Genomic DNA, 71,064 nt, shown 5'->3' on the forward strand with positions numbered 1-71,064 from the left:
ATTGCAAAGGATGGAATTGGGATGGAGTGCTCAGAGGACAGAGAGGAGCAGAGACAGTCTGCCGCTTGCTACACTGGGCCCTTGGAGCACAGACAGCATGCGATTTTCCAGACCTTGTATTGAATTTGAAGCAATGACTTACCATGCTTTTCCTCCTTTAACTTTTATGGTCCATGTGAGTATACAGAATTCCAAGGAAAGCATCTATCAGCTGGGCTTTCCCTTGTATTTTCCGCCTCCCTGTGTAACTACTTATCTCTCCGTAAATGTACACCATGTGTATTATACTGTATAGAGTGTCCTAACCCCACAGCTACCAGGACTCTGATGCGTCCTCCTTGTGCCCATCCCTTCCCAACATCCCTTGTTTTAATTTTTCCTCTATTTAAGATGTTTTGCATTTTTTTACCAGCTATTTGAAATAGAAAATCTAAATACAGTTTTGTTTCTCTATTCAATCCTGCTAATGCGTTAATATATACTGCACAAGATGTATTGAATGGGACCTTCCCAAGGACTAAGGCTGAAGTGGAAGATCAGAGCAGAGTTTGCACTTGAAACCCAGTACTGCCCACCCTGCCTCTGCTGTGAATGCCACAAGGAAGTGTGCGCTTGATACTAATACTATTTTTATGTTTTCTTATGGAATGAGTATGAAATTGAGGTCAAAGTCACAAAATAATGAAGCATGTTTCAAACCTAAAAATGTTAAACTTACTCATTTTATTTTAGTTTTCAAGAATCACAAATAGGACTATCTGCCATCAGAGGGTTCATGGAAAACGTGAGTGACACTGTGTTATTATTTGTGTAGTATATCACATGCTATGCATCATGCAAATATTCCCCTCGGGGATGACACATTTTTTTCCTTACACTATTTGCATTGGTGGCTCCAACCAGAGACAAGCTGAATAGGGTGGGTGCCCTTCCGTGTAAGTTGGTCTTCTATTCTTTGCACTCATAATCTTGAAACAAATTCTGTCTGTTCATGCCTTTTCACATGCCTCTGACAGTTATCATACTGGAAATTTCCTTTTTTAGGTCAGATGTGCACATTTACCAGGTCCTTGAGTATTTAGAACACTGGTTAAAAAATTCTTTGTGGTCAAATGCCCAAGAAGACACCAGGAGGAGGCAATAGGAGACCTAACTTGACCAACAGACAACAAGGAAGCCAAGCCAGTCTTGTCCTATCTCCGCTTTCTGCTTATGGGAATCTACTTGTCCTGGCACAGATTCAAAAGTACCCCTCCTGGAGGCCTTGCATGCTCTGCCCATTCGGATTAATTCTTCGTCAGGTAAACCTCAGAGTTTACCTACAACTATAAATCTACTTTCACAACCTCTCTTAACACAGTTAGTCTTGTATTTGAATTGCATGTGTTCTAACTTGCTTCAGTCGTATCCAACTCTTTGCGACTCCGTGCACTGTAGCCCACCAGGCTCCTCTGTCCACGTGATTTTCTAGGCAAGGATACTGGAGTGTGTTGACATGCCCTTCTCCAGGGGATCATTCCAACCCTGGGATCAAACCCATGTCTCTTAGATCTCCTGCACTGGCATGCAGGTACTTTACCACTAGAGCCACTTGTACATGTAAGACCTAGATGAGGTTATAAAACCTTGGAGGGCAGAGATGACTTAGTTTTGTATTCCCCTCTCCTGTCCATTGCAGTGCCTGGCCCATCATAGATGCTATGTTACACAATGCACACATGAATGAATGCTGGATGGATGAACAAATGAATGAACAAAACTCTGATTAGCCAAACAGTATCATCCTAGGTTGAGGAAAGTCAGTCAGAGGTCTTAGCAGATGCAGAGTCTAGAAGGTCTCAGGAAAATACATTACCCCAAGAGTGTTGGAGGCTATAAATGGACTCCAGATGATGGCATGTTCAGATTAGCAGGGAAGAAAGATGGTTGTAGCATCAGTATGTAGAATGTTTACAATAGGGAGACCCTGAAAGCTGGGCAGCCAGCAAAGCTGGTTACAGAATCCCAGGCATGAAGTATTAGCATGGTAATCCATAAAATCAGGTTAAAGGAAACTTCTGTGTTTTCCTTATACTACTCACATCTGTGCATTCAGTGCATAGAGAATGTGTTAAAAAGCAGATACATCACTTTGCTGACAAAGGTCCACTTAGTCATAACTATGGTTTTTCCAGTAGTCATGGACGAATGTGAGAGTTGGACCATAAAGAAGGCTGAGTGCCGAAGAACTGATGCTTTCCAACTGTGGTGTTAGAGAAGAATCTTGAGAGTCCCCTTGGACTGCAAGGAGATCGAAGCAGTCAATCCTAAAGGGAATCAACCCTGAATATTCATTAGAAGGACTGATGCTGAAGTCAAATTCCATTACTTTGGCCATCTGATGTGAAGAGCGAACTCATTAGAAAAGACCTAGATGCATGAAGGTAAAAGGAGATGCAGGTGGCAGAGGATAAGATGGTTAGAAACATCACTGAGTCAAAGGTCATGAGTTTGAGCAAACTCTGGGAGATGGTGAAGGACAGGGAATCCTGACGTGCTGCAGGCCATGGGGTTACAAAGAGTTGGACACAACTTAGCGACTGAACAGTAACAACATTCTGTGCAGAGTTTCCAGGCTCATTAAATGAGATGATGTTTATAAAGCTGTTTGCAAACTTCAAAGCACTACACCCAGAGCACTGCCTTTCTGTAGGTGTGAAAGAGAAGGGACAGATGAGATGAGACCTTGGAGAAAGTAGAGCCTAGACCAGAATGGCAGAAGGAGTTGGAAAGTGAATAGGGTGTCAGAGATCATGCCTGACCAGAAAACAGATACCTTTGACAACACGTTTCTTCCCATTAGTGAATGTGAAGCATTGTAGGCCTGATCTAAGCCAAGCACAGAGTAAACCATGAGAAAATCTGTCTGAGTGCATTCTGGCAACATTGTATGAGTTCAAATTTGCATTTGAAGATCTGGATGAGAATATAGAGATTTGGGGCTAGAGAACACTCAGAGCAGGAAGGCCTCCTAAGTCCTAAACATAAAGGAGGTCTTCTGAAGAAAATGACAGCAAGGGACCAGGCTGTTGTTTTCATGTATATACCTGGAATATACAGAGGAGAAATTGGATTCATTCTAAACAGAGATAAACCTGAAGATACAAACTACACAGTAAAATTTCTTCTAAACATAATAAATACTTTTCTATTCATTTTAATCCATGTTGAAATTAAACAGTCTGTGTATGTTTGTGTGTGTGTGTGTGTGTGTGTGTGTGTGTGTGTGTGAGAAAGAGAGTGAGTTGCTCTGTCATGTCTGACTCTTTGTGACCTCATGGACTGCAGCCCACCAGGCTCCTTTGTCCATGGGGATTCTCCAGCAAGAATATTGGAGTGGAGTGTCATTTCCTTCTCTAGTATTCTTACCCTTGCAAAATGAGGGGACTTCATGGAATTTCTTCTTATCAGGTACATGGTTGGATTCAGTGACCTGGAACATTTCATCTGACTCAAACGCTGGTTTTTTTCACCAGCCCTAGTGAATACTTAGGTTGTTATGGAGAAGCAGTTATCAAAGTGTTGCCTGGGGACCTCTGGGAATCCTCAAGACCCTTGCAGGGCTTTAATAAGATGAAAACTATTCTCTTAATCCTGCCAAAATGCTGTCTTTTTTGTTGTCATTTTCTCAAGATGATACACTGGTGTTTTACAGAGGCTATATCAACATGACACTGCAGCAAAGAGAAGGTAGGAAGACAGAGGAGATTGAGATTCCAGCAACTTCTACTAAGCCAAACATCAAGGAAACTAACAAAAAGATAGCAAGCCCATTCTTTTCACTAAACTTTGTTTTGTTTCAGAAAACCATTATTTTTCATAAAACATATTTCTAATAACATGTAATCAGTTTCTTAAATGAACTAATAAATATATATATTTTTAAACTTTGCTTTTTTCAAAGGCATGACCCACGGGGAAAGAAAAGCTCTTCAAGACCCTCAATAATTTAAAGGTGTAAAGGGGTCCCAAGACCAAAAGATGGTCAGAAAAATATTTAGTCTCTGATTATAAGAAAAGAAGGAGGGACTTCACTGGTGGTACAGTGGATAGGACTCCGAGTTCCCAGCAAAGTGGGCACAGATTCCATCCCTACTCAAGGAACCAAGATCTCAGAAGTCATGCAGCACAGCTGGAAAAAAAGAAAAATGAAATAAGAGAAAAAAGAAGGAAGAAGAAAGAAAGGAAAAAAGAAAGAAAGTAAGGAGATGTGAAGAGGGTAAAGAAAGCGTTCTTCCCACTTCCCAGCTAGCTTTGCTGAGTTAACACCACTTTCAGACTGACACAGAACTAGGGTTTTCCACAAAGGTGGCCACTAGAGGTATCTGGGTGGTGGAACAGAGGACCCATGCTTTGGAATCAGATGGTCCTGTTTTAACCCAGATTTTTTTCACCTTCTAGAGGCCTTAAATTACTTGGCCTCTCTGAGCCTCCATGCTATGTCCTATGTATTACTAAGACAACCAGGTTGTTCAGAAGATTAAACAAGATCTTTGTGTAGAATCTAACCCAGTGAGATACCTCTTAAATTACAGTTCTCCATGTGGCTGTTGATCAGTCCCAGGTGAGGCCCAGGGAAGCCTCATGATCTGGTGAAGAAATGCTGGCCTTCACGTGATTTTCACCTACTCTCCCCACATAATCCCCTCTCTAGACAAATTCCAAATCTTTAGACAGGCTATTCCTGAAGCACCTACTTTACCACCAACCAATGAAACATAACTTCCTCATCCTCTCTACTCTGAATACATCTGTGGGGGAGGAGAACAAACTGAACGTGGAATCAAAAATCTAAGCTATGTCCCATATGTGTTGATTTATTAGCTCTGTGACCTTCAACAAGCACTTCGCCTCTTTCAGGCTGTTACCTCATCCATAAAACAGGGAATAATAAAACCTTGTCTGTGGGGTGGCTGTGAAGGCTAAAATAAATAATGTCTATGAAAACACTGAGCATACAGTAATATATATATATATATATATATAATTAATAAATCTCATGTTTAAAACTGATTTAACTTAAAAAATTCCATAATGACTACTTAATCAAAATATCTCCAAGCAACTCCCTGAAGTCCTAACCAGGAAACCATGCTTTCACTGCCAAGTTCCCAGGTTTGATCCCTGGTCAGGGAATAAAGTCTTAAAACTTAGACTGGATGAAACTGGAGCCTATTATACAGAGTGAAGTAAGCCAGAAAGAAAAACACTAATACAGTATACTAATGCATATATATGGCATATAGACAGATGCAAATGATAACCCTGTATAGGAGACAGCAAAAGAGACACAGATGTATAGAACAGTCTTTGGGACTCTGTGGGAGAGGGTGAGGGTGGGATGATTTGGGAGAATGGCATTGAAACATGTATATTATCATATGTGAAATGAATCATCAGTTCAGGGTCGATGCATGTTACAGGATGCTCGGGGCTGGTATGCGGGGATGACCCAGAGGGAGGATAAGGGAGGAGGGAGGTGGGAGGTGAGTTCAGGAAGGGGAACTCATGTACACCCGGGGCGGATTCATGTCAATGTATGGCAAAACCAACTAATATAATATTGTAAAATAATTAGCCACCAATAAAAAAAAATGTTAAAACCAAAAAAACCACAAAAAACTTAGACTGACAGTGAGTCATGCAGTCAGAAAAAGAAGAAGAAAAAAATTATCTCCACACATACGAAAAATATCTATTTCTACTTCATTGACTATGCCAAAGCCTTTGACTGTGTGGCTCACAATAAACTGTGGAAAATTCTGAAAGAGATGGAAATACCAGACCACCTGACCTGCCTCTTGAGAAACCTGTATGCAGGTCAGGAAGCAACAGTTAGAACTGGACATGGAACAACAGACTGGTTCCAAATAGGAAAAGGAGTATGTCAAGGCTGTATATTGTCATCCTGCTTATTTAACTTGTATGCGGAGTGCATCATGAGAAACGCTGAGCTGGAAGAAGCACAAGTTGTAATCAAGATTGCTGGGAGAAATATCAATAACCTCAGATATGCAGCTGACATCACCCTTATGGCAGAGAGTGGAGAAGAAGTAAAGAGCCTCTTGATGAAAGTGAAAGAGGAGAGTGAAAAACTTGGCTTAAAGCTCAGCACTCAGAAAACTTAAGATCATGGCATCTGGTCCCATCACTTCATGGCAAATATATGGGGAAACAGTGGAAGCAGTGGCTGACTTTATTTTTCTGGGCTCCAAAATCACTGTAGATGGTGATTGCAGCAATTAAATTAAAAGACACATACTCCTAGGAAGGAAAGTTATGACCAACCTAGACAGCATATTAAAAAGCAGAGACATTACTTTGCCAACCAAGGTCCATCTAGTCAAGGTTATGGTTTTTCCAGTGGTCAGGTATGGATGTGAGACTTGGACTATAAAGAAAGCTGAGTGCTTAAGAATTGATGCTTTTGAACTGTGGTGTTGGAGAAGACTCTTGAGAGTCCCTTGGACTGCAAGGAGATCCAACCAGTCCATCCTAAAGGAGATCAGTCCGGGGTGTTCATTGGAAGGACTGATGTTGAAGCTGAAATTCCAATACTTTGGACACCTGATGAGAAGTGCTGACTCATTTGAAAAGATCCTGATGCTGGAAAAGATTGGAGTCAGTAGGAGAAGGTGACAACAGAGGATGAGATGGTTGGATGGCTTCACTGACTCAGTGGAAATGGGTTTGGGTGAACTCCAGGAGTTGGTGATGGACAGGGAGTCCTGGCATGCTGTGGTTCATGGGGTCGCAAAGATTTGGACACGACTGAGTGACTGAACTGAACTGAACACACATGCAAGTGTGTGCAGGATTCGAGAGTAACATGAAATTTGCACACATTTTTACAAGCCCACAAACTTTGTGAATGTCTTCTGGGCAATCCCCCCAATTAGTTTTTCTAAAGTCTGAAGTCAAGTCCTAATAAAGAGAAAATACTTTGACACATCAATCTTTATTTCTAAATACATTGACTTAAAAGTGGTAGTAATGTTGATAAGAGCAGCAATGAAGAACTTTCTTAGAAAATTAAAATGTAACACTCATCTGGTTTTCTCCCTTTTACCTGGTCACTTAGGAGGGAAAAAAAAAAGCTTGAGGAGGAGACACTTGCAGGGGTAAGAATTTATAAGCAGAGCTGCTAATGAAATCTTTTATCTGCAGGTGCTCTTTTGTCGTCTTCCCGTCCTATTCCTCCACCATCTCTTCGAGCTGCTCGTATATTTTGGAAATTAATCCTTTGTCAGTTGTTTCACTTGCTATTATTTTTCTCCCATGCTGATGGTTGTCTTTTTACCTTGTTTATAATTTCTTTTGCTGTGCAATAGGTTTTACATTTAATTAGGTCCTGCTTGTTTATCTTTCTGTTTATTTCTCTAGGAGGTGGATCAAACAGGATCTTGCTTTATGTCATTGAGTGTTCTGCCCGTGTTTTCCTCTAAGAATTTTATAGTTTTTGGTCTTACATTTAGGTCTTTATTCCATTTTGAGTTTATCTTTGTGTATGGTGTTAGGAAGTGTTCTAATTCCCATTCTTTTACATGTAGCTGTCCAGTTTTCCCAGTACAATTTATTGAAGAGGCTGTCTTTTCCCCTTTATATATTATTGCCTCCTTTGTCAAACATAAGGTACCCATAGTGCATGGGTTCATTTCTGGGCTTTCTGTCTTGTTCCATTGGGCTATATTTCTGTTTTGTGCCAGTATCATACTGTCTTGATGATTGTAGCTTTGTATTATAACCTGAAGTCAGGAAGGTTGATTCCTCAAGCTCCATTCCTCTTTCTCAAGATTGCTTTGGCTATTCGTGGTCTTTCGTGTTTTTATGTGAATTGTGAAATTTTTTTGTTTTAGTTCAGTGAAAAATGCCATTGGTAATTTGATAAGGGTTGCTCTAAATCTGTAGATTACATTTGGTAGTAGAGTCCTTTTCACAATATTGATTCTTCCTACCCAGGGACATGGACTATCTCTCCATCTGTTTATGTCATCTTTGATTTCTTTCACTAGTGTCTTATTATAATTTTCTGCATACAATTCTTTTGTCTCCTTAAGTAAGTTTATTCCTCTATATTAATTCTTTTTGTTGCAGTAATGAATGGGATTGGTTCCTTAATTGCTCTTTCTGATTTTTCATTGTTAATATATAGAAATGCAAGTGATTTCTGTGTATTGATTTTGTATCCTGCAACTTTGCTAAATTCACTGATTAGCTCTACTAATTTTCTGATACTATCTTCAGGGTTTTCTATGTACAGTGTCACATCATTTTCAAACAGTGAGAGCTTTACTTCTTCTTTTCCAATCTCAGTTCAGTTCAGTTCAGTCATTCAGTCATGTCTGACTCTTTGAGATCCCATGGACTGCAGTACGCCAGGCCTCCCTGTCCATCATCAACACCTGGAGTTTACTCAAAGTCATCTCCATTGAGTCTGGGTTGCCATCCAACCATCTCATCTTCTGTCATCCCCTTCTCCTCCTGCCTTCAATCTTTCCTAGTATCAGGGTTTTTTCAAATGATTCAGTTCTTCGCTTCAGTGGCCAAAGTATTAGAGTTTCAGTTTCAACAACAGTCCTTCCAATGAATATTCAGGGCTGATTTTCTTTGGGAAGGACTGGTTTGATTTCCTTACAGCTCAAGGGACTCTCAGATTTAACCAACACCACAGATCAAAAGCATCAGTTCTTTGGTGCTCAGCTTTCTTTGTAACCCAACTTTGACATCTATACATGACTACTGGAAAAAAAATAGCCTTGACTAGATGGACATTTGTTGGCAAAGTATTGTCTCTGCTTTTTAATATGCTGTCTAAGTTGGTCATATCTTTCCTTCCAAGGAGTAAGCATGTTTTAATTTCATGGCTACAGTCACAATCTACAGTGATTTTGGAGCCCACAGAAATAAAGCCTGCCACTGTTTCCACTGTTTCCCCATCTATTTGACATGAAGTGATGGGACCGGGTGCCATGATCTTTCTTTCTGAATATTGAGTTTTAAGCCAACTTTTTCACTCTCCTCTTCCACCTTCATCAAGAGGTTCTTTAGTTCTTCTTCACTTTCTGCAAAGAGGCTGGTGTCACCTGCACAAGTGAGGTTATTGATATTTCTCCTGGCAATCTTGATTTCAGGTTGTACTTCATCCAGCCCAGCATTTCTCATGATAAACTCTGCATATAATTTAAATAATCAGGGTGACAAAATACAGCATTGACATACTCCTTTCCCTCTTTGGAACCAGGTTGTTGTTCCATGAGCAGTTCCCACTGTTGCTTCCTGACCTACATATAGATTTTTCAAGAGTCAAGTCAGGTGGTCTGGGATTCCCCATCTCTTTAACAAATTTCCACAGTTTTGGTTATCCAACAGTCAAAGGCTTAGATATAGTCAGTAAAACAGATATAGATTTTTTTTTCTGGAACTCCCTTGCTTTTTTGATGATCCAGCAGATATTGGCAATTTGATTTCTGGTTCCTCTGTCTTTCCTAAATCCAGTTTGCACATCTGAAATTTTGTGGTTCACGTATTGTTGAAGCCTGGCTTGGAGAATTTTGAGTATTACTTTACTAGCGTGTGAGATAAGTGCAATTGTGTAGTAATTTAAGCATTCTTTGGCATTGCCTTTCTTAGGGATTGGAATGAATACTGATGTTTTGCAGTCCCATAGCCACTGTTGAGTTTTCCAAATTTTCTGGCATATTGAGTGCAGCACGTTCACAGCATCATCTTTTAGGATTTGAAATAACTCAACTGGAATTCCATCACCTCCACTCGCTTTGTTTGTACTGATGCTTCCTAAGGCCTAGTTGATGTCACATTCCAGGATGCCTGTTTCTAGGTGAGTGATCACACCATCGTGATTATCTGGGTCGTGAAGATCTTTTTTGTACAGTTCTTCTTTTTATTCTTGCCACCTCTTAATATCTTCTGCTTCTGTTAGGTCCAAAACATTTCTGTCCTTTATTGAACCATTCTTTGCATGAAATGCTCCCTTGGTATCACTAATTTTCTTGAAGTGGTCTCTAGTATTTCCCATTCTATTGTTTTCCTCTATTTATTTGCACTGATCACTGAGGAAGGCTTTCTTTGCTGTCCTTCCTAGTCTTTGAAACTCTGCATTCAAATGGGTGTCTTTACATTTCTCTTCTGCTTTTTCCATCTCTTTTTTTCACAACGATCTGTAAAGCCTCCTCAGAGAGCCCTTTTGCTTTTTTGCATTTACTTTTCTTGGGGATGTTCTTGATCATTGTCTCCTGTACAGCATCATGAACCTCCATCTATAGTTCATCAGGCACTGTGTCTATCATATCTAATCCCTTGAATCTATTACTCACTTCCACTGTATAATCGTAAGGGATTTGATTTAGGTCATACCTGAATGGTCTAAAGGTTTTCCCTACTTTCTTCAATTTAAATCTGATTTTGGCAATAAATACTTCATGATCTGAACCACAGTCAGCTTCCTGTCTTGTTTTTGCTGACTGTATAGAGCTTCTCCATCTCTGGCTGCAAAACATATAATCAATCTGATTTCGGTGTCGACCATCTGGTGATGTCCATTTGTAGAGTCTTCTCTTGTGTTGTTGGAAGAGGGTGTTTGCTATGCCCAGTGCGTTCTCTTGGCAAAATTCTATTAGCTTTTGTCCTTCATTCAGTACTTCAAGGCCAATTTGCCTGTTACCCAGTGTCAGACTTTATTTTTGGGGTCTCCAAAATCACTGTAGATGCTGACTGCAGCCATGAAATTAAAAGACGCTTACTCCTTGGAAGGAAAGTTATGACCAACCTTGATAGCATATTAAAAAGCAGAGACATTACTTTGCCAACAAAGGTCCATCTAGTCAAGGCTATGGTTTTCCCTGTGGTCATGTATGGATGTGAGAGTTGGACTGTGAAAAAAACTGATGGCCGAAGAATTGATGCTTTTGAACTGTGGTGTTGGAGAAGACTCTTGAGAGTCCCTTGGACTGCAAGGAGATCCAACCAGTCCATTCTAAAGGAGATCAATCCTGGGTGTTCATTGAAAGGAGTGATGCTAAAGCTGAAACTGCAATACTTTGGCCACCTCATGCGACGAGTTGACTGACTGGAAAAGACTCTGATGCTGGGAAAGGTTGGGGGCAGGAGGAGAAGGGGACGACAGAGAATGAGATGGCTGGATGGCATCACCGACTCTATGAAGGTGAGTTTGAGTGAACTCCGGGAGTTGGTGATGGACAGGGAGGGCTGGTGTGCTGTGATTCATGGGGTCGCAGAGAGTCAGACACGACTGAGCAACTGAACTGAACTGAACAGGTATTTCTTGAGTGCATACTTTTGCATTCCAGTCACCTATAATAAAAAGGACATCATTTTTGTGTGTTAGTTCTAGAAGGTCTTGTAGGTTTTCATAGCCCCTTTCAACTTCAGCTTCTTCAGCCTTGCTGATAGGGACGTAGACTTGGATTACCATGATATTGAATGCTTTGTCTTGGAAATGAACAGAGATCATTCTGTCGCTTTTGAGATTGCATCCAAATACTGCATTTTGGACTCTTTTGTTGACTACGATTTCTGCTCTAATTCTTCCAAGGGATTCTTGGTCATCTGAGTTAAATTTACCCATTCCAGTCCATTTTAGTTCACTGATTCCTAAAATGTCAATGTTCACACACACCTTTACTATTTCCTTTTTACCAGTCAATGAGTAGAAGGTAAATAAGTTGGCAGGGATGCATGGACTGAGATGCCCATGGCCCTTTCAACCTGTTGTTCAGGACTTCAGCTGCGAGCTGAAGATCACATGGCAATGAAAGTGATTAAACACTATGGTGGGAGACCCCTGGCTCACATATATCCTTTAAGCCAGCGATACTTATTAGGATGTATGTGCTAATAGCAAAAGAGTCACAAAAGTTGGAACACAGAAATAGTTTCTGGGAGAAAACCTTTCCTCTTGGGGCAAAGACAAGTAGTCCTGTCAGCAAACCAGCTGCAGAGGTTACATGCATGGTCAGGTGAGGCCTGGCTAATGCATTTATACACAGCCTTGTCCCAGGGCTCCTTATTCCAGAATTGTGGGCCTGGCTGTAAACAGTTTCAGGGGGTTAAGGAAGCCTAGTAGGTTGAACGTTACTCAGTGTGGAATGTCCTTAGCATTGTTCTGAGTAGTCACTGAGAGGACCTCGACCTCTGACGTGCTCAAAACCAGCCTGAGAGTAATGAGAAAGGGCTTAGGGTCAGCGGGCTTAGCAGAAGCTTTACTGAACACCAAGGGCAGTTTGCATTGTTCCTCAGAAATCTGTTTCTCTCATAGTAGCTTGGACTCCTCTACAGAAGCAACTCCCCCAACTGCAGTCCTATGGGCCATGAAAACGTCACAGCAGGCATTAGACCAGTCCCATAAGGAAACTTGTGGCTCAGGCACAAGACAACTTATTAAAACCACTCCACCTTGATGCAAACACACCTACCCATCACAGAGATGTGATGCAAGAGTGCAGGCTAAGCAAGGACACGGAAGGAGGAGAGGAGGGAGAAGTTGAGTTACATGGAGAAAGTAACATAGAAATTTACAAGATCATATGTAAAACAGATAGCCAATGGGACTTTGCTGTATGACTCAGGGAATGCAAACAGGGGCTCTGAGACAGACTGAAGGGTGGGATGAGGAGGGAGATAGGAGGGAGTTCGGGAGGGAGGGGACATTGGTGTACCTATGGCTGATTTTTGTTGATGTATGACAGAAAACCCCAAAATTCTGTAAAGCAATTATCCGTCAATTTAAAAAGTTTTCAAAAAAGCCAATAACTACTGAAAAGAATGGGCTTTGGTGTTTATAGAAGAAAAAAAAAATGCAGCATAGTCGATTTGATGCAAAGGCATTTCCACAAGGCAGGACTTTAGAACACCTGTTCCTCCAAGGACAGGCTCTAGAATTCACCAGTCGATGAACCACTTAACACCTTACCACAGAAATAATTTGATGCAGTGTTGTTGTTTAGTCAATAGTCATGTCTGACTCTTTCACTACTTCATGGACTGTAGCCCACCAGGCTGCTCTATCCATGGAATTCTCCAGGCAAGAATACTGGAGTGGGTTGCTATTTACTTTTTCAGGGGATCTTCCCAACCTAGGGACTGAACCGAGTCTCCTGCATTGTCCGTCAGATTCTTTACCGTTGAGCCACCAGGAAAGCTCCAATGCAGTATATCATCTTGTTAAATTAGAAACCACAGTAGCATCTTTAAATATGGACATTTCACATGCACACACAGGAAGCAGGTGGCCCTAGTTTTGGTTTCCCCAGAATCACACCCTAAAATAAGAATTCTAGAGCGAGTAGTTTCCTTGGGAGATGTACTTTACAGGGGCAGGATGGAAAGCTTCCATAGAGATAGGAAAGGAACCAAGAAAAGGTGCATTTCAGGAAAGATTAAGGGAGCTTCATCCTGCTGGAGAACTCTGCAAGCCTATATAGGGTTATCTAAGTTATCATGTTTGAGGATGATGGAGCTGGGGTATTTATACTCCAGTTCTTGTGGGTCATAAAGTATCAATTCCCTGACATTTTCAGTTTGCCCTCAGCACTTATAAAGTAGTTTTCAGGCACAAGGAAAAATCCTCCAAGCCACTGATGAGATGCTGGCAGTTTAATGTCTGGCTGGTACGTGCCGTAGTCATGAGGCAGAGGGGACATGGGAAGGATCTGCCACACAGGTCTTCCTCAGAAAATCCCCCAAATATTAAGCCAAGAGACAGAGATTTTAGGCAAATATGTTGTTTCCCCCAGAGTATATTTTTCTCTCCTTTCCTTCAAGCAGATTGCAATTTTCTGGAGTTCCAACACTAGGAAAAGGCAAAGGTACAAAAGAAGAAATGGGCATTAGCTTGCTAAGGCTGCCAGAACAAAGTGTCACAGACTTGGTAGCATGCACAACAGAAATTCATTTTCTTTTGTTAAAAAATAATTTTTTAAATTTATTTTGGCTGAACTGGGTCTTTGTTGCTGCACAGATTTTTCTCTAGTTGTGGCGAGCGGCAGTTACTCTCTCGTTGTGGTGCACAAGGTTCTCGTTGTGGTGGCTTCTCTTGCTGCAGAGCATGGGTTCTAGTGTACACAGCCTACAATAGTTTTGGCTCCCGAGTTCTAGAGCACAGGCTCAACAGCTGTGGTGCATGGGGTAGTTGCTTCGAGGCATGTGGGATCTTCTCAGATAAGGGATTGAATCTGTGTCTTCTGCATTAGCAGGCAGGTTCTGTACTACTGCTGCTGTTGCTGCTGCTAAGTCACTTCAGTCGTGTCCGACTCTGTGTGACTCCATAGACAGCAGCCCACCAGGCTCCCCTATCCCTGGGATTCTCCAGGCAAGAACACTGGAGTGTGTTGCCATTTCCTTCTCCAATGCATCAAAGTGAAAGTGAAGTCACTCTGCTATGTCCAACTCTTAGAAATCCCATGGACTGCAGCCTTCCAGGCTCCTCAGTCCATGGGATTTTCCAGGCAAGATTACTGGAGTGGGGTGCCATTGCCTTCTCCGTCTGTACTACTGAGCTACCATGAAAGCCCCAGAAATTCATTTTCTGACAGTTCTGAAGGCTGTAAGTCCAAGATTAAGGTGTTATCAGGTCAGGTTTCTCCTAAAGCCTCTCTTGATCTCCATCCTGAAACTTCAGATGGCACCTTCCCTGTGAATGCCCAACCCTGTGTCCCTTTATGTCTCCAACTTTCCTCTTCTTATAAGAACCACAGTCAGAATGAATTAGGGTCCATTCACATGACCTCATTCAATGTTAATTACCTTTTTAAAGTCCCTATTTTCAAACAGAAGCACATTTTGAAGTGCTGGGGTTAATGCCTCAACATGTGAAGTTGGAGGCAGGGTACAAAATTCAGCCTATGACAGAGAGTAATGAGCATATTCCTCACTTAGATTTGTAAAATTTCTGTTAAGAAGGAAAGCAGTATTTTTACCAGGCTCAAGCAAACAATTACAGTCAAAAAATGAATAGGTGGAAGTTTAACCACTGTCTCAATTTGGAAGAGACCTTTCATGAGTTCCTTGGGATCTCAGTTCAGGATGTGAGGATGACCTGCAATAAGATCAGCCTTGCCTTTCAGTAAATCTTAGCTCTGTTGTATTAAATCCTGAAATGCAGAAATGGTAAGGACCTAACTGAAGCAGAAGAGATTAAGAAGAGGTGGTGAGAATATACAGAAGACATATACAAAAAAGGCCTTAATGACCCAGATAATCACAATGGTGTGATCAGTCACCTAGAGCCAGACATAGTGGAATTCGAAGTCAAGTGGGCCTTAGAAAGCATCACTACAAACAAAGCTAGTGGAGGTGATGGAATTCCAGCTGATTTATTTCAATCTTAAAAGATGATGCTGTGAAAGTGCTGCAAAGCCAGCAATTTGGAAAACTCAGCAGTGGCTACAGGACTGGAAAAGGTCAGTTTTCATTTCAATCCCAATGAAGTGCAATGCCAAAGAGTGTTCAAACTGCAGAATAATTGTGCTCATTTCATGTGCTAGCAAGGTAATGCTCGAAATGTTCAAAATCCTTCAAGCCAGGCTTCAACAGTATGTAAACCGAGAATTTCTAGATATACAAGCTGGATTCAGAAAAGGCAGAAGAACCAGAGATCAAATGGCCAACATCTGTTGGATCATAGAAAAAACAAGAAAATTCCAGAGAAACATTTACTTCTGCTTCATTGACCATGCTATAAAGCCTTTGACTGTGGATCACAGCAAACTGTGGAAAATTCTTAAAGAGATGGGAATACCAGACCACCTTCCTTGCCTCCCGAGAAACCTGTATGCAGGTCAAGAAGCAACAGTTAGAGCTCGACATGGAGCAACAGACTGGTTCAAAATTAGGAAAGGAGTATATCAAGGCTGTATATTGTCACCCTGCTTATGTAACTTATATGCAGAGTACATCATGTGAAATGCTGGCTGGATGTGAAATGCATGAGCTATAATCAAGATTACTGGGAGAAATATCAATAATCTCAGATATGCAGATGATACCACCCTTATGGCAGAAATCGGGGCAAGGCCATGCAAGGGAAGGAGTGAAATGAAAAGGAGAGGGCTGGTGCTCCAGGAAGCCATCAGGCCATGGACTTCATGTGATGGACTGTTCATCTTGGTCAGCAACCCCCTATCAGTGGACCACATGGATACAGATGGAAGGAGTCAGCCCTCTCTGAACCCCTGCATTCTGTGTCAGCAGGACTGGAGGATGCTCTTGCGTGTGGGGCTGAAGTCCAGCCCAGGACTGTAAGCTTGGAGGCCGCTGTGTCAGGCTCACGGCCTTTGTGGCCTTTGTGATTCTGTTTCTGCAGCCACATGAGGCCCTGGGAGCCCTGGGAGATGAAGTTTGGCTGTCTGTCCTTTGGACAGCCTTATGTGGGTGTAGTCTTAAGCAGTGTCAAGACCCTGGAGACGCGGTGGCGGCCCATGCTATGTGGCCACTGACACTGTACCCTGGCCATCCACATCACACACTGGGACTGGGAGAACATGGCCTTGTGGGAGATGCTGGAGCAGAGGCTGGGGATGATATCCGCTGAGACCCAGGCCTTGCTGCAAGACAGGGACAAGTTCGGCCGCGGATTGATTGTGGGCAAGTGACACCCTGCCCCACGCTGCCTGCACAGCCCCGATGCTGCCCTGGATCCCAGCCAGGTTGTGCTTGTTTGTTTTCTGTTAAACCAGTTGATGGGGTGGGTGGGGCTGAGGTTTTTTCTGAAGAGCAGCAAGGATCCCTTGGCTGGGAGATGATGGCCCGAGGTGCCTACCATCTCTCTGGGCCTCAGTCCCCGTTGATGCTCTGAGGTAGAGGCGGGTCCAGGTCTGCACGTGGCACTTGTCTGTGTGTGTGTCCCCACATGTGTCTGTGTGCTCGGCAGAGACCATGAGAGGTAGTAAAGCACCCAGCCTGGGTTCCATACCCACACTGCGTGCAGCCGGGCCTGAGCAAGTCTCCTGACTCCCCAGGGGTGAGGCCCCACAGTAACACCTGTCTGCTGGTAAATCCCTTGGGGACCTGATATCTGCTGGCCCCCGCTGGGGCCCTCCTGCTCTGTCCCTGTGGCCTACAGTGGGCAGACTGAGAGCTGCCCATGGCCTGGTGTGTTCATGGAGCACCAGTCCTCTCCCTTTCATTTCTCTCCCTCCCTCACTTGGCCTCGCCCTGAGTTCCCTTTGCCGAGGTGAGCCCGTCTGAAATGCTCAGCCAGAGGACCCAGTTCACCTTGGGTTCCCTCCATGACATGGTCTTAGTCTCAAGAAGGTGCAACTTTGAATGCCCTTGTTCTCATTCTATGTCCTGTCTTTGCACACAGGCCTCATAGTCACTGGGGACACTTTGCTGTGCCCAGAAAACCTAGATCCCAACCAGGTGGAGGAGCTGGAGAATCAAGCCCTGATACCCAACCTGCACTCGCCAACCCCCATTGGCTATTGCGGCCCATCCAGGGAGCGGGGGGAGGACATCTTCCAGGTGGACGTCCTCTAGCACCTGATCCCCTTTGGGCAGCAGGCCGGTCCAGACTGGGCTGTCGAGAGGAAAGTGACCAAGAGACTAGCACATGGTGAGAGTCCGCTGCTCTCTGGACTTGCCAATCTGGTTCTGTCTGAGTCGGACAGAACCAGATTCAGTTCTGCCCACCCACTTGGTGCAGGGCCAGGGGCAGAGACTCCCCTCACGCATTGCTGCTCTGGACTCAGCTAGAGACTCCCGGACTTTGACCTTTATGAAATGATGACATTGCCACTCAGTTTGGCCCTGCTGGGTCTGGGTGGTTGAGAGAAATGTGCTGTTGGAAAACTTGTCAGTGTTTTTCACTCTCTGTTCTGGTCCAAATTCCCTGATGTTGGAACAGTGTCCAGCGGGTAATGTGGGAAAGCTGGGGTCCGGGCTGCGTGTCGGCAGGCAGAGAGGACCACAGGCCCAAAAAAAAGACTGTGGAGTGTCATTGCATGTGACCCTTGCCCTACTGTAAAGTGTCCCTTGGCTCTCAAAGTGTGTGTGTTGGACATGGTGCCTGGTCGCCTCACGTCCAAAGACTGGCTCCTAAATACAGCTGTGAGGGCAGAGCGACAAGGGCTGGTGTTCACCTTGTAGAAACCTTGTACTTGTCTTTGGGTTTGGGGTCATGGGTTTGCAAGGCGCTTAGGAGTTTGGGTGACCCTGCTTTCCAGTCAGCCTCTTGGCACGGGTGGTGGCCTGGATCAGGAGCTGGGATGCTCAGCTTCTGATCAGAAACTTGTGGCACCGTCGGGGGACCCAGGAGGAGCCCCTTCTGCTGAAGGGTGTATGACTCATGGAAGGTGATACTCCTGAGGTCAGGAGCCCAACTGGGCCATCTGCTGAATGGCAGGCAAGGCCCTGGGACCAGTCTGTCCTGGGCTCACCTCAGCACACGGCTCATGGGTCAGACCCTTGGATGAGCCTGTGAAATGCTGCTGTTTCAGATGAAAAGGGACCATGTGGACTAGACTGAAGCCTGTCTGGGGCATGGGTTCCCAGCCTCATCTGGCTTCCCTGTGCCATGTGTGAATACAATGGGCAGATAGAAAGAACACAGATTCGCAGTTCTCCCTTGATTGTTTATTTACTCCAGTGGAGTTTTGCTTTACTTTAATAGTGTCAGAAATCTATTTTTGATTACAAGAGAGTGCTTTTGAGTATCCCCAGGAATCTGGCCTCTCAGGGATTGGGCTTATTCTTGACCTGCTCACAGAGGGCACACTTACAATCTGAGGAATCTCCCTGCTCCTCTGACTCAGGGGCCTCATCTGGGGCCATGACTAAAAGGCCTGCCATCAGGATGGAGTAACAGGTGTTGTACAAATTCATCACTGATTCGTAATCTGGGTATACCGGGGGGCCCTCAGGCAGTTCCCCTGGGCTGTCCCTTCCAGAAGTAGCTGGGGGCACAGATGTGGCATTGCTGGATGTGCTCTTTCCACTGGGGCTGCCCTCCTCACTGGAGAAATGGTTTCCCCCAGCCCGCCTGGCTACACTGCCCATAGACCAAAGGTCAGAGAACACAAATGAGCACTGGCTGGGGGTTCTGCGAGTACTTGGCATTCCCTTCTGGACTTTGTTGCCAGCCTCACTGGTGAACTCATTGTGGTGGAGTCGAGGAGAGTATCTGGTCGCCACCACTCGCTTCTTTCTCTTTGGGGTCGCTGTTGTTCCGGTGGCAGGCTGAGAAGTTGTTCTGGGGTCGCCTTTCCTCTGTATGTTCTGCAGGAGGAGAGGCTTGTCTCTCTGAAAATTGGAGTTGCGGTAGATCTGAAAGGAAATGAATCACTTTAGCCATGAGAAGGGAGAAGAGCTGTTCCTCGCTGCCCTCCTCCCCACAATGGTCCGGGCCATGCCTAAGTATAGAGACAAGGTCTCTTCATTCTGGCGGGTTATGAGGCCCTAGCATGTCACTCCCTAGAGCTACCCTGCAGCTGTCCTCGCTTGAGGTGTTACTGGCCCTCCCTGACATCAAATGGAGCCTCAGGGTCTGGATTCACACCCGTGGATCCTAAGGGGGGTGGTGGAACATGAAAAACCCTGCATTCTCCACTTTCCTTAACCACCCTATCACGAGAACTATGTTCTCCTGGGAAATGAAACCCATCCAGCACTCAGCTCATCTAGTCTAGTCTCCCCAGAAGGGCTTTCTGCGTTACCATCATCTTCTTCTTCCCTGCACAGCAACCCGAAAGGCGGATTTTCCTGAAACCGTACAGGTTCAATTCATGGATGAAGCTCTTTATGCTGTCTGTCTCGAAAATCTGGTCCACACCTCTGCGCTGGAGGACCTCCGTCTGGAAGAGATCTGCCTCGATGACCACTGTGTCTCCCTTGTCGTTCCAGTGCACAGAGGTGAGGGTCGCATCCTCCATGATCCTCCAGAGCTTCCTGGGAAAGGACAGCCCAAAGACGGCGTTCTCTTCCTCGTTGGCCATTTCTGGGTTCGGGCCCTGTGGGGGCAGATTGTCATGCAGGCCTGGATCTGGGCTCTCGGGTTTGTCACCCTGCTTCTCCAAAGCCTTCCCTGAATCCACGTTTGGATCCAGGGAGGAATCACGGGGGTCCTCTGCTGTGGGCTCCCCATCAGTTGATGGGGCCAGCAGCACTGCCTGTGCCTTGTGGAAAGTCTGACTACTCATGTAGCCAGTCTAGCTCAGGAGCATTATCTACCCAAGCAGTGAATGCTCAGGGCAAACAGGCCTCAGACCAGGGTCGGGGTGCCCCATAAATACTCTCTGGAGATTCTAGAATCTGGGTCATGGGACAGGCAGCCAATTAAGTAGCCTGCTTCCTTAATTGTTTCATGATGTCACAGAGGTGATGTGGAGAGGCAGCCCCGGCCCATTGTGGGGGAGGGAGGTATGGGGATGGAGATGGGATCCCAGCTTGTCTCTTGTCTGAAAGTAGAGAAAAGTTTGTTTCAGGTTGCCTGCAAAGGCTCCCATCTGCTTCCAGGCCCCTTGTTTCAGGGGGCCAGGCCCTGGATGGGTTGACAAATGTGCTCCTGGCTCCACTCCCCTCACTAACAATGTGCAGGCCTGTGGCTCGCTTCTGCTGAAGGGCCAGGCCCTGGTGAGTCCTGGGTCCATTAACACCAAGAGAGACCCCAGGGGTCAGATGGTCCCCTGGTGACTGTCCCATCAAGAAGATGGGGTCCACAGGGTGCTGATTGGCTTTGTCTGAGTTGGTGCCCCCGCATCCTTCCCCCACTTCTGGCTTTGTTGACTTCTAGTTGGTGTCCACTCAGTTCAGTTCAGTTTAATTCAGTCGCTCAGTCGTGTCCGACTCTCTGCGACCCCATGAATCACAGCACGCCAGGCCTCCCTGTCCATCACCAACTCCCAGAGTTCACTCAAACTCATGTCCATCGAGTCAGTGATGCCATCCAGCCATCTCATTCTCTGTCATCCCCTTCTCCTTCCACCCCCAATCCTTCCCAGCATCAGAGTCTTTTCCAGTTAGTCAACTCATCGCATGAGGTGGCCAAAGTATTGGAGTTTCAGCTTTAGCATCAGTCCTTCCAATGAACACCCAGGATTGATCTCCTTTAGAATGGACTGGTTGGATCTCCTTGCAGTCCTAGGGACTCTCAAGAGTCTTCTCCAGCACCACAGTTCAAAAGCATCAATTCTTCTGCGATCAGCTTTCTTCACAGTCCAACTGTTACATCCATACGTGACCACTGGAAATACCATAGCCTTGACTAGACAGACCTTTGTTGGCAAAGTAATGTCTCTGCTTTTTAATATACTATCTAGGTTGGTCATAACTTTCCTTCCAAGGATTAAGCCTCTTTTAATTTCCTGGCTGCATTCAGCATCCGCAGTGATTTTGGAGCCCAAAAAAATAAAGTCTGACACTGTTTTCACTGTTTCCCCACCTATTTCCCATGAAGTGATGGGACCAGATACCATGATCTTTGTTTTCTGAATGTTGAACTTCAAGCCAACCTTTTCACTCTCCTCTTTTACTTTCATCAAGAGGCTTTTAGTTCCTCTTCACTTTCTGCCATAAGTGTAGTGTCATCTGCATATCTGAGGTTATAGATATTTCTCCCAGCAATCTTGATTCCAGCTTGTGCTTCTTCCAGCCCAGCGTTCCTCGATGTACTCTGCATATAAGTTAAATAAGCAGGGTGACAATATACAACGTTGACGTACCGCTTGTCCTATTTGGAACCAGTCAGTTGTTCCATGTCTGGTTCTGACTGTTGCTTCCTGACCTGAATATAGGTTTCTCAAGAGGCAGGTCAGGTGGTCTGGTATTCCCATCTCTTTCAGAATTTTCCACAGTTTCATGTGATCCACACAGTCAAAGGCTTTGGCATAGTCAATGAAGCAGAAATAGATGTTTTTCTGGCACTCTCCTGCTTTCACCAAGCATCTCCAAGATGGCTTCAAAGTCAGAGTCCTGTTGTCCTGCCCCCGCCGCCCCCCAGGTTTAGCTCTCCCCAGAGTAAGGCTGTGCTCAAGCACAGTGGGAGCAACCTCATATTCCACCTGACTGTTCCCAAGCACCCGAGACACAGACTCCCCAGGAGCCTGTGTGGGAGGGCAAAGCCAGTTGCTCTGCTGAGCTTGCAGTCTCCCGAGTTCTGCCCATCCCCACATGGTTTCCCACTGCAGATCACAGGCTGTTGTCTTCAGTTTCCAATGTTTCCCAAAAACACCACTCTGGTGGCCCTAGAATAATCACTTTTGGAACACCTCCGTGTGCTTTTCCCCTCCCCTACCCAGAACCTCATATTCAGCCTCCTTGGAGGCTGCTTTGAAAGCCCTGTTTCCTTTTGTCAATGGGTGGTTGGGCTTCTGCTACCTCCGGTTCTGGCTGCCCACGTCCAACTTGGGTCTACTTGGGTACCTTCCCTTTGAAGTACTTGATTGGGGGCTCAAGGCACAGCCTGTTCTGTTGAAAACAAGCAGTTCATTGGTCCTCTTCGAGGCCAGGTCTGATCTTCTCTGCCCCTGCCCCTGTCCCAACCACCACTGTGGACCTGTTCTCCTTTACCCAAATGGCAGGTCCATTGAATGTTTTTGTTGGCTTATGGGTTAGGTGCTTTTCAAGGGCCCTCCTTCACACACAGTCACTCCCAGGGACATGTCTGACTTGTTGAACTAGATGTGACCAAAGGAAGCCTCCATCTACCTGCATTTGAAAAAGTATGAGAGTCCGGGTGTGGGATTGGGTGAAACCCAAGTGATAATCACCGCACGTGAACATTCGAGAAGTGGGCTTGGAGATGCGTGTTCTCTGGGATTTGTGGGCCACTGTTCTTGAAAATCACTGTGTAGGAAACAGACTGGCACCTTAAAGGCAAACTTCAAGGACTCTTGGGCATTGTCTCCCAGTTCTGCCAGTAGCAGGGTCATTTGACCTGTGTGAGGGCCAGTCCCTGGTGTCTGAAAGGGGAGAGCTAAGAGAGTGTGGATGAAGCTCTCCCAGGGGCCTTTTGGCCTAAGGACTGGTGGCCTGGATGAGATCCAGGCTTCGACTTGGGCTTCCCCATGGTCTTTCTGCTGCTTAGCATGTTAACACAGGTTTCCTTCTATTCAGTTCATCTGACTGTGACATGACTCTGGAGGCTATGAATGTCGGTGGGGGCCCCTGGTGACTCCTCCAAAGGGGATAGAAGGTCACGGCATCTGCAGGCAGCCTGACTAGGTGGCCTTTTATTCCCCTTCCATGCTTGGGGTCCCTCCTCGCCCCCTGGGTCATGATGAGGCTGCCTTTTCTGGTCCTCCTCATCTAGGTACCACCCAGGACCTGGCAGTGCGTTTCTGTCCCACCGAGAACACCTTTGTCAGCTGTGGCTTGGGACACTTGTGTTGTGCACACACAAGCCCTCATGACGTTCAAGGCTTGACTTTTTCAGCCTTGCAATCTTGCCCATGCACTTGGCATCTCTTCCTTGGTGTCACCAGCCCAGACGCCCTCCAGCTGCTCCCCTCCCTCACTGTAGCTGGGGAGACATGGAGCCTCAGGTGTCTGCCCATGTTCCCTTCACTCCCATATCAGAGGAGGCTCCTGTAGGGACCTTATCCAAGTGGGCACTGGGGCCATACAGTCAGGACTTCCCTCTCTCCTGCTCAGTGAGAATCTGGTCAGCCTGCAGGTTCCAATGGGCAGGAGGCCCCATGGCATCAGCAGGGACAGGGTGCCACCCTCATATGGAGGCAGGGGGCCTGGACAGAGACACCGGCCCCCAGCAGAGTCAGTTCTCAGGCAAGCACAGAGCAAGCCCCACAGTGCTTCTGATTCTCCTTGTCCCCTTCCTTCTGTGGGCCGACTTTTTGTCACCTGAGAGGCATTGTGTAGTACTGAGAAGAGGAAGGCATGGGAAGTCAGAAGGACGGGCCATGGCCTGGGGTGGGTGGGAAAGGCAGGGGCTCTAGAAGAAGTGAAAACAGGGCTCTAAGCCCACCCAGGCCTTCACTAGCAGATGGTCTTGGGAAGATGCCCAAGCCCCGTTGACTCAATTGTTCACCTGGGAGGCGAGCGGGTGTATGAAGCCCCGTGTGTTGCATTAAAGGATGGGCCTAAGGAACAGTATAGAGCTCGCAGGGCCTGGAATCTGTTGGCACTGTGATGACAGGATGGGAATCTCGCAGATTGTTGCCCCCAAACATTCCTCCACTCTCCACTGTGGGATGGGATTGGCTGCTTTTTGGTCCAGACATGTCATAGAAAATGACCCTAAGGAAATGGAAGCCCACTCCAGTGTTCTTGCCTGGAGAATACCATGGAAGGGGGAGCCTGGTGGGCTTCCATCTCTGGGGTCACACCGAGTCGGCCATGACTGAAGTGACTTCTCAGCAGCAGAAGCAGGATGTGGAACCAGCCAAACAGGATGTTTCATAAACAAAACTAAGAAACTTTTCTACTTAGACCATAGTGGACCATAGTGTCTGTCGCTCAGTCATGTCTGACTCTTTGCAATTCCATGGACTGTAGCCAACCAGTCTCCTCTGTCCGTGGAATTCTCCAGGCAAGAATACTGGAGTGGGTCACCATGCCCTTCTCCCGGCAATCTTCCTGACCCAGGGGTCGAAACCAGGTCTTCCACAATGCAAGCAGATTCTTCATCATTTTAGCTACCTGTTAAGACCCATTTCCAGTTAGAGGGCCTGTTAAATTTGGGTGTAGAGGAGTGTTCCAGCAGGACCCAAGATGCTATAGGAAATAGAAGCAAGAATCACTCTCGGCCTCTGCCTCAGCTTGTCTTCCATCCAAACTGTTATTTTCCTTCATTGCAGCTGCAACAAAGGTTGATTTCTTGATTTCGGTGGGCAAACACAATCAAGATAATGTAAAGCTAATTAACACCTTATCATCCGGATCCCCTGGACCAGGAAAAAGAGGGTAGTTTCATTGATTTCTTGGGCACCACTTCAAGGGAGTGCGACCAAGTTCTGCAGAATTCCTAGCAGATATGGGGTATGAAAACACCTCATTTGGCCCTGTGATCAACAGCAATGCGACAAGAGCCAGGGCCCCTTCCTTCCTGCCCAAGAAAGAGATCTCTCTGGACTTTATGCAAGACACAAAAGGACACTTCACAGCAATGATCCATTTCACAATTTCCCATCACCCCCAAGACACACTGTCTGCACGTCTGAGGGCTGCCACCACCCAGCCTCATCATGATCACCTTCCACAGAAGGAACCCAGCTTTCCAAAGCCCCAAACCACCCTGGCTCAGGTGCCGACACTCCAACGCTCCTCCTGTAACCCCACCACCCCGCCCTGTGTTGCATGGTTCATTGCGACTAGGGGATGTCTTTCCACCTTCCTCATGTGACAGCAGCTCCTAGACCATCGCTCTAGGTGTGGGAGTGTCCTGTTTCTCCTAGTGTCCCCACTGCTAACACAGCATTTCACAGAGCAGAGGCTCCATAAAGGTCTTCGAGATACATGAGCCAGTGAGCGGGGGGCTCAATTAGTTATCTGTTACTTCCTAAAATAACCCAGGCAAATCCAAAGAAACAGAGATAATGTAGTTTTTGAAAATGACACACAAGAAGGACAGAACCATGATTTCACTACGATTGCTTTTATCATCTAATTCTTCCCCCATCAATATTACTGCTAAGTAAGCTCACTTTTCCAAAACAGTTCTAATTCCAATTCCATTGCATCCTGTTCAGGACCACAAAACACAATGGAAGAGTTTCCAATCTCTTTTACAAAACAACAAAACTCTTGTTTTCGAACTGGATAAGTACAAACACACTGTGATCACATCATTCACAAAGTTAAGACACTGAAGTTTATTTAGCCTTCTATGACAACAGTCAACGTTTGAAAGTTCTCTGAGGAAAACAGATGAATCTCCATGTCACCATAGAGAACAGGAACCCAAAGATGCTATACACCAGTTTCCCCAACTGGCCTGAGCCAGCACTTCTGAGAAGGCTGGCCGCTCCTTCTTCAGTCACAGAGGGAAGGATCACCTGGATGATGCTCTGGCTCAGGATGCCTCATCCTCCTCCCTTGCAGCCTCTGTAGATGAGTACGAAGACCCTCAAAGCCCTTTGTTTGACCCTGAGCAGAAATGCCATGGCTTGCCACTTGCTGGTCTCCGCATAGGCCTGGGGACCCCACAGGAACTCAGAGTGGGCAGGGTGACTGTCAGGCACCTGTCAGTATTCCAGGTACCCCTCCCGCACCCACATTTGGGTCAGCAGCTCACTGGACTCCCCAAAGACGCAGTGCTCACTCCCAACATAAACCCCCATCCTGCTGAGTGCTTCCCCAGACCTCCTCAGGCGCACAGTCTGCATTCCATATGATGAGGCTGAGCACCAGCACCAGGAGGCCGGCCTTGAGCAGGCCCTGCCCGCCACTCTGCATCTCATGCAGTTGAGGCCCAGGGTGGGCACCATGACGTTGATGTGCTGCCTGGCATCTACCTCCTTCACTTCCATGCCAAAGTCCAGCTGCATTCATTTTAAGGCTTGGCTGAAAACCACTGGGAAGTGCTCCTGTTTATCCTTGAAGACCTTCTTCAGCATTTCTGCCTGGGAGGTCAGCTCCTTGGCTCGATACGTGAGGAGCAGGAACTTCATCAGGTTAGCCATCATCTTATTCAGAATTTCTTGGGGCAAGGCCTCCACAGGAGTGGAGGAGGATGCTGGGTGGTAGGAGGCCAAGTGGGATGTGGCCTCCCCTCACTCAGCCTCCAAGAGCTGTGCCTCCATTGGATCCTGGGCCTCGCCTGGGTCCTGAAGGTCTTCTTTGGGCTTGCTCAGCTCACTCATCTTGACCACAAGCTTGATGCCTGGGATCAAACAAGACACGGAAGTGAGGCAGAGGTATGGATGGGAACCACGGTACTATGGGGCGAGAGGGCGTGTGAGCAGCCTCGGATGAGAAACGCATCCTGGGTGGTCTGACACGTCCACTTATAGGTCTTCTCTTGAGGGGTGCTATCAGACCTCAAGGGGTGCTCCTCCTGGAAGGCCAGTCCACTGGCTACCCAAAGGAGGAAATGTGGTGGCTCCCAGGGTGCAGTCAGCACAGCCTGAGATCTCTGGTGCTGACAAGGTGGGGGAGGATTAGGGCTTTCTTGGACCCCACTCTGTTCTGGGATGGGGAGCCTCTAGTACACACTCAGGGCAACCTCTCACCTTGACTCCTGATACTGCCTGGACTTCCTCTGCTCTCTCAACTCAGGACACAGGCTTCAGACCTCTGCCTTTGCCTCCTGGTTCCTGGAGTTCCTGTGCTAGAAATGGAGGGAACATCTAGGGGCTATACTGTGGCACAGCCCTGGGCCTTCTGTGATGGTAAGAGGGGTGGACTCAGTGAGTACATCTGGTTGTGTGGTGGGAGGTCCCCTGGGGCGCCCTTGTAGTGCTCACCACCTTTCCCCCTCTGGCACGGCCTGGACCCTCCTCTTTGGAGGCATACAGGGAAACTCAGAACAAGACCTGAGCCTGAACAGAAAGCACTGAGGGGCCCACATGTAATCGCACCTGCCAAGGGCCCCCCGCGGGTCCTAGGATGGGGAGATGCTCAGTCCTCAGGTCCCCCTCATGCCCTGCCTGGGCTCCCAGCACTGACCACAGGGGCAAGGTCTGCATTCCATATGATGAGGCTGAGCACCAGCACCAGGTGGCCAGCCTTGGCCAGGCCCTGCCAACCGCTCAGCATCGCATCATAGAGCAGGCCCAGGGTGGGCACCATGATGTAGATGTGCTCCCTGGGGTCCACCTCCTTCACCTCCACACCACAGACCAGCTGCAGGCACCGCGAGGATTGGCTGAAGACCACTGGAAAGTGCTCCTGGTTATCCCTGAGGACCTTCTTTAGCATTTCCACCTGGGAGGTCAGCTCCTTGGCCAGATACTTAAACAGAAGGAACTTAATCAGGTTAGCCACCATCTCATTCAAAGCTACCGGGGACAACGGTGGAGACTGGTGGGGGAGTAGATGAAGTCTCCCCCGCCTCAGGCTCCAAGAGCTGGGCCTCCACTGGGCCCTGGGTCTGGGTTCTAAGTTCTTCATCGGGCTTGCTCAACTCACTCATCTCAACCATGAGCACGATGCCTGGGATCAAACCACAGCATGAGGCAGGAGTGAGGCTGGGGGACGGATGGGGACATATGGGGACCACAGGCCTGGATGGTGGAGAGAGTGGCTGTGAACAGTCTCAGCTGAAAACCACATCCTGGGCGGCCACAGGTCACTTACACATCTCCTCTTGAAAGGTGTTCTCAGACCTCACCGGGGCAAACCTCCGGGGCAACCAGTCCCCTGACTACCTGAAGAAGGAAGTAAGGTGTCTCCCCAGGGTTCAGTCAGCACAGTCTGAGATTTCCACAACCGACAAGGTGGTGGGATTAGGCCCTTGTGGGGTCCCCTCTGTTCTGGGATGGAGAGCCCCTGGTGCACACTCAGGGAACCCTCCTCACCTTGACTCCTGGTACTGCCTGGACCTCCTCTTCTCTTTGACCTCAGGACACGAGCCTCAGACTTCTGTTTTCGCCTCCTGGTTCCTGGAGCTCCTGTGAGAGAAAGGGAGGAGGCAGCTCAGGGGTATCCTATGGCACAGCCCTGAGCCTTCTCTGATGGTAGGAGGAGTGGACTCTGTGAGGTCCCCTCAGTTTTATGTGATGGGAGGTCCCCTCAGGGCTCCCTTGCAGTGCTCATGTTTCCCCTGGCATGACCTGGTCCCTACACTCTGGGGACCTGCAAGGAAACTCAGAACAAGACCCTAGCCTGAACAAAAAGTGCTGAGGGGCCCCACATGAGGCCACACCTGCTCAGGGAATCCCGTGGGTTCTAGGCTAGGGAAATGCTCGGTCCTCAACTCCTGCTCACACTCTGCCTGGCCTCCCTGCACTGACCACAGGGGTGGGAGCCTGCTCAGTCCTCCATAAGGGTTGGGGTGTCCAGCCTCTGCTGACCTGAAGCCATCTGCCCTCCACCAGAAAAATCTCACCTCATGAAGTCCTTAGGCCAGATGTCAAGAAACTGCTCACCCTGCTCACCCCACTCTGGGCCCTCCAAGACCCTCCTGCAAGGGCCAAGATCCCTCTCTGTTGGGGTCTACCTGCCTTGGTCCTTCCTCTCGTGGAGCCTGTACTCCAGGCAAGACCTTAAAGTGGTCCACTCCGCCATTAGGAGGCTCTGCTGCTTTCTCCTGTCTCTCTGACAGGGACGTCAGGCAATGGGGCACGAGGTCATCCTGCCCAGGGACGACCAGGGATCCCTCTGTTCTGAGATCTGGCTACCCTCAGTCTTCCCTCAGTGTGTTCACCTTGACTTCCGGTAGGATCTAGTCTCTGCCCTCTCCCGACTGTGGTTCCTGCTCCTCACACCAGGTCCCCAGTCTCACAGACCTGGATCTCAGGCAGTCAGGGCAGACCCAGTGTGCTCTTCTAACCCCAAGGGCTCTCAGGGCCAATAACAGGGGCTGGGATCAGTGGGGTTCCATCAGTCTTACCTTGGAGTCCCTAAAGTCTTCACTCGGGGGTCCCTTCAGTCGTCCCTCAGGGACCTCAACTTGTCTGTGTGTAGGACTTTGGATTCTCTCCTCTCCCCACTCATGCCCCATCCCTTATGTCAGGACCCAAGTCTCTCTGAGACCCGGGTCACAGGAAGTCCACTCCCTATACTAGAACCAGTCTGAAATCCAGATATTAGGAAGTCAGCCACCTGTACCATGTCCCCAGTCTCTCTGAGACCCGGGTGTCAGGAAATGCAGCATGTGTTCATCTCTCTCAGAGCCCACTCTGCTCTGGGGTCTAGAGTCCCCTCAGTGTCCTAACCTTGACCAACAAAAGAACTAAGATCCTCCCCTCTGCCCATCTGAGGCCCTGCCCCTTCTGACAGTTGCCTAATGTCTTTGAGACATGGATGCGGAAGTCAGAACAGGCTGCCAATTGCTCATCCCACCACTAGGGTCGCCCAGGGATGACAGCAGGGGTAGGTATCTGTAGGGTTCCTTATATCCTCCCTAAGGGACCTCATCTTGAGCCCTTGCAGATCCAGGGATGCCCCTAGTGTTGACCTGAGGCGGAACCGTCACATCAAGGCTCCGGGAGCACAGAGGATGGATGAGCACATGCTGCATTTCCTGATACCAGGTCTCAGAGAAACTGGGGACCTGGGAAATTGGGCGTGTCCTCAGGTGAGCAGAGGGAAGAAGCCCAGCTCCTCCAGAGTTTCCATTTGAGGACTCTGAGGGAGGACTGAGGGGACCCTGAACCCCAATCAGAGGAGACCTCAGAGAAGCCTGTAGCTGCTGTTAGTCCTTGGCGGCCGTGGGGTAGGATAAGCCCAACGTGCGTGGTCTCAATTCCTGACATCGGGATCTCAGACTGGAGACCTTGCATATGGGGTGGGGCCTCAGTTGGGCCGATTCCCAAGTCCTGTGGGGTGTCAGGTTGAGGACCTTGAAGAGGAACTAGAGGACCCTGAACACGAATCAGAGGAGACCTCAGAGAAGCCCATCTCTGTTGTCAGTCCAGGGCAACCATAGGGATAGGATGAGGGCAGCAGGCATGGTCTGAGTTCCTGACATCCGAGTCTTGGAGAGACTGGGGCCGAGGTATAAGGGGTGGGGCTTCAGCTGGGGAGATGTGAGCATCCCAGGTCCTGCCTGGAGGCAAGATGAGGTGCCTGAAGGAGGACTGAGGGGACCCTGCGTGTGGACCGACAGAACCCCACAGATTTCCGCCCCTGTAGTCATGCCTGGGAGACCTTGGGGTGAGAAGAGCACACTAGGCATGTCTACCTTCCTCACATGAGGGTCTCAGAGAGACTGGGGATCTCATGAAAGATGTGGGGTCTCAAAATGGTCGACAGGACATTCCCCGGTCCTGCCTGGAGTCCAGGCTCCATGCGAGGAAGGACGTAGGTGGTTAAACCCCAACAGGTAGGGATTTGGCCCTTGCAGGATGGTCTTGGAGGGTTGAGAGTAGGGTGCACAGGGTGAGCAGTTTCTTGACCTCTGACTTAGGGACCTTGGGAGGTAAAGTTTTCGGGTGGAGCCTAGAGGCTTCAGGTCGGCAGAGGCTGGAAACCCTAACCCCGAGGGAGGACTGAGCAGACCCCCGCCCCTGTGGTCAGTGCTGGGAGCCCAGGCAGGGCATGAGGGGGACCTGAGGACTGAGCATCTCCCCATCCTAGGACCCGCGGGGGGCCCTTGGCAGGTGCGATTACATGTGGGCCCCTCAGTGCTTTCTGTTCAGGCTCAGGTCTTGTTCTGAGTTTCCCTGTATGCCTCCAAAGAGGAGGGTCCAGGCCGTGCCAGAGGGGGAAAGGTGGTGAGCACTACAAGGGCGCCCCAGGGGACCTCCCACCACACAACCAGATGTACTCACTGAGTCCACCCCTCTTACCATCACAGAAGGCCCAGGGCTGTGCCACAGTATAGCCCCTAGATGTTCCCTCCATTTCTAGCACAGGAACTCCAGGAACCAGGAGGCAAAGGCAGAGGTCTGAAGCCTGTGTCCTGAGTTGAGAGAGCAGAGGAAGTCCAGGCAGTATCAGGAGTCAAGGTGAGAGGTTGCCCTGAGTGTGTACTAGAGGCTCCCCATCCCAGAACAGAGTGGGGTCCAAGAAAGCCCTAATCCTCCCCCACCTTGTCAGCACCAGAGATCTCAGGCTGTGCTGACTGCACCCTGGGAGCCACCACATTTCCTCCTTTGGGTAGCCAGTGGACTGGCCTTCCAGGAGGAGCACCCCTTGAGGTCTGATAGCACCCCTCAAGAGAAGACCTATAAGTGGACGTGTCAGACCACCCAGGATGCGTTTCTCATCCGAGGCTGCTCACACGCCCTCTCGCCCCATAGTACCGTGGTTCCCATCCATACCTCTGCCTCACTTCCGTGTCTTGTTTGATCCCAGGCATCAAGCTTGTGGTCAAGATGAGTGAGCTGAGCAAGCCCAAAGAAGACCTTCAGGACCCAGGCGAGGCCCAGGATCCAATGGAGGCACAGCTCTTGGAGGCTGAGTGAGGGGAGGCCACATCCCACTTGGCCTCCTACCACCCAGCATCCTCCTCCACTCCTGTGGAGGCCTTGCCCCAAGAAATTCTGAATAAGATGATGGCTAACCTGATGAAGTTCCTGCTCCTCACGTATCGAGCCAAGGAGCTGACCTCCCAGGCAGAAATGCTGAAGAAGGTCTTCAAGGATAAACAGGAGCACTTCCCAGTGGTTTTCAGCCAAGCCTTAAAATGAATGCAGCTGGACTTTGGCATGGAAGTGAAGGAGGTAGATGCCAGGCAGCACATCAACGTCATGGTGCCCACCCTGGGCCTCAACTGCATGAGATGCAGAGTGGCGGGCAGGGCCTGCTCAAGGCCGGCCTCCTGGTGCTGGTGCTCAGCCTCATCATATGGAATGCAGACTGTGCGCCTGAGGAGGTCTGGGGAAGCACTCAGCAGGATGGGGGTTTATGTTGGGAGTGAGCACTGCGTCTTTGGGGAGTCCAGTGAGCTGCTGACCCAAATGTGGGTGCGGGAGGGGTACCTGGAATACTGACAGGTGCCTGACAGTCACCCTGCCCACTCTGAGTTCCTGTGGGGTCCCCAGGCCTATGCGGAGACCAGCAAGTGGCAAGCCATGGCATTTCTGCTCAGGGTCAAACAAAGGGCTTTGAGGGTCTTCGTACTCATCTACAGAGGCTGCAAGGGAGGAGGATGAGGCATCCTGAGCCAGAGCATCATCCAGGTGATCCTTCCCTCTGTGACTGAAGAAGGAGCGGCCAGCCTTCTCAGAAGTGCTGGCTCAGGCCAGTTGGGGAAACTGGTGTATAGCATCTTTGGGTTCCTGTTCTCTATGGTGACATGGAGATTCATCTGTTTTCCTCAGAGAACTTTCAAACGTTGACTGTTGTCATAGAAGGCTAAATAAACTTCAGTGTCTTAACTTTGTGAATGATGTGATCACAGTGTGTTTGTACTTATCCAGTTCGAAAACAAGAGTTTTGTTGTTTTGTAAAAGAGATTGGAAACTCTTCCATTGTGTTTTGTGGTCCTGAACAGGATGCAATGGAATTGGAATTAGAACTGTTTTGGAAAAGTGAGCTTACTTAGCAGTAATATTGATGGGGGAAGAATTAGATGATAAAAGCAATCGTAGTGAAATCATGGTTCTGTCCTTCTTGTGTGTCATTTTCAAAAACTACATTATCTCTGTTTCTTTGGATTTGCCTGGGTTATTTTAGGAAGTAACAGATAACTAATTGAGCCCCCCGCTCACTGGCTCATGTATCTCGAAGACCTTTATGGAGCCTCTGCTCTGTGAAATGCTGTGTTAGCAGTGGGGACACTAGGAGAAACAGGACACTCCCACACCTAGAGCGATGGTCTAGGAGCTGCTGTCACATGAGGAAGGTGGAAAGACATCCCCTAGTCGCAATGAACCATGCAACACAGGGCGGGGTGGTGGGGTTACAGGAGGAGCGTTGGAGTGTCGGCACCTGAGCCAGGGTGGTTTGGGGCTTTGGAAAGCTGGGTTCCTTCTGTGGAAGGTGATCATGATGAGGCTGGGTGGTGGCAGCCCTCAGACGTGCAGACAGTGTGTCTTGGGGGTGATGGGAAATTGTGAAATGGATCATTGCTGTGAAGTGTCCTTTTGTGTCTTGCATAAAGTCCAGAGAGATCTCTTTCTTGGGCAGGAAGGAAGGGGCCCTGGCTCTTGTCGCATTGCTGTTGATCACAGGGCCAAATGAGGTGTTTTCATACCCCATATCTGCTAGGAATTCTGCAGAACTTGGTCGCACTCCCTTGAAGTGGTGCCCAAGAAATCAATGAAACTACCCTCTTTTTCCTGGTCCAGGGGATCCGGATGATAAGGTGTTAATTAGCTTTACATTATCTTGATTGTGTTTGCCCACCGAAATCAAGAAATCAACCTTTGTTGCAGCTGCAATGAAGGAAAATAACAGTTTGGATGGAAGACAAGCTGAGGCAGAGGCCGAGAGTGATTCTTGCTTCTATTTCCTATAGCATCTTGGGTCCTGCTGGAACACTCCTCTACACCCAAATTTAACAGGCCCTCTAACTGGAAATGGGTCTTAACAGGTAGCTAAAATGATGAAGAATCTGCTTGCATTGTGGAAGACCTGGTTTCGACCCCTGGGTCAGGAAGATTGCCGGGAGAAGGGCATGGTGACCCACTCCAGTATTCTTGCCTGGAGAATTCCACGGACAGAGGAGACTGGTTGGCTACAGTCCATGGAATTGCAAAGAGTCAGACATGACTGAGCGACAGACACTATGGTCCACTATGGTCTAAGTAGAAAAGTTTCTTAGTTTTGTTTATGAAACATCCTGTTTGGCTGGTTAGCTATTCCACGTCCTATTGAGGATCATATTCTCTGATATGCCTGGACCACAAAAGAGCCTCCACAGTGGAGAGTGGAGGAATGTTTGGTGGCAAAAATGTGCGAGATTCCCATCCTGTCATCACAGTGCCAACAGATTCCAGGCCCTGCGAGCTCTGTACTGTCCCTCAGGCCCATCCTTCAATGCAACACACGGGGCTCCACACACCCGCTCGCCTCCCAGATGAAGAACTGAGGCCACAGGGCTTGGGCATCTTCCCAAGACCATCTGCTAGTTAGGGCCTGGGTGGGCTCAGAGGCCTGATCTCATTTCCTCTGGAGTCCCTGCCCTTCCCACCCACCCCATGCAATGGTCCATCCTTCTGAATTCCCACGCCATCCTCTTCTCAGTACTACACGATACCTCTGAGGTGACAAAATGCAGGCCTGTGGAAGGAAGGGGACAAGGAGAATAAGAAACACTATGGAGTTGCTGTTTGCTTGGCTGAGAACTGACTCTGCTGGGGGACAGTGTCTCTGTCCAGTGCCAGTGCCTCCATGTGAGGGTGGCTCCCTGTCTCTGCTGATGCCATAGTTCTACCTGCTCAACTGAACCTGCCAGGCTGACCAGCTCCTCACTGAGCAGGAAGGAGGGACAGCCTGATTGTATGGCCCCAGTGCCCACTAGGATAAGGGCCTTCAGGAGCATCCTCTGATACGGGAGCGCAGGAAACACAGGCAGACCTCTGAGGCTCCAGGTCTCTCCAGCTGCAGTGAGAGAGGGGAGAAGCTGCAGGGCCTCTGTTCTGGGGACTCCGGGCATGGACACCAAGAACAGGGGCAGGAGAGCTAGGCTGAGAAGGGCAGGCCTTTGACGTCATGAGAGCTTGTGTGTGCACAATGCACGTGTCCCAAGCACCAGCTGATGAAGACTCCTTGGTGACCTGCGAACCCACTGTCAGGCCCTGGGTGGTGCCTGGAGGATGGGGACCAGAAACCACAGCTCCCTCAGGACCCAGGGGCGAGGAGAGGCCCCGAGTGGAATGGGTGGGGGCAGGAAAAGCCACCTAGCCAAGCTGCCCACAGATACCATTCTTTGGTCCCCTTCGGAGGAACAACCAGCAGCCTCCACAGCAGCCTCCACCAACAAGCACAGCCTCCAGGGTCATGTTCCAGTCAGATGAACCGACCTGAAGAAATGCCTTGTCAACGTTATGAGCGCAAAGGCAAAGGAGCAAGCCCAAGTCAAGGCCTGCAAGCTCCATTCTGGCTACCAGTCCTCAGGCCAAAATGCCCTGGGAGAGCCTCTTCCACACCTTCTTAGTTATCCTCTTTCAGACACCAGGTTGTGGCCCTCACACAGGGCAAATGACTGCTGAGTGGCAGAACTAAGGGGACACTGTCCCTAGGGACACAGTGCCCTAGGGTCCTCACACATTGGCGTTTCAAAGGTGCTGGTCTGTCCCCTACATGGTGATTTTGAAGAACAGTGGCCCACAAATGTCAGAGAACACACATCTCCAAATCCACTGCCCTATCATCCATGTGCAGTGAAGACAGGTGACTCTCACTTGGGTTTCATCCAGTCCCACACCCAGACTCTCATCCATTTTCAAATACAGGTAGACAGGGGCGTCCTTTGGTCACATCTAGTTCAACAACTCAGAACTGTCCCTGGAAGTGAGTGTGTATAAAGGAGGCCCCTTGCAAAGCACCTAACTGGTGAACCAACAAAATCATTCAATGTACCAGCCATCTGGGTAAGGGAGAGGTCCCCAGTGGTGGTGGGGGAAGGGGCAAGGGCAGAGGTGGAGAAAGTCAGAGCTGGCCTCAGAGAGAACCAGTGAAATGCTTGTTTCCAACAGAACAGGCTGTACCTTGAGCCCCCAATTAAGTCCTTCAAAGGGCATGTAACCATCGGACACCCAAGTTGGACATGAGAGGACAGGACTGGGGATAGCAGAAGCCAAACCACCCCATTTACAAAAGGAAACAGGGATTTTGAGTCAGCTTCCAGGGAGTCTGAATCAAAGTCTGAGACTCTGAGAAGGGAGCAGGGAAAGCACACACCCAGGTGTTCCCAAGGTGAGCCATGAGAGTGGTCTTTGTAGGAAGAAATGGAAACTGAAGGCAACAACCTGTAATGTTCAGTGGGATGACTTCTGGGGGTGGGCAGAATTAAGGAGGCTGCAAATTCAGCAGAGCACCTGGCTGTGCCCTCCCACACAGCATCGTGTGGAGTCTGTGTCACAGGTGCTTGGGGAACAGTCAAGTGGTACGTGAGGTCGGTCTCACTGTGCTTGAGCACAGCCTATTCTTGGGAGAGCTCGACCTCGGGGCTGCTGGGGGCAGGACAACAGGACTCTGACTTTGGGGCCATCTGAGCGGGACCTACCTACCAGCAGCACCATTCGGGAGAGACCAAAGCCAGAAAGAGGGGCAAGGAGACGGGGATGGGGGGGTTGGTGAGGGTATGGACCAATAACTCAAGCTAGGCCATTCAGCCCGCTATGGACCCGGTCTTCTGGGAGGGACAGTCGCCAGGAGCCCATCTGAACCCTGTGGTCTCTCTCAGTGGAAGCTGAGCCAGGGCTCACCAGGGCCTGGCCCTTAAGCAGAAGCCAGCCACAGGCCTACCCATTGGTAGGGAGGGAGGTGGAGCCAGGGGCACTTTTTTCAACCCATCTAGGGCCTGGTCCCTTGAAACTAATCAGCCTGGCATCAGATGAGCGGTTTTTCAGGCAACCTGAAACATGTTTTTCTGTACTTTCAGACAAGAAACAAGCTGGGGATCCCACCCCAGTTCACACACCCCTCCCCCACACTGGGTGCAGGGCTGCCTCTCCACATCACCTGTATAACACCATGAAACAATTAAGGGAGCTGTCCACTTAATTTGCTGCCAGATTCTAGAATCTCCAGAGATTATTTATGGGGCCCCCCGACCCTAGTCTGAGGCTCTTCTGCCCTGAACATTCACTGCTTGGGTAGAGAATGCTCATGAGCTAGTTGAAGTTCCAATGAGGCAAACACAGCCCCACTGGCCCCATCAACTGATCGGGAGCCCACAGTAGGAGACCCCCCATTCTTCCCCGATTCAAATGTGTATTCAAGGTAGGTGTATTCAGGCAAAGCAGGGTGACCAACCCGAGAGCCTACATCTGGGATCCCAAGACAAAACACTTCCCCTAGGGCCCAAACGCAGAAACAGCCAACAAGGAAGAGAACAACACTGTCCTCAGGCTGGCATTCCCATGAAGCTCTGGATAATCATGGAGGATGCGGCCTTCACCTCTGTGTGCTGGGATGACAAGGGAGACACAGTGGTCATCAAGGAAGATCTCTTGCAGGCAGAGGTCCTCCAAGGCAGAGGTGTGAACAGGATTTTGGAGAAAGACAGCATCCAGAGTTTCATCCGTGAACTGAACTTATATGGGTTCAGTAAAATCCATCCTTCAGGTAGCTCTCTGGGGAAAAAGAGGATGATGGTAAAGAAAAAAGCCCTTCCAGGGAGACTAGACTAGACGAGCCGAATGTGGGACGGCTTTCATTTCCCAGGAGAACATTTTTACTCATGAGAGGATGGTTAAGGAAAGAGAATAAAGCAGGGCCTTTTATGTTCCACAAATCCCCTTAGACAGGATCCACATGGGTGACTCCAGATCCTGAGAGGCCACTTGATGTCAGGGACCACCAGTAACACCTCAAGAGAGGCCGACACCAGGAGAGCTCTAGGGAGCACACTCACTAGGGCCTCATAACCTGCCAGGAATGAAGAGACCTTGTCTCCCTCCTTAGGGAAGACCAGGACTGTGGTGGGGAGGAGGGCAGTGAAGAATGACTGTTGTCCCCCACAGTGGCTAAAGTAATCCATTTCCTTTCAGATCTATCACAGCTCCAACTTTAAGAGAGACAAGCCTCTCTTCCTGCAGAACATCCGGACGAAAGGCAACCCCATAACCACTGTTCAGCCCGCTGCCAGCACAACAATAACTCCAAAGAGAATGAAGCGAGTGTTGACAACCAGACACTCTCCTCGACTACATCACAACGATTCCACCCAAGAGGTTGACAAAAAGGCCTAGAATGGAACCCCAGCTGTTCACGGAACCCACGGGCAGCACTCTTTTCTGTTCTGTGGCCTCTGGTTTATGGGCAGTGTAGCCGTGCAGGCCGGGGCAAACCATCTTCCCAGCGAACAGGGCAGTGGAGATGGTACATCCAGAAATGCCACATCTGTATCCCCAGCTACTGCTGGAAGGAACACTGCAGTCTGCTCGAGAGCCTCCCAGAGTACCCAGGTTATGGTTCGGTGATTATTATGTACAGCACCTATTATTCCATCGTGAAGGTGGCCATTTCAGTTGTGGCCCCAGATGAGGCCCCTGAGGTGGAAGAGGAGCAGGAGTCCTCAGATTACAAGTGTGCCCTCTGTGGGAAGTTCAAGGACAACCCAAGTCCCTGAGCTGCCAGACCCCCAGGGACACTCAAAAGCACTCTCTTATAATAAAAAATCTATTTCTGGCTCTAAAACAGTAAAGAAAAACTTCACTGGAGTAAATAAAGAATTCAACAAGAACTTTGAGTCTGTGTTCTTTCTATCTGTCCATGCTATTCACACACGGCACTGGACGAGCCACATGAGGCTGGAAGCCCATGCCCCAGGCAAGCTTCGGTCCAGTCCTCATGGTCCATTTTCATCTGAAGCAGCAGCATTTCACACGCTCGGCCAAGGGTCTGACCCACAAGTTGAGCACTGAAGCGAGCCCAGGACAGGCTGGTCACAGTGCCTTGCCTGCCACTCAGCAGACAGCCCAGTCGGGTTCCTGAATTTTGGTGTGTCACCTTCCATGAGTCATGCACCCTGAAGCAGAAAGGCCTCCTCCTGTGTCCCCCGATGATGCCATTAGCTTCTGATCAATATCTGAGAGAATCCCCAGCTCCCAATCCAGGGGCTTCCCCAAGAGGTCTATTGGAAAGTAGGGTGACACCACCAGCCAAAGGCCTTGCAAACAATGACTCAAACCCAAAGACAAGTACAAGGTTTCCACAAGGTGAACACTAGCCCTTGTCGTTCTGAGCTCACAACTGTATTTAGGAGCCTATCTTTGGACGTGGAATAGCCAGGCACCACGTCCAACACACACACACACTTTGTGAGTCAAGGGACACTTTTCAGCTGGGCAAGGGTCACCTGCAAGGACAAACCATGGCCTGTTTCTAGGCCTGCGGGCCTCTCCACATACCAAAGGCCTTGCTGGCTGCTGATGCTCAGCCCAGCTCCTGGCCCTTCCCCATCACCCGCTGGAAACTGTTCCAACATTGTGGAGTTTGGAGCAGAACATAGAGGGAAAAACACTAACCGGTTTCTTAACAACACATTCACAACCACCCAGACCCAGCAGGTCCACAACGAGTGGCGATGCCACTTTTTCATAAAGGTCAAAGTCCCAGAGACTATCGCTGAGTCCAGAGCAGCAACACACAATGGGAGTCCTGGGCCCGGCCCTGCACCAAGATGGCAGCCCACTGCCAGTCGGGGCCAATTCAGACTGAACCAGGTGAGCATGTCCAGGGCACGGTGGCGACTGGACAGTGTCACCATGAGCTGGTCTCTTGGTCACCTTCCACTTGAGAGCCTAGTCTGAACAGGCCTTCTGCCCAAAGGGGATTAGGTGCTCGAGGATGTCCACCTGGAAGACGTCCTTCCAGGCCTTCCCTGGGGCGGGCTGTAGCAGCCAGCGGGGGTTGGCGAGTACAGTATGTACTTCTGTTGCAGGTCAGACAGCAAGGCTTGATTCTGCAGCTTCTACACCTTGTCAAGACCTAGGTTTTCTGGGCACAGCAAAGTGACCCCAATATCCACGAGACCTGCGTGCAGACAGGACACAGAAGGAGAACAAGGTGATTCAAAGTCACGCCTGCTAGAGACTAAGACCACATTACAGAAGGGAACCTGGGTGAACTGGATCCTCTGTCTGAGCATTTCAGTGGGCTCACCTCGGCAAAGGGAATTCAGGGTGAGTCCAAGTGAGGGAGGGAGAAAAATGAAAGGGAGAGGCCTGGTGCTCCAGGAACTCACCAGGACAGGATTAGCTCTCAGTCTGACCACTGCAGGTCACAAGGTCAGAGCAGGAGGGCCCTGGAGGGGAGCCTGCGGACATCAGGTCCCCAGGTGATTCACCAGCAGACAGCTGTTACTATGGGGCCTCAACCCTGGGGAGTCAGGGGATTTGCTCTGGCTCTGCTGCAGGCAGTGGGGATCGGGAGCCCAGGCTGGGTGCTGTGGGGCCTCTCATGTTTTCTGCCGGGCACACACACATATGTACATGCATAGAGACAAGTGCCACATGCAGACCTGGATCTGGGCTGGGCTCATCCACAGCCTCTGCTCCAGCAGCTCCAACCAGACCACGTCCTCCCAGTCTGGTGCCTGATGTGGACGGCCAGGGTACAGTGCCAGATCCGCATAGCAAGGGCCACCCCCGCGTTTCTAGGTTCTTGACATCGTTTAAGAAGAAACCTGGATAAGATTTTCAGAAGGACAGACAGCTGAACTTCTTCTCCCACGGCTCCCAGGGCCTCACGTGGCTGTGGAAACACAGATCCACAAAGTCCAGGAGCCTGACACAGCAGCCTCCAAGCTCAGCCCTGTACCCGACATCAGCCCCACATGTCCGAGCATCCTCCAAGCTTGCTGACATAGAGGAGAGGGTCACAGAGGGCTGGCTCTGTCCATCCATCTCCACACTGTCTGTAGACAGAGGTTGGCGAACCAGAGGACCCGTCCATCACATGCAGTCTGTGGGGAGGTCAGGAAGGAAGGCAGGACAGTGGGAGAGAGGCATGAGGTGAGTTTGAAGACAGAGGGAGTATAAACCCTGCGAGCACTTAAGAGGGAGGACGGGTCCCCTGGCTTCACAGCCCAGTGGCTGGGCTCTGGTCCTCTCCCAGCACAGACAGGTACAGTCCTGGGCTTGGTTTCCCCCAGCCCTGGGCCCCACCACAACCCTTAGCTCCCTGGCCCCATCACTGCCCATGCTCTGCAGATCCTCCAGCTTAGCCCAGGGATGCTGAGCACAGATCTGTGCTAACCAATCTGGCCTTGACCCTGGGACTGCCCTGGACTTCAGGCACCCTGCCAGGTGTCTTCCCCAGGTGTCTTCACCTTTGGGAGCCTCCTTCCTCGCAGCCCTTCCCACACCATGGCCTCCACTGTCAGCAGATGCACTGGCTCCTGCCCAGAGCCTAGAGAAAGAACAGAGACCAGAAACCACTGGGATTGATGTGTTCTTACCAGGTGCTGGGTTGGCTCCATGCAATGATCACAGAATTCAAACCTCAAATAACATGCTAGGTTACTGTCATCTTGTTCAACTGCTGAGGAGGAGCCGAGGGATAGAGAGATAGCCCATGACTGTAGGGGACATGACCATATGTACCTCCATTCTCACTTCTTTCCTTGTACCTGGTTGGGGTTCCCTGTTTACTGTAAGGGGCTTGATGAAGAGGAGCAGAGCTGTGGTTCTGAACCTCAGCATCATCTCAGTACCTTGCAGGTAGCCTCCATTTCCATGTGTCTGTGAGGATGGGGACAAAGTCCCAGAGGCACCCAGCTCATTGCCTTCCGTGCCTTTCCTTCCCCGAACACAGCAGAACCACAGTTCTCATAGGCCCACAAGGCCTCACCTGATCTGGCATCTACCCTAGTGGTCTGCTCTCTTCAGCCCTGGATTCAGCCCCAGTAGCTATGAAGGCCATCCTTCATATGGATGGAACAAACATTCCAGTGTGTTCCTACCTCAGAGCCTTTGTAGGGTGTGAGGAGTCACATCACGTCCCCTCAGAGTCAGGTGCTGGTGTCTCAATCTCAAGTACCTCGGCGTGACCTTACAGACAAAGGAAAAGTCTTCTCAGATCTGACGATGATCAGGTGAGCTCATTAGAATGGAACCTCCTCTAACAGGATGGCTGTCGCCATACAAAGGACACATTTAGAGACAGACAGACACAGAGGCGAACTCCGGGTGAAGAGGAAGGTGGAGTTCTCCAAGCACAGACAGGCCTACCACGGCCAGGAAAGCCCCAGAAGTAAGAGGGGAGATATGGGACAGACTCTTCACATCTGTCATGAGAACCAACGTCAGTCGACACCTTGACCTCAGTTGTTGGCCTCCTGAACCAACACGAGTTGTAGTTTGAGCTACCCAGCCTGTGTGACCCTGACACAAAATCCTTTCTCCAAAGACCCATTCTTCGAAGATGACATAGATGTCCAAGAGGCACAATGAAAGAAGCTCAACATAAGGTCTTAATTATTAGACAAATACAAATCAACACTCCAATGAAGTATCACCTTACACTGGTCAGAATGACCGTCATCAATCAAATTTATGAAGAATAAATGCGAGAGAGGGTGCAGAGAAAATGTGAACCTTTTACACAGTTGATGAAATTTAAATTGGTACAGTCAATAGGGAGAACAGTATGGAAGATCCTTAAACAACTACAAACAGAATTACCAGATGATCCAGCAATCCCACTCCTAAATATATACCTGCAAAAGACAGAAACTCTAATATGAAAAGATACGTGCACCCCAATGTTCATTGCAGCACTATCTACAGCAGACAAATATGGTAGAAACCCAAATGTTTATCAACAGATGACTGGATAAAGAAGATGTGGTTTGCGCCTGTGTGTGCATGAGCGCACGCAAACACACACACACACACACACACACACACACACACACACACACGCAGGCATACTGCTCAAACATGACAAATAATGAAGTAATACCATCTGTGGCAACACAGATGGATCTAGATTATCATATTAAGAGAAGGAAGTCACAAAGAGAAAGACAAGTATTCTATGGTATCACTTATATGTGGAATCTAAAAAGATGATACGAATGAAATTGTTTACAAAGCAGAAACAGACTCAGAGAACAAATTTATGGTTACCAAAGAGGAAAAGCAGGGGAAGCAATAAATTAGAAGTTTGAGATTAACAGATACACACGACTATGTATAAAATAGTACTACTGTGGTGCTGGGGAAGACTCTTGAGAGTCCCTTGGACAGCAAGGAGATCAAGCCAGTCCATCCTAAAGGAAATCAACCCTGAATATCCATTGGAAGGACTGATGCTAAAGCTGATGGGAAGAGCTGACTCACCTGGGCTCTGTCCTCTCTGCACCTGAGTCCCTTCTCTTCACACCAGGTCCCCAGTCTCTCAGATACTAGGACATCAGGAATTCAGAACAGGTCTAGTGTGCTCTTCTCACCCCAGTGGCTCCCAGGGCCGATGACAGGGACGGGAATCTGGGGTCTGTTCAGTCCTCCTCAGGGACCTCACTTTGTGTCTGGGTAGGACTTCTGATTCTCTCTCCTCCCTTACTAAGCCTCCAGCCCTTATACCAGGACTCCACTCTCTCGGAGACCCAGATGTCAGGACGTCCCCTCTCTATACCAGCACCCCAGTCTGAACATTGTATGTTAGGAAGTCAGCCGCCTATATAAGGTCCCCAGTCTCTCAGGGTCCTGCTGCTGCTGCTGCTGCTAAGTCGCTTCAGCTGTGTCCGACTCTGTGCTACACCATAGACAGCAGGCCACCAGGCTCCCCCATCCGTGGGATTCTCCAGGTAAGAACACTGGAGTGGTTTGCCATTTCCTTCTCCAGTGCATGAAAGTGGAAAGTGAAAGTGAAGTTGCTCAGTCGTGTCCAACTCTTAGCAACCAATGGACTACAGCCTACCAGGCTCTTCCGCCCATGGGATTTTCCAGGCAAGAGTACTGGAGTGGGGTCTCTGAGCCCTGGATGTCAAGAAATGCAGCATATTTTCATCTGCCCTATGTCCTCCGAGAGCCGACTTCTCCGGGGTCCAGTGTCCCCTCAGTCCTCCCTCAGGGTCCTCACCTTGACCCTCAAAAGAACTAAGATCTTCTCCTCTGACCATCTGAGGCCCTGCCCCTTCTAACAGTTGCCTAACATCTCTGAGATGCAGATGCGGAAGTCACAACAGGTTGCCAAGTGCTCATCCACCACCAGCGTGGCCCAGGGCTGACAGCAGGGGCAGGGATCTGTGGGGCTCCTTACAGCCTCCCTCAGGGACCTCATCTTGAGCCCTGGAAGATCCAGGGATGCCCTTAATGTTGACCCAAGGCAGGACTCTCACATCAAGGCTCAGGGAGCACAGAGGGTGGATGAGCACATGTTGCATTTCCTGACATCCAGGTCTCAGAGAAACGGGACCGGGGAAAAGGGGCGTGTCCTCAGGTGAGCAGAGAGGAGAACCCCGGTTCCTCCAGAGTTTCAAGTTGAGGACCCTGAGGGAGGACTGCGTGGACTCTGGACCCCAATCAGAGGAGACCTCAGAGAAGCCTGAAGCTGCTATTGGTCCATGGCAGCTGTGGAGCAGGATGAGCCCAACATGCCGTGGTTTCACATCCTTGTATCCGGATCTCAGACTGGAGACCTGATACTGGGGCTGACTTCCTGACATCCGGATCTCAGACTGGGGACCTTGCATATGGGGCGGGGCCTTAGGTGGCCCGATTCCTAGGCCTGGTGAGGTGTCAGGTTGAGGACCCTGAGGAGGAACTAGAGGACCCTGAACCCCAATCAGAGGACACCTCACAGAAGCTCATCTCTGTTGTCGGTCCAGGACAACTGTGGGGGTAGGATGAGCACAGCAGGCACGGTCTGACTTCCTGACATCCGGGTCTTGGAGAGACTGGGGCCCTGGTATAAGGGGCGGGGCTTCAGTTGGGGAGAGGCGAGAATCCCAGGTCCCGCCCGGAGGCAGGTGAGGTTCCTGAAGGAGGACTGAGGGGACCCTGCGTGAGGACCGACGGAGTCCCACAGATCCCTGCCCCTGTAGTCGGCCCTGGGAGCACACTCTCTGTGCCTTCCTTACATGCTGGTCTCAGAGAGACTGGGTATCTTATGAAAGCGGCGGGGTCTCAAAATGGCGGACGGGACAATCTCTGGTCCTGCCTGAAGTCCAGGCTGCATGCGAGGATGGACTGAGGCGGAAACACCCCAACAGGGAGGCAGGAATCCTGGCCTTTGTGGGGACTCTTGGAGGCCCTAGAATGGGGTGAGCAGTTTCTTAACCTCTGGCTTAGGGGCCTCGGGAGGTGAGGTTTTTTGGGCGGAGGGCAGAGGCTTCAGGTCGGCAGAGGCTGAACTTCCCACACCCGAGGGAGGACTAAGCAGACACCTGCACCTGTGGTCAGTGCTGGGAGGCCAGGCAGGGCGTGAGGATGAGCTGAGGACCGAGTATCTCCCCAGCCTAGGACCCACTGGAAGCCCCGGGCAGGTTTGGCCGCATGTGGATCCTCTCAGCGCTTTCTGTTCAGGCTGGGATCTTGTTCCGAATTTCCATGCAGGGCCCCAGAAGGGAGGGACCAAGTCATGCCAGGGGCAAGGTGAGCACTACAAGGGAGCCCTGAGGGAACCTCCCACCACACAACTGGGGGGACCTCAGAGTCCACGCCACATATTATCACGGAAGGCTCAGGGCTGTGCCGCAGGATACCCCCGAGCTGCCCCCTACCTTTTTCTTACAGGAGCTGCTGGAACCAGGAGGAGAAGGCAGAGGACTGAGGCTCATGTCCTGAGATCAGAGGGCAGAGGAGGTCCAGGCAATACCAGGAGTCAAGGTGAGGAGGGTACCGTTCGAGTGCACCAGGGGCTCCCCATCCCAGAACAGAGGGGACTGCACCAGGGCCTAATCCCACCACCTTGTCAGTTGTGGAAATCCTGGACTCTGCTGACTGCACCCTGGGGAGCCACCTCACTTCCTCCTTCTGGTAGCCAGGGGACTGGCTGCCCCGGAAGCTTGCCCCTTTGAGGTCTGAGAGCACCCCTCAAGAGGAGACCTGTAAGTTGCCTGTGTCTGTCCGCCGAGAGTGTGGTTCTTAACTAAGGCCATTCAAAGCCCCTCTCTCCTCCAGCCTGGCCTGTGTCACCCTGGCTGGATCCTGTCTGTGGTTTGATGGCAGGCATCACTCTCCTGGTCGACATGAGTGAGCTGAGCAAGTGCGAGGAAGATTTTCAGGAACCTGGCGATGCCCAGGGCCTGGTGAATGTGCAGCTCTTGGGGGCTGAGGCAGGGTTTGCTGCATCTGCCTCGGCCTCCTCCCCTACGGTGTCCTCTTTAACCACTGGGGAGTCCTTACCCAAGGAAGAGCTGAAGGGGTTGATAACTAGCCTAGTGAAGTTCCTGCTCCTCAAGTATCGAGCCAAGGAGCTGACCTCCCAGGCGGAAATACAGAATAAGGTCCTCAGGAATAACCAGGAGTACTTCCTGGAGGTCTTCAGCCAAGCCTCGCAGTGCCTGCAGCTGGTCTTCGGCGTGGAAGTGAAGGAGGTGGACCCCAGGGAGCACATATACAGCATGGCCCCCATCCTGGGCCTCACCTGCGATGCGATGCTGAGCAGTGGGCAGAGCATCCCCAAGGCCGGCCTCCTGGTGCTGGTCCTCAACCTGATCATGTGCCCCTGAGCAGAAGGTCTGGGGAGCACTCAGCAGATTGGGTGTGTGTGTCGGGAGTGTGCACTGTGTCTTTGGGGAGCCCAGGATGCTTCTGACCCACGCATGGGTGCAGGAGGGTTACCTGGAGTACCGGCAGGTGCCTTAGAGCCACCCTGCCTGTTATGAGTTCCTATGGGGTCCCTGGGCTTATGCGGAGACCAGCAAGTGGGAAATCATGGCATTTCTTCTCAGGGTCAATCAAAGGGCTTTGAGGGCCTTCCCACTGCAGTCTGCAGAGGCTGCAAGGGAGGAGGATGAGACGGCCTGAGCCAGAGCAGCATCCATGTGATCCTTCGCTGTGCGATTGAAGAGGGAACAGTCAGCCTTCTCAGAAGTGAGGGCCTGGGGCAGTTTGGGGAACCAGTGTATAGCTTCTTGGGTTCCTGTTCTGTACGATGACTTGGCGATTCACCTGTTTTCCTTGGAAAATTTTCAAACTTTGTTTGTTTTCATAGAAGGCTAAATAAACTTCAGTGTCTTAGCTTGGTGAATGATGCTGATCACAATGCATTTATGCTTACTCAGTTCATGAGGAAGAGTTTTGGTGTTTTGTAAAAGAGGTTGGAAACTCTCCCGTTGTGTTTTGAGGTACTGAACACGATGCAATGGAATTGGAATTAGGACTGGTTTGGAAAAGTGAGCTTACTTAGCAGTAATATTGACGATGGAAGAGATGATAAAAGCAACTGTAGTGAATTCATGGTTCTGTCCTTCTTGTGTGTCATTTTCAAAAAGTAAATAATGTCTTGTTCATTTGCCTGGGTTATTTAAGGAAGTAGCAGATAATTACTTGAGCCCCCTGCTCACTGTCTCATGTATTCCGAAGACCTTTATGGAGCCTCTCCTCTATGAAAGGCTGGGTTTGCAGTAGAGACACTAGGAGAATCCGGATACCCCCACACCTTGAGTGATGATCTAGGAGCCGTAGTCACACGAAGAAGGTGGAGAGAAGTCCCTTAGTTGCACTAAACCAATCAACATGAGGCGGAGTGGTCGGGCTCCTGGAGGAACGCTGAAATGTCCATATCTGAGCCAGGGCATTCTGGGGTTTTTGTAAGCTGGGTTCCTTCTGTGGGAGGTGATCGTGATGAGGCTGCATGGTGGCATCCCTTAGACTTGCAGAGAGTGTGTCTTGGGGGTGACAGGAACGTCTGAAATGGATCATTACTGTGAGGTATCGTTTTGCATCTTGGATAAAACACAGAGGATCTCTTTCTCGGGTAGGAAGGAAGGGGTCCTGACTGTTGTTGCATCGTTGTTGACCACAGGGGCAAAGGAGGTGTTTTCTACCACTGCCCCACCATCTGCTCGGAATCCTGGAGAAGAGCAAATGTTGGTTTGCAGTATGGCCCAGTATTCCCTGGGCTGGCCCTCTTCTCTCTGTCCTGGGAAAGCTGATTACCAAGTATATTGAAATGACCATTGATTTGGTCATGTGGACTTTATTTTGGCCACTTGTGAGCCTGCTCTAGATTTCAGAGGGATAAAATGATTGAAGAGAAACTTCTAAGCGGATAAATCCTGCTGGGTGACTGGATCCTGGGAACTTTGATTCCCAGCTGGGAAAGACACTATTCTGCACCCCTGAAACAAACACATGCACCCAACTTGAATAATATAACCTCTAAGAGGAAAATGCACAGAGCAGCAATTTTGACTGGTTTTTAAATTGTTTCCTATTGAGCTGCCAATTCTCTGAGGTGTCTTGAAAACAAAACGGTTTCCAGAGGAGAGAGGGACAGAGTCTGAGATCCAAATAACAAAATAAGTACTAGCCAGAAAAATGCAGCATCCACCAGCATCCCTGAGTTCAGGCAGGTTCAGAAGTGTGAAGGCAGCAGACACTCAGAGGTTAATGCTGTGCCTGGCATCAAATGACAGGAGCGAGTTCTGGGCCTAAGGAGGTGCTGAGGTCACTCACTAAAGTGGGGTGTGTGGGCAGGTGCAGGGGGCTGAAGGGGAAGCTCTCCCTGCTGAGTGCCAGAGAACAGTGGGAACAGAAGATGTGATTCTGTCCACATACGTGGCACCTGCCACATAGTCAGTGGACACTTGGAAATGGTGGAGAATTTCAAGACCCATGGGACCTGCTCAAACTATCTTCCCCAAACAAAGGAGATTTTGTCATTATAAATTCTAACCGCTGCTCTTTGTTGAACATCTGCTAGGCAGTGTGGAACTGGAGAGATGTCAGGTGTTCAGTCACTTCTTGGCTTCCTCTCTCCCTGCACACATGGGGACACGGCCCTGCCAGGCCTCTTCACTTTGGAAGGGTCATGTGATGACCCGTGATGAGTGAATTTGGGAAAGAAGCATTTTTGTCACGACCATTTGTTTTGAAGGGACACGGGTGCCTGGGAGTTAATCATCAAGTCATGAAAACACACAGACATAGACAACTCTGAGTGAGGCTTCTCTCCCAGAGAATAAGGTCCTGTACTTCTGACCCTTGAGAGAGGCTAGCCCACAGGAAGCTGGCTGCAGGAATTGCACCCACCCCCACCCACAGCCTGCCACCACCCCTGGTGAGCTGCACTGGCAGCCCCTTGAGGCTCTGCTCGGTCTCCATCAGGAGGACAGCAGCCAGCTTCCAAAGGTCCCTGTTGGGGTTGGGAGCATACTCCTCATGGGCCCCAGTCACGAGGCCTCCCACCGCTGCTGCCCACAGTGCCCCCTCTCCTGCTGAACCTGGCCTTGGGTTTTACCCTGCCTGCCTACCCCCTACTGAGAACAGCTTAGGCCCTGGTCCTGATGACCTCATGTGTGTATCTTTTATCTGGAAGTCCCAGAGCAACATCCCCTTCCACGGTGCTTCAGCTCGAGCCTGCAGGATTTGACAGAGCTCCTGGGCGAGTCTCCGTGTGGTGGGTCAGTAGTAATCATTGCCATGGATGTGCGGGGCACATCTATATGATCTTGAGGTGTATCAGACCATTCCCTGTGGAATCCCCTGTGTTGGAGTAAACTCAGAGTCTTTGAATGTGACTGTTAGGTCATGGCTTTTGAGCCTGAGTAAGAGAGGGTGAGAGGTGTCTGGTCAGACACCGACGGAGCCAGCTAGGAGCCAGTCAGACTGTTTGAGCAGAGGACAGGCTCTAGCAGATGGCAGGGATCATACCCAGGATGCTCTCCTAGGTGCCAGAGGCTACAGACTCCAATGAGGATTCTGAAAGGAACCATGGAGGAAAGGAATCTGGCATCCCAGGGGTGCAGGTTGCACAGAGATTTGGCTGCCCCAGAGAGTTTGAAGCAGCAAGCCCCTGGAGATCCCATCTGACTTGCCTGGGACTGGCCAGGAGAGGGAGGGGGGAGCAGATGCTGCTGCAGGTGAGCTGCCACCCCGGCCTCCATGAGGACATCCCTGCCCTGGGACCAAGGCCAACAGCACAGCCCTGGGGAGCACTCCAGGATGGATACGTGACAGCTCTCATAACAGGTACTCCTCATGCTTCTTATTGGATATGACTGTTAGGTGTGGTTGGGTTCTTGCTCTGGGTGCATAAGAACCACAGTCCTTTGGCTGCTAGGAGGCCCAAAGTGCTCCCTTCCCCCACTAACTCATCTGGAGATCATTTCCAGGATCCAGCATCTTCTGCAACAGCCTCTGTGTGAAAATACACCACCTTGTTTCCAAGCTGATCTTGCCCAGGGCATCACCGATTGGACAGGTGCCTCCCTTGGCTTAAGGAATCTCAGTGAATGTTCTGCTCTTCTGAGAAGTCCCTGTGTTTCCTCATGGTTTCCCTGGAGGCTCAGTGTTAAAGAATCCGCCTGCAATGTGGGAGACGCAAGTTTGATCCCTGGGTGGGAAGGTACTCTGGAGGAGGAAATGGCAGTCCACTCAAGTATTCTTGTCTGGGAAATCTCATGAACATAAGAGCCCTGGGGACTACAGTCTATGGGGTCGCAAAGAGTCGGATATGACTGAGCCACTGTGCACGCTCACCTGTATGCACAATTAAAGGTTTGCTCTGGACTCTAGTATCTTTGGCAAGACACTGACCCCTGCTGGAACTTGCCAGACTTCTTCTGTGGCAAATACCACTGGCAGACATCTTAAAGTGGATTTGGGGCAATACAGGATTCCAGGTCTATGCCTGGCCTTGGGTGGTGGTTCTTGCTATATCCAGGCAAAACATCTATGAGGTTGGATCAGGGTAGTGTTTGTGGGGCTTGAGAAAAAAGTGGATCCAGAAATGGTTCCGTGGTGGAAGAGGCCCAGTTAGTATATTATATGGGATTGGAGGTTAAGGGAGAGGAAAAGCTGAATATAATTTAGGAAGGGTTGTTTCACACTTACAGGTTCTGTGTGCTTGTGTTTGGTTTCCTTTCTATTTCCTTTTTAAACATACTCAGCATCTTTTCCCCAAAATTTCCTTGTCTTTTTTTTTATTTTGAAACTGTCAATAGACTTTAATTTGAGCTTTTCTGTTGTAACCCTTTATGATTTGAATAATATCTGTGAAAATCATGGAATTCTCATATGCCCACACCCATTTTCCCCTATTACTAATATCTTACACTAATATGATACATTTATTACAATTAATGAGGAGGCATTGATGCTTTATTATCAATTAAAGCCCATACTTTACTCAGATTTTTATAGGTTTTATCCACTCCAGGATTCTGGCCAGGAAACCAGCCTAATATTTAGTTGTAATGTCTCCTTGGGTTCCCCTTAGCTTTAACATTTCTTTTTTTTGGATGATATTGACAGTTCTGGGGAGTATTAAGTAGATGTTTTGTACCATTGTACAACTCCCTTGATTGGGAGTTGTCTGATATTTTACTCATGCCTAGTCAGACACAATTGAGCATCTTCACTTTCACTTTCATGCATTGGAGAAGGAAATGGCAACCCACTCCAGTGTTCTTGCCTGGAGAATCCCAGGGACGGCGGAGCCTGGTGGGCTGCAGTCTGGGGGTTCGCACAGAGTCGGACACAACTGAAGTGACTGAGCTGCAGCAGCAGCAGTCTTGGATTACGAGTTTGTGGGAGGAAAAATACTGATAAAAATCCCATTCTCATCACATCATATCAAGTGTATATTCTCTTAGCACAGTTAATCACTGATGATGCTCTCATTGATCATCTGGCTGAGGTAGTGCTTGTCAGGTGTCTATGCGATAAAGTGATTGTTTTATGTCCCCTTTCCATCCTGTCCTCTTTGGAAGAAAGTCATGATGGCCATTGGGAGATATTCCTGTCAGTTCCCTTTGTAAACAACTTTGTCATACCCCTGGAAATGTTGCTTCATTTTTGCAAATTTTTTTGAGCAATTTTTTTTCCACACCCTACAAAGATGCTCCGGGCTCATTTTCCATATTTCCTGACCCAATTCTAGAATCATTGATTTTTCCGTGGTGCCCTTGTTCCTTTTATTGTGGATACTAATACACTAATTGTGCTCATTGGTACTGAAGAGTCATTGGTTCTGTTGACCTCTTTTTTAACAGAGCAAAGAATTATATGTGTACTTCCTATCCTGTGTTTATTTATATATCTAGAAATATTTTATTTGACACAAAAAACAGAGCCAAAAAGAAGAAAAACAGATAAATTGGACCTCATAAAACCAATACAATAATGTAAAGTAATTAGCCTCCAATTAAAATAAATAAATGATTTGGGAGAATGGCATTGAAACATGTATGTTGTCATATTTGAAATGAATCACAACTTCAGGGTCGATGCATGTTACAAGATGCTTGGGGCTGGTGTTCAGGGATGACCCAGAGGGAGGATAAAGGGAGGAGGGAGGTGGGAGGGAGGTTCAGGAAGGGGAACTCATGTACACCCGAGGTGGATTCATGTCAATGTATGGCAAAACCAACCAATATAATAGTGTAAAATAATTAGCCTCCAATAAAAAATAAATAAATATAAAAAGAAAATAAATAAAATAAATACCAAAAAAATATGCATCAAAGAACACAAACAAGGAAGCTACCATATGATACGGCAATTCCACTTCTCAGTGTATTTTCAAAAGAAAATGAAAATAGGACATCAGAAAGATATTTTCACTCCTACATTTACTGCATCATTGTTCACAATATCCAAAATATGGATACAACCTAAGTGTCCATCAGTGGATGAATGGATAAAGATGTGACATATTCAATATACAGCCATGTGAGAGAAGGAAATCATGACATTTGCAACAACTTGGAAGTAGCTTGAGGGCATTATGCTAAGTAAAATAAGTGAGACAGAAAAAGATGTATACCATTTGTTGTCACTTACATGTGGAATCTTAAAAGGACAAACCGTGATTTCCCTGGCAGTTCAGTGGCTAAGACTCTGTGCTTCCAATGCAGCGAGCATGGATTTGATCCCTGGTTGGGGAACTAAGATCCCACATGTTGAGCAGCAAGGCCAAAAATTTAAAAATAAATAAAAATAAATTTAAAAAGTAAAAAGGACAAACAGAGAAATTAAGACGAGAGTGGTGTTTACCAAGAATTAGGGGATGGGGAAACAGGGAGAGATTGTTCACAGGGTACTAGCCCACACTTATAATGCTAACAAACTTTGAAATCCAGTGTACAGCAGGATGCTTATAGCTCACAATTCTGTATCAAATATTTGAATGTTGCTAGGAGAGTAGAACTTTTTTTTTGTTCTCACCACAAAAAAGGAAATGTGACAGGAGGGTGGTGGTAACTAACACTATGTCAGTAATCATTTCACCATTTATAAATGTATCATATCAAACATGTCAAGATTTTTGCTTGAACTCCATCTCTCCTTGATAGCGAGGCTTCTCTTCTAGTGGAGTAAACCTAACTGCAATGGTGGTGCCATTCACCCATGTGATGCTTCCAGATTTCAGCAAGAAACTGTTCTCAGTGTGAGCAAAATTTTAAACATCCCCTAGGAGATGGTGTCAATTCTGGCTCCAGTGCAGCATCCCATATGACACTCTGGAAACCAGTCTGCAGGTCAGAATCCTTTTCTGCTTGTTTTAGTATTTTAAAGTTGGCATCTGTACATTGTCAGTCTTTTTAAATTTCAAATTCCCTTACCTTCCCTGACTGAACATCAGGAATACCTAATGGGACTGGAGGGCACATGCAGGTTAAGAGTTGCTTTCCTGGTTCAAATATTTGTTACTCAGAAAGCGTCACCTCTCTCCCCACATGCAAACAGAGAACAATGTGAGTCCATTTCCCAGCTTTGACAATCACCACCACACAGTCAAGTGTAGTAGACACCTGACATGACAGAAGAATATGTAACAGAGCAGAAGACATAGGTTAAGACAGTCTATAAGAGTATCTCCATAGTGTTCCGCTCTCCTAAAGTCCTATTCTAAATTTTGCACCTGGTCTATGGCCCTCAAGTGTCTTGTATATTTTCATCAGTTGAACTGTCTTTGAAGTGAACTTGAAGTCCATTTGATTAATCCTTCACAAAGTGAGGAATTACTCTTGGTTCCGGTTATCTGAGTGAAGAGCTTCAGAGAGAGACCCACCTGCCCTGGAGTAGGGCCAAGGCCTCCCCACACAGGGGTCAGGAGCCAGAAGCTTTCCCAAAGAGATGAGCATATATGTTGCAATATCTGTAGAGATAATAAACAGAGACCTTCATTCTTAATGTAGAGGATCCTCAGTTCTAGGTCACTTTGCCCTGACCATGGACTTCCCAGGCCATTTCCCCAGCTCTAGGGTTGAACCCAAAATTCAGGTTTACAGAGGTCAGGATAAGGTCCACTCTACCCCTGATCCATCTGTGTCTGGGTCTTACCCAGTCTCCCTCCACAAAACCCTTTTGGCCAACCCCTGCCAGCTCAGAGGGGCTGCACAGAGAGCTGGCTCTCCAGGGTAAGATCTTGAGGACACCCTTTTCCCCCTCTGGGAACTGGAGACATGATCTCTAACGTGGTAACTCCAGTCTCCCAATGACTTTTAGCAGTTGCTCCTGTGGTGAGTAAATGTCACTGTCTACAGAAGCTGTGCTGAACTGAGAGTGGCTGTAATTTATTTCCTAGAACACTATTGCTTTCTTGTAGGAGTCCATGATATGGTCCTTTAAGGTGAGAAAAGTACCATGATATTCAAATAGCTGTGAACTGAACTCAGTGGACAGCCAGAGTATCCTGCAGTGTGTTGAGCTCAAGAGTAAAGTCCAGAGGGATAAAGAGGGACTCGTGGTTTTCACAACCTAGTCTGATGTTTTAAATTACTTTAGTCACTCAGCATGCAGGATCTTAGTTCCCCAACCAGGGATCAAACCCATGCCCCCTGCATTGGAAGCACAGAGTCCTAACCACTGGACCATAAGGGAAGTACCTACAATATCCTTAACCACAATGCCTCAAAATGGTCAATGTCATGAGGGAAAAAAAAAAAAAAAAGGAAAGTCTGAGAAAATGTCCCTGCAAAGAGAAATTTAAGGAAATATGGCAGCTACATAAACTGTGGTATGCTGGATGTAAAGTGATCCTCTAAGAAAAAAAGAACATGAGTTAAAGACTAAATATAAAAATATAAGCTAATTACTATTATAATATTCAGTTCTGTTCATTCACTTAGTCGTGTCCAACTCTTTGCAACCCCATGGACTGCAGTACACCAGGCCTCCCTGTCCATCACCAACTCCCGGAGTCCACCCAAACCCATGCCCATTGAGTCAGTGATGCCATCCAACCATCTCATCCTCTGTCGTCCCCTTCTCCTCCTGCCTCAATCTTTCCCAACATCAGGATCTTTTCAAATGAGTCAACTCTTCGAATTAGGTGGCCAAAATATTGAAGTTTCAGCTTCAGTATCAGCCCTTCCAATGAAAACTCAGATATTAAATAAATTAAACCTTAATATTAAATAACTCGATCAATTAAGTAATCATAAACTTTAAATATGAATACATTAAATACACAATTTTTATGAATATAATACAAAAATAAAATATAAAATCTATCTCAGAGAAAATATGGCCTACAAAGTAAAAAAATTTACAATTTAGCCAATTACCCGGAAAGTTTGCTGATTCCTGGTGTAAAGCAAAATAGCATGAACATACTGAGGGATTTATAACATGGGTAGAAGCAAAAACCCCAGGCCTAGATTTGTAACCCTGTGGTGGAAGACTCAATAACAGCATGGTTGTTGCTGCTGCTGCTAAGTCACTTCAGTCGTGTCTGACTCTGTGTGACCTCATAGACGGAAGCCCACCAGGCTCCCCGGTCCCTGGGATTCTCCAGGCAAGAACATGGGAGTGGGTTGCCATTTCCTTCTCCAATGTGTGAAAGTGAAAAGTGAAAGTGAAGTCGCTCAGTCTTGTCTGACCCTTAGCGACCACAAGGACTGCAGCCTACCAGGCTCCTCCATCCATGGGATTTTCTAGGCAAGAGTACTGGAGTGGCTTGCCATTGCCTTCTCTGAACAGCATGGTAGACACCTAAAAATTTGAGGGAGGGTGGTTTTTCTCTGTAAGAAAAAAATTTTGTGAGAAGTGGACTGTTGTGCTATTTTTGTATTACCTCACCAATTGGTGATCTAGGTGAATCCATTCAAGGGAAGTACACAACAGAGTGAGGAAACGAAATACCCCCACTCTGATTTAGAAGACCAGAAGGAGAGCATCCTGGTAGCCAAAGAGTGAGGGCAGATAGTGGAGAAGAGCAAATATGAGCAAGGGATTCCAGCAAATTGTAGGAAATCCTGAGTTCGACCTGAGCTGTGCATGTAGGAATTTCACCATAGGCAGAATACCAAAAGCATGGAGAACTGAACCATGGCCCACGGGGCAGGCTGGGCCCTGCATGATTCACAAACACTATGGATGTAGGTATCACTGCATCAACCACAGCAAAATGCACACCGATTTCAAATACATGGGAAACATTCACCAAGATAGCAGCTTATATCCTCAAAAGACATTGAAAAAATTTAAATGATACAGAGTATGTTCTCTGACAAGAAAAGACTGAAAATAGAAATCAAGCAATATGGAAGGAGAAGAAAATCTCAAAACACATGGAAATTAAACAACCATCCATAGGTCAAAGAGTCTCAAGGAAGCAGAAAGTGAAATAGAATGAATTAAAAGGAAAGTTCATTGTACTACAATTCATGGCATGCAGCTAAATCAGTGTTAAGAGGGAACATTATAGCATTTAATGTTTAGGTTAAGAAAGAAGAAGGACATCAGCAATAATCCGTGCTCCCACCTTCACTTAGAAGAGAAAACATTACTCAAAGCAATCTGAAAACAAACTAGAAACAAAAGAGGAAAAAAAATTGAAATCAAAAAGAAAGAAAAAAAATCATGGGAAAAAAGCATGTTCTTTGGAAAGATCAACAAAATTGATAAAAATCTAGCTAGATAAACAAAATTGAAAAAGAGAAGACAAATGTCTAATATCAGAAATGAAATACTGACTATAATTAAAATTTACAAGCCCTATACTAAAGATGCTGGAAAGATAAAAAGGAAACACTGAGAACAAATCTATGTTCAGTAAGTAAATTCAAGAACTTAAATGAAATTTTACAATTCCTCAAAATCCAGGAAGTACCCAACTCACTCCTGATGTGTACTACAACTCTTAGAGAATGGATATCACATTTTTAATTTTTCTAAAGAGAAAATCTATAGAACCTCAGAAACTTCAAAGTCTCAAGCAGAAATTGTAAGAACCAACTTTATCAGAACTCTGAAGAATAGTCAAAAATTTGGAACAACTAAGCTCTCAAGATTGTGAGCTCCTCTGTGTAAGGGTTATTGGTCATTCTCTGTGGTCGTGGTGTCCACCATGGTCCTTGGCACTCAGTGAGAGATCAGAAAGTGATCGCTAAATAATGTCTTACTCATGGTGCCTGCAATATGGTTGGATCAACTTTATTTGGCCCTCAATACATGCAACAGGTTAACACAACCGTAAACACAAACAGGAGCAGTGTCACAAGCACACCTCTGCAAACATCTGTAGGAGAGGTGTCTGACACTTACATCGCCAACAGAGACAGAACCATTTTAGGACATAGGTACCTTTAAAAATCCCATTTTTCATGACAATCTGATCACTGCTGTGAAATAACAAAATGATGGTAAGAAAGAGCTCCTCATAGAATGACAAGCTGAGTCCGTGTCCTCCAAGTACTGGGATAACCAAAGTGACATTTAGGAGGAAAAGAGCAACCAGACACAATAGGAAGGCAATTTTGGTGTAGAGGAATACAATATTCTGATGAATTCCAGAAGTATAAAACCCAGTCCTTTCCTAAAATATCCTCTGGCACATTGAAGACACAGACAACTTTGACTCTTCTAAGAAGATAAACATTCTGGCCCTTCCATGATAGTGTATGTGTTAAATGTCAGTACACAAGAAACAAGTGCCCTCACAGTCCGAATTCCAGTTCTGGCCTTCCCGTCACTATCAAAGAAAAGTGAGTGTATGAAACAAGTATTTAGTAATTCTGTTTCACTTTTGCTTAAGTCAAAAGGACCTGAGACAGTGTTAGTTTAGCAAATCCACCCTTCTATCAACAGAGAGGTCAAGAGAGTAAGGTGATAGATACCTGAGCACAAAATGAGGCCTACGAGCAAAATTCAGATGGAAATGTAATTGTGCACATGACCATAGTTTAGGGAGTCCATAATACACAATGAGGATGCTCAGCTGGTGTTTTCAGCTTCAAATCAAGACTTCATGCTTTCCAGGGTTTGGGGCCATGATGTTGAGCAGTCACTGGATGGAATTTGACCTGAAAGAATAAAGAGAACATAGGTGAACTGATTGTGTGACTTATTGAAACACCTTAATTTCAAAATGAGCAAAGGATTGTTCTTAGATGGGAGTTTAAATGGGCCCTTCTTTTGAGATATTCATAGGTACATCACAAAGTGAGAACATTTAAGCCTTCCTCAACCCAGTGAGGATAGTATATAAGAAAACAGATCCAAACCCCATACCCAAAAGGAACTGGGGAAGATGAGAGGAGCCCAGGTGTAATCATATTATTCTGCTGCTTAATTTTCTACCACCCATGAAAGAAAAGCTTCCCAGGCGGCACCAGTGGAAACGAACCTGACTGTCAATGCCAGAGACATAAGAGATGTGGGTACGATCTCTGGGTTGGGAAGATCTCCTGGAGAAGGAAATGGCAACCCACCCCAGTATTCTTGCCTGGAGGATCCCATGGACAGAGGAGCCTGGAGGGCTACGGACCATAAGGTCGCAAAGAGTCTGACACGACTGAAGCAACTTAATGTGTAAAATAACGTCCACACCCCTTCCTCTGATATCCAGGGTCCCTCAAAGTTGGACACAAACTTCCATATATTCTCTATTTACACCATGATCCCATTTATTGTTTTCCATGTTGGAAGACTTCTGTTTCACTGCAGGAAATAGGGCTGATGATTTTTTGTTGGGTTGTAATCTGTGTGAAAAGTTAGCCACAGATAGCAGTAATTTCTGGCTGGTTACTTAGGAAATGGTCCAAGTGCTATCTTCCTCTCTTCCTTATTTCTGCATCTGAGCTCAAGAGAGGAGAAAACATGACAAATACTCCTTCAGCTAGGTGATCAAGGTAAATATCAATGGTGATAAATCATGTTGTTAGTATGTACCCTTGATATGATGTGATAAAAAAGGCACTTTGTCTCTCTGGTCTTCCTCCCCAAAATTCATTACCCCAGCTAAATACTTTGGACTCACGCTTTTAAAAAAAATTATTTATTTTAATTGGAGGCTTATTGCTTTACATTATTGTATTGGCTTTGCCATACATTGACATGAATCTACCCTGGGTGTATATGTGTTCCCCATCTTGAACCCCCCTCCCACCTCCCTCCCCATCTCATCCCTCTGGTTCAACCCAATACACCAGCCCCGAGCATCCTGTATCATGCATTGAACGTGGACTGGAGATTCGTTTCACATATGAAAATATACAGGTTTCAATGCCATTCTCCCAAATCATCCCACCCTCGCCCTCTCACACAGAGTCCCAAAGACTGTTCTATACATCTGTGTCTTTTTTGCTGTGTCGTATACAGGGTTATCATGATCATCTTTCTAAATTCCATATATAAGCATTGGTATACTGTATTGGTGTTTTTCTTACAGTTTCAGTTTCCATGCTTCTGATGTGTCTGTTAAGATTTTTTATTTCTTCCTGGTTCAGTTTTGGAAAGTTGTACTTTTCTAAGAATTTGTCCATTTCTTCCAAATTGTTTATTTTATTGACATATAATTGCTGATAATAGTCTCTCATGATCCTTTGTATTTCTGTGTTGTCGGTTTTGATCTCTCCATTTTCTTTTCTAATTTTATTGATGTGGTTCTTTCCCTTTGTTTCTTGATGAGTCTGGATAGTGGTTTGTCAATTTTATTTACCCTCTCAAAGAACCAGCTTTTGGCTTTGTTGATTTTTGCTATGGTCTCTTTTGTTTCTTTTGCATTTATTTCTGCCCTAATATTTAAGATTTCTTTCCTTCTACTAACCTTGGGGTTCTTCAATTCTTCCTTTTCTAGTTGCTTTAGGTGTAGAGTTAAGTTATTTAGTTGACTTTTTTCTTGTTTCCTGAAGTGTGCGTGTATTGCTACGAATTGCTTAGCACAATTGCACTCATCTCACACGCTAGTAAAGTCATGCTCAAAATTCTCCAAGCTAGGCTTCAGCAATATGTGAATCGTGAACTTCCAGATGTTCAACCAGGTTTTAGAAAAGGCAGAGGCACCAGAGATCAAATTGCCAACATCCGATGGATCATGGAGAAAGCAAGAGAGTTCCAGAAAAACATGTATTTCTGCTTCATTTACTATGCCAAGGCCTTTGACTGTGTGGATCACAATAAACTGTGGAAAATTCTGAAAGAGATGGGAATCCCAGACCACCTGACCTGCCTCTTGAGAAACCTGTATGCAGGTCAGGAAGCAACAGTTAGTACTGGCCATGGAACAACAGACTGGTTCCAAATAGGAAAAGGAGTACGTCTAGGTTGTATATTGTCACCCTGATATTTAATTTATATGCAGAGTACATCATGAGGAACGCTGTGCTGGAAGAAGCACAAGCTGGAATCAAGATTGCTGGGAAAAATATCAATAACCTCAGATATGCAGATGACACCACCCTATGGCAGAAAGTGAAGAGGAACTCAAAGGCCTCTTGATGAAAGTGAAAGAGGAGAGTGAAAAGGTTGGCTTGAAGCTCAACATTCAGAAAACGAAGATCATGGCATCTGGTCCCATCACTTCTTGGGAAATAGATGGGGAAACATTGGAAACAGGGTCAGACTTTTTTGGGGGGCTCCAAAATCACTGCAGATGCTGATTGCAGCCATGAAATTAAAAGACGCTTGCTCCTTGGAAGGAAAGTTGTGACCAGCCTAGATAGCATATTAAAGAGCAGAGACATTACTTTGCCAACCAAGGTTCGTCTAGTCAAGGCTATGGTTTTTCCAGTGGTCATGTATGGATGTGAGAGTTAGACTGTGAAGAAAGCTGATCACCGAAGAATTGATTCTTTTGAACTGTGGTGTTGGAGAAGACTCTTGAGAGTTCCTTGGACTGCAAGGAGATCCAACCAGTCCATTCTAGAGGAGATCAATCCTAGGTGTTCATTGGGAGGACTGATGCTAAAGCTGAAACTCCAATACTTTGGCCACCTCATGAGACGAGTTGACTCACTGGAAAAGACTCTGATGCTGGGAGAGATTGGGGGCGGGAGGAGACGGGGACGACGGAGAATGAGGTGGCTGGATGGCATCACCGACTCGATGGACATGAGTTTGAGTGAACTCCGGGTGTTGGTGATGGACAGGGAGGCCTGGCAGGCTGTGGTTCATGGGGTCGCGGAAAATCGGACACGACTGAGCGACTGAACTGAACTGAACTGAACTGAACCCTTAGCACTGCTTTTACAGTGTCCCACAGGTTTTGGGTTGTTGTGTTTTCATTTTCATTCACTTATAAGCATATTTTGATTTCTTTTTTGATTTCTTCTATGATTTGTTGGTTATTCAGCAGTGTGTTGTTTAGCCTCCATATGTTGGAATTTTTAATAGGTTTTCTCCTGTAATTGAGATCTAATCTTACTGCATTGTGGTCAGAAAAGCTGCTTGGAATGATTTCAATTTTTTTGAATTTACCAAGGCTTTTTTTATGTCCCAGAATGTGATCTATCCTGGAGAAGTCTCCGTGTGCACTTGAGAAAAAGGTGAAATTCATTGTTTTGGGGTGAAATGACCTGTAGATATCAATTAGATCTAACTGGTCTATTGTATCATTTAACGTTTGTTTTTCCTTGTTAATTTTCTGTTTAGTTGACCTATCCATAGGTGTGAGTGGGGTATTAAGGTCTCCCACTCTTATTCTGTTATTGTTCATTGCCCCTTTCATACTTGTTAGCATTTTTCTTACATATGGTGGTGTTCCTTTGTTGGGTGTATAAAGATTTACAGTTGTTATATCTTCTTCTTGGATTGATCCTTTGATCATTATGTACTGTCCTTCTTTGTCTCTTTTCACAGCCTTTGTTTTAAAGTTTATTTTATCTGATATGAGTATTGCTACTCCTGCTTTCTTTTGCTCTCTATTTGCGTGGAATATCTTTTTCCAGTCCTTCACTTTCAGAATGCATGTGTCCCTCGTTTTGAGGTGGGTCTCTTTTAGACAACATATATAGGAGTCTTGTTTTTGTATCCATTCAGCCAGTCTTTGTCTTTTGGTCGGGGCATTCAACTGATTTACATTTAAGGTAATTATTGATAAGTATGGTCCCGTTGCCATTTACTTTATTGTTTTGGGTTAGAGTTTATACACTCTTTCTGTGGTTCCTGTTTAGGGAAGGTCCCTTCGCATATGTTGGAGAGCTGGTTTGGTGATGCTGAATTCTCTCAGGTTTTGCTTTAGCTTTTGATTTCTCCTTCATATTTGAATGAGATCCTTGCTGGGTACAGTAATCTGGGCTGTAGGTTATTTTCTTTCAACACTCTTTAAGTATGCCCTGCATTCCCTCCTGATTTGAAGAGTTTCTATTGAAAGATCAGCTGTTATCCTTATGTGAATCCCCTTGTGTGTTATTTGTTGCTTTTCCCTTTCTGCTTTTAATATTTGTTCTTTGTATTTGATTTTGTTAATTTGATTAATAGGTATCTTGGGGTGTTTCGCCTTGGGATTATCCTGTTTGTGACTCTCTGGGTTTCTTGGATTTGGGTGATATTTCCTTCCCCATTTTAGGGAAGTTTTCAACTATTATCTCATCAAGTACTTTCTCTTGGTCTTTCTTTTTGTCTTCTTCTTCTGGGACTCCTATGATTCGAATGTTGGGGTGTTTAACATTTCCCCAGATGTCTCTGAGATTGTCCTCATTTGTTTTAATTCGTTTTTCTTTTTTCCTCTCTGTTTCATTTATTTCTACCATTCTATCCTCTAACTCACTTATCCTATCTTCTGCCTCCGCTGTTCTACTGTTGGTTCCCTCCAGAGTGTTTTTGGAGGACAGAAATGGTATGGACCTAACAGAAGCAGAAGATATTAAGAAGAGGTGGCAAGAATACACAGAAGAACTGTACAAAAAAGATCTTCACGACCAAGATAGTCAAAATAACGTGATCACTGACCTAGAGCCAGACATCTTGGAATGGGAAGTCAAGTGGGCCTTAGAAAACATCACTACGAACAAAGCTAGTGGAGGTGATGGAATTCCAGTTGAGCTATTTCAAATCCTGAAAGATGATGGTTTGAAAGTGCTGCACTCAATATGCCAGCAAATTTGGAAATCTCAGCAGTGGCCACAGAACTGGAAAATGTCAGTCTTCATTCCAATCACAAAGAAAGGCAATGCCAAAGAATGCTCAAACTACCGCACAATTGCACTCATCTCACACGCTAGTAAAGTCATGCTCAAAATTCTCCAAGCCTGACTTCAGCAATATGTGAACCGTGAACAGCCAGATGTTCAAGCTGGTTTTAGAAAAGGCAGAGGCACCAGAAATCAAATTTCCAACGTCTTCTGGATAATGGAGGAAGCAAGAGAGTTCCAGAAAAACATATTTTTCTGCTTCATTGACTATGCCAAAGCCTTTGACTGTGTGGATCACAATTTTGACTGTGGAAAATTCTGAAAGAGATGGGAATCCCAGACCACCTGACCTGCCTCTTGAGAAACCTGTATGCAAGTCAGGAAGCAACAGTCAGTAATGTACATGGAACAACAGACTGGTTCCAAATAGGAAAAGGAGTACGTCAAGGCTTTATATTGTCACCTTGCTTATTTAACTCATATGCATAGTACATCATGAGGAACGCTGGGCTGAAAGAAACACAAGCTGGGATCAAGATTGCTCGGAGAAATATCAATAACCTTAGATATGCAGATGACACTACCCTTATGGCAGAAAGTGAAGAGGCACTCAAAAGCCTCTTGATGAAAGTGAAAGAAGAGAGTGAAAAGGTTGGCTTGTAGCTCAACATTCAGAAAACAAAGATCATGGCACCTGTTCCCATCACTTCATGGGAAATAGATGGGGAAACAGTGGAAACCGTGTCAGACTTTATTTTTGGGGTCTCCAAAATCACTGCAGATGCTGATTGAAGCCATGAAATTAAAAGACACTTGCTCCTTGGAAGGAAAGTTATGACCCACATTGATAGTATATTTAAAAGCAGAGACATTACTTTGCCAACCAAGGTCCGTCTAGTCAAGGCTATGGTTTTTCCCGTGTTCATGTATGGATGTGAGAGTTGGACTGTGAAGAAAGCTGATCGCCAAAGAATTGATGCTTTTGAACTGTGGTGTTGGAGAAGACTCTTGAGAGTCCCTTGTACTGCAGGGAGATCCAGCCAGTCCATTCTAAAGGAGATCAATCCTGGGTGTTCATTGGAAGGACTGATGCTAAAGCTGAAACTGCAATACTTTGGCCACCTCATGTGATGAGTTGACTGACTGGAAAAGACTCTGATGCTGGGAAAGTTTGGGGGTGGGAGGAGAGGGGACGACAGAGAATGAGATGGCTGGATGGAATCACCGAGTCTGTGGACATGAGTTTGAGTGAATTCTGGGAGTTGGTGATGAATAAGGAGGCCTGGCATGCTGTGATTCATGGGGTCGTGGAGAGTCGGACACGAGTGAGCGACTTAACTGAAATGAACTGATTGCATTATTCATTGTGTATTGACTCTTTATTATTTCTTCTAGATCCTTGTTAAACCTTTCTTGCATCTTCTCAATCCTTATCTTCAAGTTATTTATCTGTAACTCCGATTTGTTTTCAAGATTTTGGATCATTTTCACTATCATTATTCAGAAATCTTTATCAAGTGTTTTCCCAATCTCTTGCTCTTTTGTTTGGGTGAGTGGGCCTTTATCCTGTCCCTTTAGTTGCCGGGTATTTCTCTGCCTCTTTATCTTGCTTATATTGTTGTGTTTGGTGTGGTGTTTCTGTCTTCTGGCAGTTTTTGGAGTTCTCTATATTGTGGAGTTTCCTCGCTGTGGGTGGTGTTGGGTGGGTGGCTTCTCAAGGTTCCCTGGTTAGGGAAGCCTGTGTCAGTGTTCTGGTGGGTGGAGCTGGATTTCTTCTCTCGAGTGAAATGAAGTGTCCAGTAATGAGTTATGAGATGTCCGTGGGTTTGGAGTGACTTTGGGCAGCCTCTATATTGAAGCTCAGGGCTATTTTCCTCTGTTGCAAGAGAATTTGCATGGTATGTCTTTCTCTGGAACTTGTTGACCCTTGGGTGTTGCTTGGTTTCAGTGTAGGAATGGAGGCGTTTGATGAGCTCCTATTGATTAATGTTCCCTGGAGTCAGGAGTTCTCTGGTGTTCTCAGGATTTGGACTTAAGCCTCCTGCCTCTGGTTTTCAGTCTTATTCTTGCAGTTGCCTCAAGAGTTCTCTATCTGTCACTTCCCAGGTGTTTCTCTCTGTTTTAGCTTCTTCTGTTGGCTGGTATCTTCAGTGTCTAATTTCCGCCCTGACAAAAGGGGGCGGTGGTGGACACTTTTTAAGGCTCGTTTGTTCAGTTGTGCAGTGGGGAGGTAGGAATGCTGCAAATAAATAACACTGACTTCTGTGGGAAGTGCTCGCAGTGTCTCGGCCACACTGGGTTTGCCCCTGCTCATGGCAAGTATCCTGTCCCATTCTGTAACGCTCAGTCTCTAGGTTGCTCTGCCGGAACTGTCTGAGGTTGCAAGCACTTCCCAGGTATAAGCCACTCAAGTGCAGGTACTCAGGTATTTGACAAAGGCACAGACTTGGTTAGGCCTGCATTTTGTGCCCTTCCTCGGTCCGAGCTGCTCAGGTGACCAGGTGTTTGGCGAGTGCCATCACTGTGACTTACCTCCTCCCCAGTTGCTGCTGCTCGGTTTTCTGGGTGTACAACCAGCGCAACTTTTCAGGGGGATATCAACCATCCAGAATCCCATGAAGTCTTGGGTAGCAACGAAGCCTGCTTGCCGTTTGGTATCGGATGCTTCTCTGGAGCCACGAATGCCCCTTTCCGGCTTTGGAAGCCCTGCCCTTCTTGTCTCGGGCGGGGGGATGGGGGATTAGCCGTCCCTAGCTGGGAGCTCCATACAGTCCTTTGTTCTGTGAGCAGGTTTGGTGGTGTCTTAGGCTAAGGCTTTTCACCTTTTCTCGGTGTAGCTATCACACAGTTTGCATTGCTATCTCAAGTTAGTTCCCTTAGTTTGCCTTTGGGACACTCAGGCCTGAACCTTACCCTAAGCAATTCAGCCTGCACCTCCCTGCCCCGCCCCTGCTTGGTAGTGGGTGATGTGGGCATTTGCACTGCTTCTCCGCTGGGAGTTACCGTTGGGCACATAATTGGTGGGTTTTATTATCTCTTTATTTTTCACCTAGTTATGTTGCCCTCTGAGGTTGCAAGGCTCGCCACAGACTCACCAGTGTTTCCTGGTGTTTGGAAACCTCTCTTTTCTAAGCCTCCCTTCCCGAGAAGGATCTCTGTCCCAACTTCTTTTGTCTCACTTTTTATTTTTTATATTATTTCCTACCTCCCTTCTAAAAAAATAGGCTGCTTTTCTGGGTGCCTGATGTGCTCTGCCAGCATTCAGAAGTTGTTTTGTGAAATTTAATCAGCATTCAAATATTCTTTTGAAGAATTTATGGGGGAGAAAGTGGTCTCCATGTCCTATTCCTCCGCCATGTTCCTCCCTCCCAATCTGTTTAATAGGCTCCAGTATAATCCACCTCATTAGAACTGATTCACCCAGAGAGACAGACATACAGATAATTTGAGAGACACACACACAGAGACACACAGAGAAATACCGACACACACTGAGAGACACACACATGCAGAAATACACACACACTGAGAGAGAGATAAACATCCACACTGAGGGATAGATAAACACACTGAGAGACACACTTACAGTGAAAGAGACAAACACATTCAGAATGAGACACACAAGGAGAGACCAAAAAACACAAACACTGGCAGACACACACACTGAGAGAGACACAATGAGAGTTACACAAAAGCACACACTCAGAGATACACACCAAGAGGCACACACAGAGACACTGATAGACATACACATATGGAGAGAGAGACAAACCCACTAAGAGAGAGACACACACACCCTGAGAGATAGACAAACACACACTGAGAGACAGACACATATAGAGATACACAAATAATACTTACAAGACACACACAAACACTGAGAGAGACAGTAACATCCACACTGAGAGAGAAAAACATACTCTGAGACACACTCACATTGAGAGATACACACACACTCTGTGAGTGTAGACACACACACTGTGTGAGATTTAACACACATCATACAGAGAGGCACATAATGAGAGCGATACACATTGAGAAAGGGAGACATCCACAATGAGAGAGAGAAACACACAGTGAGAGACACATACACACTGAGAGAGACATGCACACTGAGAGAAAGACACAAACACTGAGAGACACACAAAGAGACACAGAGACACACACTGAGAGACACACACAAAAAGAGAGAGACATACACACTGAGAGAGAGAGATACACACTTAGATATACACACTCACTGAGAGACATACACACTGAAGCACTGAGAGACATACAAATATTTAGAGAGACACACAAATATTGAGAGAGACACACACAGCCAGAGAGATAGACATACACATACTCTGAGAGACAAACACGGAGAGACAAACACAGAGAGAAGTACCAACAAACACTGAGAGACACACACATACAGAAATACACACACAATGAGAAGGAGAGAATCTTCCACACTGAGAGAGAGATAAACACACTGAGAGACACACTCACAGTGAGAGAGACACATTCATACAGAATGAGACACACACAGAGCGAACAAAACATACAAACACTGGCAGACACATATATTGAGAGACACACACACATTATGAGTTACACAAACAAACACACAGAGACACACACTGAGAGGCACACACAGAGACACTGATAGGCATACATATATGGAGAAAGAGAGACAAACACACTAAGAGACACACACACACACACCCTGAGAAATAGACACATAAACACTGAGAGGCACACACATAGAAAGAGAGAAACACAAACACTAATTATGAGACACACATAAATATTGAGAGAGAGAAACATACACACTGAGGGAGAAAAACACACCGAGGGACACACTCACACTGAGAGACACACACACACTGGGAGTGTAGACATACACACTCTGAGACAGACAGACATCCACAATGAGAGAGAGAAGCACAGAGTGAGTGACACACACATCCTGAGCGAGACTTAAACACTGAGAGAGAGACACACAAACACTGAGAGACACATAGAGACACACAGACTGAGGGACACACACACCAAGAAACACAGAGAGACACACACTCTGAGAGAGAGAGATCTACACACAGTGACTCACACTCACACACTGAGGAGAGACTCACACACTGAGAGATACGCACAAATTGAGAGAGAGAAACACACATTGAGAGTTACACACAGATACACACACATACACACTGAGAAAGACACAAACACTGAGAGACACACAAAGAGACACAGAGACACACACACTGAGAGACATACACATAAATACTGACAGAAACACACATACAGAGAGACACACACAAACACACACACACTGTGAGAGAAAGACACAACCACACACTGATAGACACACATAAGCACAATAATAAATACACATAGTAACACACACACAAATACAGTCAGTAACTGTGTAAGAGACACACAACCAGGGAGACACACACACACACAGACATTCACACATTGAGAAAGACACACACAAACTAACACAAACGCACTGATAGACACACACACAAAGAGACACACACATGAAAGTGAGACACACACACACTAAGAAGCAAAATGAGAGAGGGACACACACACTGAGACAGTCACACAAACACACACTGAGAGAGAGAGAAACACTGAGAGAAACACTGACACTGAGAGGGACACACACACTCTGTGAGTGTAGACACATACACTGTATGAGACGTAACACGTATTGACAGAGACAGAGACACTGAGAAAGGGAGACAACCAGAATGAGAGAGATAAACACACAGTGAGAGACACACATACTGAGAGAGACATACACACAGAGAGAAATACACAAACACTGAGAGACTCACACAGAGACACATACACACACGCTGAGAGATATACAGTTAAACAGCGACAGAAACACACATTCTGACAGAGAGGCACACACACACTGAGAGAGAGGCATATACAAACCCAACAGGAGACACAAACACACAATGAGAAACAGACACAAACACAAATCCGGATAGACACACATATACACAGACATAAATACACAGTAACACACACAAAGTTACAGTCCTTAACTGAGTAAGAGACACACACCCACAGAGACACACACACACAGACATTCACAAACACTGAGAAAGATACACAAAAATTAATGCACACGCACTGATAGACACACGCAAAGAAACACACACAGAGAAAGAGAGAAACACAAACTAACAAACAAATCACAGTGAGAGAGGGACACACACTGAGAGGGTCACACACACTGAGAGAGAGAGACACAAACACAATGAGTGGGACATACACTGAGTCACACATATAGGGACACATAGGTACACACACACTGAGAGACAAACACACACTGAGCGAGGCTTAAACAGTGAGCGAGAGACACAAACACTGAGAGACACACACTGAGACACATAGAAACACATACAAGGAGAGACACACAAAATGAGACACACTGAAAGAGAGACAAACACTTTCTGAGAGAGAGACTCACACACTAGGAGAAATGCACAAATTGAGGGAGACAAACACACAAAGCGTTACACACAGAGACACACACACTGAGAGAAACACAGACACACTGAGAGACACACACACCAAGAAACAAACTCTGAGAGAGCGACACAGTTACATTCAGAGACACACACAGAGAAACGCACATGGAGACAGTGACACCCACAAAAACTGAGAGACACACACATACAGAGACACACACACACACTCAGAATGAGACACACACACACACTAAGAGAGAGAAAAAGATACATACTGAGGGAAACACACACTGAGAGACACACACACACAGAGACATACACACTGAGAGAGAGTGATACACACTTAGATATACACACACATACTGAGAGACATACACACTGAGGGGCACTGAGATAGACACACACACACACTTTGAGAGACACACAACAACACGGAGGGAGAGACAACACACCCAACTGAGAGGGAGCAACATGCACACTGAGTGAGAGACACACACAGACACTAAGAAAGAGACACACATCACTGAGATAGACACAGAGAAACATTATGACACACACAGTGAGAGAAAGACACACACGCAGTGAGAGAGAGACACACACAGAGACAGGCACATGCTGACAGACACACACAAACACTGAGAGAGACACACACACTCAAACACAGACTGAGAGACACAAAAACTGAGAGAGAAACACACAGCCTGAGAGACAAAAACATATTGAGAATCACAAAGACACACACACGGAGACAGAAACACACTGTGAGAAACACGCACACACACACAGAGGCACAGACATTCAAACACTGGGAGGGATGCAGACACACGCTGAGAGAGAGACACACATTCTGTGAGACACACAGAGACACACAGAGAGACACACACAGACTGAGACACACACACATACACAGAGAGAGACACAAAC

At 47.3% G+C, this 71,064-nt stretch overlaps 3 protein-coding genes and 5 pseudogenes across 3 annotated transcripts; 4 read left to right on the plus strand and 4 right to left on the minus strand.

Annotated features, from left to right (window-relative positions):
- Positions 1-16,406: 16,406 nt before the first annotated feature.
- On the plus strand, positions 16,407-18,358 carry LOC129564105 (EOLA-like protein; annotated as a pseudogene).
- Positions 18,359-18,747: 389 nt separating this feature from the next.
- Positions 18,748-20,210, minus strand: LOC129564151 (heat shock transcription factor, X-linked member 3-like). The gene is made up of 2 exons (XM_055437845.2): positions 19,728-20,210; positions 18,748-19,338 (listed from the first exon to the last, which is right to left on the minus strand). Exons 1-2 carry the CDS (start codon positions 20,208-20,210, stop codon positions 18,748-18,750), a joined length of 1,074 nt encoding a protein of 357 aa, XP_055293820.2.
- Positions 20,211-26,038: 5,828 nt separating this feature from the next.
- Positions 26,039-26,828, minus strand: LOC129564292 (melanoma-associated antigen 9-like; annotated as a pseudogene).
- A 26-nt stretch (positions 26,829-26,854) lies between these two features.
- Positions 26,855-27,954, minus strand: LOC148773549 (melanoma-associated antigen 10-like). Its single transcript, XM_088834332.1, has 2 exons — positions 27,634-27,954; positions 26,855-27,106 (listed from the first exon to the last, which is right to left on the minus strand). The coding sequence occupies exons 1-2, from the start codon at positions 27,952-27,954 to the stop codon at positions 26,855-26,857; spliced, it is 573 nt and encodes a 190-aa protein (XP_088690458.1).
- Positions 27,955-31,946: 3,992 nt separating this feature from the next.
- LOC148773550 (melanoma-associated antigen 9-like) lies at positions 31,947-32,736 on the plus strand (annotated as a pseudogene).
- A 4,886-nt stretch (positions 32,737-37,622) lies between these two features.
- Positions 37,623-38,815, plus strand: LOC129564106 (heat shock transcription factor, X-linked member 3-like). Its single transcript, XM_088834333.1, has 3 exons — positions 37,623-37,838; positions 38,235-38,417; positions 38,510-38,815. Exons 1-3 carry the CDS (start codon positions 37,623-37,625, stop codon positions 38,813-38,815), a joined length of 705 nt encoding a protein of 234 aa, XP_088690459.1.
- Positions 38,816-39,989: 1,174 nt separating this feature from the next.
- LOC129564107 (protein EOLA1 pseudogene) lies at positions 39,990-41,093 on the minus strand (annotated as a pseudogene).
- Positions 41,094-46,384: 5,291 nt separating this feature from the next.
- Positions 46,385-47,165, plus strand: LOC129564209 (melanoma-associated antigen 10-like; annotated as a pseudogene).
- The last annotated feature ends 23,899 nt before the right edge of the window (positions 47,166-71,064 follow it).

Source organism: Moschus berezovskii, chromosome X (assembly GCF_049115385.1).
Source record: "Moschus berezovskii isolate FMDL1 chromosome X, NW_MosBer_1.0, whole genome shotgun sequence".
Classification (NCBI taxonomy): domain Eukaryota; kingdom Metazoa; phylum Chordata; class Mammalia; order Artiodactyla; family Moschidae; genus Moschus; species Moschus berezovskii.

Coding starts and splice junctions, on each gene's coding strand:
- LOC129564151 (XM_055437845.2), bottom strand. CDS start 20,210: ATGAGTAGTCAGACTTTCCACAAGGCACAGGCAGTGCTGCTGGCCCCA. Junction 19,339..19,727: donor CAGGGAAGAAGAAGATGATG/GTAACGCAGAAA, acceptor ATTTCCTTTCAG/ATCTACCGCAACTCCAATTT.
- LOC148773549 (XM_088834332.1), bottom strand. CDS start 27,954: ATGGTGGCTAACCTGATTAAGTTCCTTCTGTTTAAGTATCTGGCCAAG. Junction 27,107..27,633: donor ATGCAGACCTTGCCCCTGTG/GTCAGTGCTGGG, acceptor CCACCTTGTCAG/CACCAGAGATCTCAGGCTGT.
- LOC129564106 (XM_088834333.1), top strand. CDS start 37,623: ATGGAGGATGCGGCCTTCACCTCTGTGTGCTGGGATGACAAGGGAGAC. Junction 37,839..38,234: donor TGGGGAAAAAGAGGATGATG/GTAAAGAAAAAA, acceptor ATTTCCTTTCAG/ATCTATCACAGCTCCAACTT. Junction 38,418..38,509: donor ACAACGATTCCACCCAAGAG/GTTGACAAAAAG, acceptor GTTTATGGGCAG/TGTAGCCGTGCAGGCCGGGG.